At 39.2% G+C, this 60948-nt stretch overlaps 2 protein-coding genes and 1 pseudogene across 4 annotated transcripts; 2 read left to right on the top strand and 1 right to left on the bottom strand.

Annotated features, from left to right (window-relative positions):
• The first annotated feature begins 4845 nt into the window (after nucleotides 1-4845).
• Nucleotides 4846-17008, top strand: LOC143637558 (glycerol-3-phosphate acyltransferase 5-like; annotated as a pseudogene). The gene is made up of 2 exons (XR_013154450.1): nucleotides 4846-5666; nucleotides 16061-17008. The product of XR_013154450.1 is annotated as a glycerol-3-phosphate acyltransferase 5-like (transcript).
• A 9505-nt stretch (nucleotides 17009-26513) lies between these two features.
• On the bottom strand, nucleotides 26514-30033 carry LOC143637623 (telomere repeat-binding protein 3-like). Of its 2 annotated transcripts, none has more exons than XM_077104966.1 (7): nucleotides 29777-30033; nucleotides 28999-29699; nucleotides 28687-28897; nucleotides 28373-28605; nucleotides 27414-27671; nucleotides 27262-27325; nucleotides 26514-26826 (listed from the first exon to the last, which is right to left on the bottom strand). In XM_077104966.1, the coding sequence occupies exons 1-7, from the start codon at nucleotides 29858-29860 to the stop codon at nucleotides 26662-26664; spliced, it is 1716 nt and encodes a 571-aa protein (XP_076961081.1). In that variant the 5' UTR covers nucleotides 29861-30033; the 3' UTR covers nucleotides 26514-26661. The 2 variants fall into 2 exon arrangements, with proteins under 2 accessions (XP_076961081.1, XP_076961080.1); XM_077104965.1 differs by having other exon boundaries at nucleotides 26515-26826; nucleotides 28687-28904; nucleotides 29003-29699; nucleotides 29777-30032.
• Nucleotides 30034-55993: 25960 nt separating this feature from the next.
• On the top strand, nucleotides 55994-57299 carry LOC143637557 (expansin-A4-like). Its single transcript, XM_077104923.1, has 3 exons — nucleotides 55994-56165; nucleotides 56264-56582; nucleotides 56737-57299. Exons 1-3 carry the CDS (start codon nucleotides 56009-56011, stop codon nucleotides 57044-57046), a joined length of 786 nt encoding a protein of 261 aa, XP_076961038.1. The 5' UTR covers nucleotides 55994-56008; the 3' UTR covers nucleotides 57047-57299.
• The last annotated feature ends 3649 nt before the right edge of the window (nucleotides 57300-60948 follow it).

Raw genomic sequence — 60948 nt, 5'->3', positions numbered from 1 at the left:
TCGGTGAACCCCAGTGGAATATTTACTGCACTTGCCCCGGCTTGGGTAGTCGGGGTAGTGTTCGTAAGGATTGTATAACCGCCGGTGTTCCCCCCAGTTGCTGGGGTTGTTACCGGGGTTTCTTGGTCGGTTACTGGCCTTTGGACCGGAGTAACGTTAACCATTTCTTCAGAAAATTTGAAAAAACTAAATTAGTTCTAGCTTTTATGCACGGATGGCGCCAATGAAGAAACACTAACCGGTCCCCGGGCAGATTACTGGTAACCTGGGGGTTAGATAGATGTTTCCCACGAGGGGTTAGACCCTGAGAAGATGGTTCTTCTGATAACCTGCAAAACAGACACCGTGAGCTTGTCACTGAGAAGGGGGGGTTCCTCCTTGTGACCACCCTCCGGCGTGAGAATCAGACTAGATTGCTCTTTAAATATAAGTGTATATTAAGAGATTGCTAGATAACAGGATAGCAGATGATCTTACCATTCCAAGATGTTGGAGTATTTATAGCCGAAGGTAGGTTTCCTAGAAGGTACAGCCGGCTGAATAGTATTCCTGTTCTACCAACAGTGGACTATGCACAGGCCATACTGGTTGGTGGATAGGTTACGGCCAACAGTAACAAAGTCGGCTGCACTATTCCACCAACTGTAGATTATGCACGTCCCACCTACTGTGGATTATACGCAGGCCATGCTGGTTGGTGAATAGGTTACGGCCAACAGTAACACTATTCTACCAACCGTAGGCTGCGCACGCCCCTCAGTAAGAATTGGTGAGTAGGCAGCGGCTAATAGTGACAAACAGTACTAGAGGGTGCTCCTCCTCGTACTGTTGTCGGTGAGCTGTCACCCTGTGATTGGCTCATGGGCTGTTCTGGTCAGATTGTCTGTCCTATCCATACCTTGGTAGGTATAGTACAAAAGATCTTTCAGAATCATACGGACTGGCTCATTTTAGCGGGATTGTTCCCGCCTTGCTCATTCCTTCATGTGACTACTGAAGTAGCTATTGTCTTGTGCGTGTAGCCCTGCTGTCTGCGGGTAGCATTCCCTGATGGCTTGTATCCGCAACTGCGGGAACAGGCGGGGTACTTCACCATTGGGAGGCTTTCCCTGCGTGTACAGCTTGCGTACTGCGCGTAAGGTTCTCTGAGCATGGTGGGTCCTGCGGGAGCAGATGGCCTTTGCGCAGACGTACCTGTTCAAGGTGAGTCTTGCGGGACCAACTGGGCTCTGCTGGGACCTACCTCTTCACTCCTCTATATATACTAGCATGGATGTCCATGATTGAGATAGAGAAAATTGTTCATGCAATCTCACATACAACCAAAAGAATTTCCTGACTTTTCGATCTTACGCGCTCTTTTTTCAGGTATAGTTTTGGTACTAGGCTAATCCTGGCAGTACGATCTGCTTAGGCTGTTGTACCCTGGAAAACATACGGGTTCACCTGGGTGGCCCGGAAAATCTTTTTTAAGGGAAGCGTGTTTTACACATGCCTCAGTCACCTTGTTTCTCGCTTTGTTATTTCTTTCTAATATGTTTGTAATGTGGTTTCTCTATTGTAAGTGTCATTTCTTGTTCTTGTATTGTATATGGATTGCTATTAATAAAATTTCAGTTTTATTTCTTTTTGTGAACAGGTTTCCTATTGAAATATCATGCCCCTTCGAAGCAAGCCGTGATATATCATGCATGCCACCCACCAACCAATAGGCTCCAAAATTCGATAGCTCCAATCACCATGATTTAGCCTGCATTTTAAGAGCATTATGAGATTAAGTGAACGTACTAATTGCCCGAGTATCAAACCGCTATGATACCACTTGCCACATGGTCACCTTTGAGGCCATATGTGGTGCCGGCCCCGGGTTGCTCGAGAGCCAACAAAGCATTCTCACTTATGATATGGAACTATGGTATATGGATGGTTGTTTTCATGTTGCCATGGACTCATTAGGCGAGAGACATTAGCTCTCGACCAAATGTGCAAAGATATCAAAGCATATTCATGTTTCTAACCACATAGGTCGTCCCCAATGAAGTTTGGAGTAGCCAATAGCCCAAGCATAAGTACGAACTTAGCAAAATGATCTTTAGGCGTTTGGTTTGTAACATTGAGAAGTTTATACAGCACACATGAGTACATTTGTGTTTTAAAATCAAAGTAGAACCCTTTGCCATTTTATTTTAGAAAAAATACAGTTAATAAGATTAAGGATGAAGATTAGCATACCATCCAGCCTCTCATACCACAAGTATTTTCCGCTTTACCAACAATAAGCTCACAATTTTGTTTTTTCTTGTCTTAGTGGAGACTTCTAATGAGGTCACCCATCCTAGGGTACTGCTCTCAACCAAGCACACTTAAGCATGGAGTTCTCTCATCCACTACCATTAAGCCAAAATGTTTTGCTAATATTTGAGGCGGGACAAACCTTTTGAAGCAAAAATGTAGATTCTTGTTAATGACCGGTTTAGGATTTGTCTAGGATATTTCAATTAGTTATCTAGTTTTTTATGATTTATTGAAAATTTTAGTGTCAACAATGTTATTTTACAAGGAGCCAAAATATATATAACACAGCAAAATATATACAACATAGAGAGAAAAAAATATCAACTTGCTCGTGTACTAGGTCAATTAGACTAATCAGCTCAACGCAATGTATGATGTAATTATTTGATGGTTTATCCTGTTTTGGTGCCTAACGTATATTATTTAATTGATAGTGATAATGCTTTGTATCAAATAAAAGATCGTTAGTATATCAACTATATGCTACGTTCTTTTTTTTTCTCACCTACATTTGCATAACTTTGTAGTTTCCTACCTGCTTTCAACAAAATGACACGTTTCCAATTAGGGTCAAACATTATGATGTGCCTTACGCGCTTTATTTACTTATATGCGAGTAAATTTAAACACATAAAACATATATTACAAAAGACGAGTTCAGAAAATTCATATTCAAATGTAACTTATCCAATTCAAAGATTCGGTTGGAAAAAAAATCCAAAAGTTTACCTCAAGTCTGATTGTTTGATATATTGTGTTTGATAGAAGTTCAAGAAGTCGTCTCGTGTGACTGGGTTTATTAGAACTTAAACATGGTCTAAAAGAAATTGATGTCAGGGGGGGGAGTCGGGGCTAAATTTCCATTAGGGTGTTGCGCCATCACCGCGTCTATGTTTTGCAAACCCTAAATTGAGAGGAACATGTTTTTGTTTTTTATAAATATAAATAAAATTGAACCCGTGACCCTTTTAAAGGGAACTCAAAGACGTTCCACTAGAGCAGCAGGAGTAACCTTTTGCTATTGTGTCGATCACGTTAATAATTGTTAAGGAGTTACTCAAAACTTTTCCTGTCACACCGTTCTTGACAATGTAAACCCGTCACTTCTTTCACCAACGGATTCCTGCCGGTAGCTACTTTCGTAAAGGAAATATAACCGACCATCAATGAATTATTTGTTTAGTTAGTAATGTTCATATACATGTATGCTATCGGATTTTGTGATCTCGAAATATTTGGGTCTATAATACTCAAAACTACTTTAACGTGGAGAGGTAAAGAAGTGAAACAAGTAGAAATAAATTATTTTAGAAAACTGGAATTAATATACAGTTGACTTTTAAATCCAAAGGATATATATATACCTATTTTCAGTAACGAATTCATAAACTATTGTTTGTAAATGAATAGACAACAGCCGAATTTGGAAACCTAATATTGAAGTGGCTACGTGGCAAAACAAACTAGTTAACACATTGACCAACTTGTGTTTTATTCCATAAAAAAATATGTAATTTGAATATATATCGTTACACTTGTATGGTGTACCTAGCTCGCCATAAGGCAAACAAAAAGTCATGCACAATCGTGGAGGTTTTATATACTTTGTAGGTGATTATTATATATTTTCTTGTTAAGTAACCTACATCTTCCCTGGCACAAAACATTCCAAATATTATTTGATCGAATATTAAAGAATCATCAATATTGGACCCCGTATATCCACGTGTCTTTTCGAATAGTTACTTATTTCTGGCATAGTTGTATATCTACAATGCAATTTATTTAAAATTAAAATTAAATAACTACTATATTCTAATAAGAAAATCCCATAATAGCCAAAAAAGAAAAAAAAAATTGTTAAGACTTCCACGTATCCTTTTGACGCGGGAAATAAAATTGACAGAGAGAAACGGTAACAAAGGAGATGGTGCAAGAGAAACGGCGCATGAGGCGATATGCTGCATCATATAGTGCATCAGAAGGAAACTCATTTTTTTTTTCTAGATGACGCATGAGGTGAAGAGTTATCACATAAAAATTAACGCACGATAAGAAATTCAAAAAGGATAATTCACAAAAGTTAGTGGCTATTTTCATAATTCATTTAACCAATGAAGTTAACTTGTTAATTTTCTTGACTATAATTTGGGTGATCTTTTAACTCGTTTACAATTTTATTACACCTAATTTCCAAAATAACTTATTTTGACTTGTAATTAGGCTATGTGGCACATCTTAACGCCCTGAGCATTAAATTTAAAGTTGATTTGTTAAGGGTACGTTATCGAGCAGAACACCACTCCTTTCATGGGTTAAGGGACCTTAAAGGTAATATATGTTAAAGTGCCAATGAACTTTAAAATCCTCTACACACGTATAAATCAATTTACGATTTTTTTTAAATTAAATTTTGTGGGATTAAGGAGGATTAAACCATAAAGATGGCAAAGTGTGTGACGAGGAGTTAAAGTGTGAATACCCTTGGCTTTAAATAAACGCGTTAAATCTATAAACTATTATTTATATTAAGTTAAAATTTCACATTATTTGATAGTATTTTGTGTTCAAATGCATTAGAATAAAAAAATTAAGTGATGAACATTTAAAAAATAAATTTATGTGCCACTTGGCACCAAGGAAGGTAGGTATAAACCGATAAACGGCCTCTTTCTTGTACTACAAATAGTCGATCTACCTTCACCCTCCATCCATCAATTCAACACAAACTTATCTCTTAATCTTCATATTCATTCAAACACTAATATTATCAAAACATAATCCATTACAACACTTAAGTGTTTACAAATTACAACAATGGAGTCTATTGTTTCAAAGCTAGAAGGAACCCTTCTAAAGAACAAAGATCCTTTCTCATACTTCATGCTAGTAGCATTCGAAGCCTCGGGTTTAATCCGGTTCACATTGCTATTATTATTCTGGCCGGTCATCAAGCTACTCGACGCGTGTGGGAAGCCATTGGCCTAAAACTGGCCATATTTCTTGCAACAGCTGGAGTTCGGATATCAGAGATAGAATCGGTCGCAAGGGCGGTTTTGCCAAAGTTTTACTTTGATGATATTGATTTGGAAGCATGGAAGGTGTTTAACTTGTGTGATAAAAAGGTGGTTGTGACCCAAATGCCTACGGTTATGGTTGAGTGGTTCGTGAAAGAGCATTTACGGGCGGATGGTGTTGTTGGGACCGAGCTTGTGGTGAACCGGCTTGGGTACGCCACAGGGTTGGTTAAGGGTGGTGGGATTGGATCTTATTCGGTTGTTGATCGTGTTGTGGACTTGTTTGAAGGTCAACAACCGAGTATAGGGCTTTCAAGATGTCATTCTGATTCTCCAATATTGTCTCTATGCAAGGTAAATAAAGTAAATAAGTTTGAATTTTTTTCGTGGGAAGAATTTGTTTAGGAACGAGACCGATACTTCCACAAGCGAATTAACTCGATAAGTTTGGTTAAATCAGACAGTTTTTTGCGGAGATTTTATAAACTAACTTGTTTTTCCATCAAACTCTATAGAGTTCACTTGTCACACAAGAAAATTTTATTAAGATTTTCATTTTTCATCGAACACTATGGAGTTTACTTGTAACACAAGAAAACCCCTAAAAGATTTCTCACCAAACTTACCAATCTTTTTATCAAGTTTAACATGTTATTACAAAAAACTCTATGAAGTTAGCTTACCATACTAGAAAACACCAGAAGAGGTATGTACCCGCCTCAACACCGAGCGAGGCGGGTCAACCCACAAGATATAGACAAGAGGCTTGAAATCAAGACATTATGAAGGCACAAAGCCAAAACCTATGCGCATGGCGCATATAACATATGCTCACGCATATCACATATGCTCGTGCATCACATGCTCAGGCATCACATATGCTCACGCGTATCACATGCTCACGCATACCACATCTGCGCGTGGCGCATATCACATGCTTGTGCATATCACATCTGCGCATGAAACATCTGCGCGTGAGAATAAAGAGAAGACCTCGCGCATCCTCAGGATAGTCGCGTATCACACATGCACATAATCAACCTCGTCCTTATCCAAATCAGGATTAGGGCAACCTTGATTGTGCACGTCAGACAACCTTCCAGAAGGTATCTTTTTAAGGAATAAGAATATGCTGATGTTGACAGCTGCCAATGAAAGGTGGACAACTCAGCAAAACCCATGTGCTACCACGTGATTATAACCAATGAAGAAGCACCAGGTGTCCCAAGGACACGTGGCGCAAAGCAATTGGAGGAGGCCAACAAGGCCCTAACTGGGTCTGAGCCCAATCAGTGGAAACCCTAGCACTATAAATACCACATCAACTCCACAAGGAGAGACACACTCAATTACACAGTATTCAGCTATATTAAGCAATACACTCCAATTTCCTTACTCTCATATTATTATCTTCTCCTACAAATTCTTATTCTCACACCGGAGGGTTACCCCAAAGAGGATCCCTCTGTCCCTTTCTGAGGGGTAAGTTCACGGTGCTGTTCATTTTGTAGGTGGAAGAATCCAGATTCCAGAGAACCATCGGTGAAAAAGCATAATCACACCCGAGGAAAGTAATTCGTCTACCAGTGAGTCGATCCACGTTTCTTCATTGGCGCCATCCGTGGGATTTACTGCGCGCAAACATCATCCGCCCGATACGATACCAGACGTGGGTAGCCAATCCTGTGATGGTAAAGAAAAGTAACGGGTCGTGGAGGATGTGCATTGACTTCAAAGACCTCAACAAAGCGTGCCCAAAAGATTGTTACCCCCTCCCAAACATCGACGCAAAGGTGGACTCCGTGGCGCCATTCAAGCTCAAATGTTTCCTGGATGCCTACAAGGGCTATCACCAGATTCAAATGGCACCACAAGACGAGGACAAGACTGCCTTCAGAACCGACAAGGGTGTTTTTTGTTACACAAAAATGCCCTTTGGTTTGAAGAATGCGGGCGCCACCTACCAAAGACTTATGGATGCCGTTTTCAGCGAGCAAATTGGAAGAAACCTAGAAGTCTATGTGGATGATTTGGTGATCAAAAGCAGGGAGGAAAAACAAATGCTCAAAGACATCGAGGAAACCCTTGGGCGCCTAAAGGAAGTTAACATGAAGCTCAATCCGAGCAAATGCACTTTCGGCGTACAAGAGAGAAAATTTCTAGGTGTAATGGTCACCAAGGATGGTTTCAAGGTGAACCCAGAAAAGGTGGAGGCCATCCTTGACATGCCCTCGCCATCCACCATGAAAGAAGTCCAGAAGCTGAATGGTAGATTGGTATCAATCAACAGGTTCCTAGCGAACCATGCAAGCAAATCTACCCCATTTGTCAACACATTGAGAAATTGCTTAAAGAAAAGCCAATTCAAATGGACTCCTGAGGCCGAGCAAGCTTTCAGTGAGATAAAAGAGTGTTTGATAAATTTGCCCGCGCTCACAGCTCCACTTCCTGGTGAAATCTTGACATTGTACCTATCAGCAGGAGAGCGCGCCATCGGCGCAGTATTGTTGGTGGATCGCAAGGGAATCCAAACGCCAATATACTATGTGAGTCGGGTGCTGACAGATCCTGAGACGCGCTACTCCATCATGGAAAAGTTAGTTTTGTCACTAACACACGCGTCGCGCAAGCTTCATAGATATTTCAATGGTCATCCCATTGAAGTACTGACTGGTTACAACATCCAGCAAGTCTTGCGACGCCCCGCGCTCTCAGGAAGGCTGACAAAATGGGCGCTGGAATTAGGAGAACACACGATCGCCTATAAGCCCCGTCCAGCAATAAAGGGACAAGTCTTAGCTGATTTCATCGCGGAAATTCCAGAAGGAAAAATTGAAGAGGCTCAGCGCGAGGTAGACCCTCCGCGAGCCAATGATGAAGAAAATGTTTGGAGATTGTTCACTGACGGAGCTTCAAACAACGAAGGGTCCGGCGCAGGCCTTAAACTGGTGGATCCAGAGAATCATGAATATACTTACGCCATCAGGTTGGATTTCAAGAGCACCAACAATGAGGCTGAGTATGAAGCCCTGCTGGCTGGCCTGCGCATCGCGCACAAATTCGGAGTTAAAAAGCTAGAGGCCCATGTTGATTCATACTTGGTAGCAGCACAGGTCAATGGCCTTTGTGATGCCAAGGAGAACACCATGCCTCTATATCTAGAGCAGGCGAAAAAGCTCATCGAGCAATTTGACTGCTTCAGAATCATTCATATTCCGCGCAGTGAAAACAAATCTGCAGACGCGCTGAGTAAGATGGCATCAACCAGTTTCGATCACTTTGGCAAAGATGTCAGGGTAGAAGTAATGAGCAACCCGTCGGTGGTAGCGAAGTCTGTCCTTGTAACTCATACAACCCCTTCATCATGGATAACTCCAATAATGGAATTCTTGAAGGAGGGAAAGGTACCGGACAATCGCGCACAGGCGAGGAAGATAAGACACAAGTCGCAGAACTATGAACTCCTTGATGGCACATTATATCGACGCTCTTATCTTGGGCCGCTCATGAAATGCCTAGATGCTGAGGAAGCAAGCTATGTGATCAGAGAGATACACGAAGGAATCTGTGGAATACATGCTGACCCGCGCATGGTGGTTGCCAAGGCAATGAGCGCAGGTTACTATTGGCCAGGCATGTACTTGAACGCTTTAAAAGAAATCAAAAAATGCAAAGCATGTCAGAGCTATGCGCCAAACACCATGCGGCCAAAGAACAACTTGATTCCGGTGACCTCCGCATGGCCTTTCCACAAATGGGCAACCGATATTATGGGTCCCCTACCGCAAGCGCAAGGAAGAGTAAAATTTTTGGTAGTGGCGGTAGACTATTTCACAAAATGGGTCGAAGCCAAGCCACTAGCAAAAATCACAGCCGAGGCGATGAAGCAGTTTATTTGGAGCCACATCATATGCCGTTTTGGCTTGCCCATGGAAATTGTGAGCGATAATGGCAAGCAATTCACTGACAAGAAGATATCCAGCTGGCTCAAGGAATTGCGCATCAACCAAATTTTCACTTCAGTTTATCACCCTCAGGGGAATGGCCAAGTGGAACGCGCGAACCAAAGCTTGCTGAATGGGCTGAAGAAAAGGTTAGAGGGAGAATCCCATTCTTGGGTCGAAGAGCTACCTAATGTTCTGTGGGCACATAGGACATTAAGCAAAACCAGCAATGGCGAATCCCCGTTCAGCCTAACCTATGGAACGGAGGCAATGATTCCAGCAGAAATTGGATGCCCATCCCATAGAGTGCTCATGATGAGCAAGATTGATAACGAGCGCGAAAGAAGGTTGGATCTCAACTTATTTGAAGGACGCAGAGAGGCGGCTATCATCAGTGAAGCCAAATACAAGAAAAAACCGGAAAAATATTACAACCAGCGCGTGAAAGAATGCCACTTCAAGAAAAATGATTTTGTCCTTCGAAACATGAAGCTAGCCGCGCGATACCCCCGGGAAAAATGTCCCCCAATTGGGAGGGACCTTATCAAGTCTTGGAAGAATTGGGAAAAGGCGCATACGCCTTAAAAGATTTGAATGGAAAGAAGATCCCGCGCGCATGGAACGCAGCACAGCTTAGAAAATGTTTCATGTAAAAATTGTCAAGTTTGTAATCAAGGCTTTTTAAGCCATTATGAATAATGATACGCGCTATCTTCTCTTAATGTGGATTCTATTACCTTTTGCATACATGTTTCACACTTCCCTTTATTAATCTTGAGCAATATGACAACATTGTATTGACATCAAAATGAAATAAAACGAAGTAAAACATACATGCGCGAGCTTCAAACTCAAACACGTTAACGAGTCTTAACTCTAAAACGTCAGGGCCTTAGCCCAATAATATGAGCCTTAGCTCAGGGCCTTAGCCCAACAATGTGAGCCTTAGCTCAAATCACTCACAACATCCATCCTACATGCTGCGCAGCCTGACCATAAAAATACCTAAGCACAACTAAGGCAAAGCAAATGCCAAAACATAGTTGTTAAGGTCTCAGGTCGAGGTCGCGCATGAAATTGTAATGGATATCTGAGTAACACATACTGACACGTAAAGGCTAAAAACTCATAGTTCCCTATAATAAATGCGAGATAACGTCGCGCAAAAGAGGAATAATGAAAACGCCAAGGCACGTGTCAACATAATCAAGTTATGGCAAAATCACTTACAATATGACAAGGATTAAATATAATAATTTCCTTACAACCTTGTTCTTATTTCAACGTGCAAGCATATCTTATATTCAACAAGCAAACATGCAATATAAAGAGATGAATGGGGAATGCGCAAGATGCGAAGAAGGGAAAAACAAAATTTAATTCCAAAGCATTGAAATTTACAAGTTTACAAGATGATGAGATACAAACTACAAATAAAAATAAAAAACATGAAGGGCTTCTTAAGTCTCCACGTCGACGTCAGCCTCTTCATAGTCCTCATCACCGCCCTCAGCATCTGGCGCAGCCCGCTCCTCGTCATCTCCAAACTGACCATAGTCAAGTTGTTCGTCCTGAATGGAGTCTTCTATCACAATAGTGTCAGGAGCGGATCCTTTGCCCACGCCAGAGCCGCTAGCAGGAGCAGCATTCCCCGCGCCATCGTCGCCGCCACCAGCCCCTTCGCACTCGTCAAGTAATTTCTTTAGCGCGCCGAGGTCGGGCTGGTCAGCAAGCGCGGATATCTGCAAATCATATGGAAAAATATGAGTACAAAAAAGACTTGGAAAATAAGTCAAGGCAATCTCATTAAAGTTAAAATACATGCGCAAGGATGGGAATGGGAGTATTCAAATACTTCTCCCCCATCTCGGCCATGTCCGCGCAGGCAACGTCGCTCTGATAAGGGTAGTCGGATGGGTTCTTCTTCAGCATGCCATATTCATAGCCATCCTTAAACCCTTCAGCTCGACCCACCAAGCGCGCGGCAGCGTTACAATCCATCACAAGGGCCTGAAACTCGTCTGAGTATTTCATCGCGTAAGCGCAACGAGTCATACCCTGTGAGATTAGCCATTGGCGATCCTGCGCGAGGGAAGCAACAGACGTCTCAAGAGCAGGAATCTGAGAGTTTAACAACTCAACAGTTTCCTTAGTCTGTTTCAGCTCCTCTTTGTCGGACGCTGCTGCCGCCAAGGCTTCTTCCTTTTCCGCTCGCGCAAGCTCGATTGCTTCCTGGCTAGACGCTGCCGTCGCCAAGGCTTCATCTTTCTCGGCCTGCGCGGCCGCCAGCTCCTTCTTCAGGCGTGCAACCTCACTCTCCAGTGATGATTTGTCAGTTATAGACTGGACAAGAGCTTGGTCACGCGCCTCCGCGTCCAGCTCCAAGTCGCGCACTCTATGCGCGTACTTGGCCGCGTCCGCCTCGGCCGCCTGTAGCTTCTCCCGCGCAGCCTGAAGCTCATGCCCGCGCTTCACGAAGGCGGTGTTGGCACTTGCTTTGTTCTCACTGAGCTCTGCTTGGAGCTTCTCAGCTCTCTCTCGAGCATCAGAAAAATGCCTAGCAGACACTTTAGCCTCTTGCTTGGCTTCCGCAAGAGCATCACGTACCTTTACGTAATCATAGCGAAGCTCTTGGGAGGCAGCAAAGAAAGCCGACCCAGCAAACAGATGATCGTTGAGCAAGTCATCGCGAGCGCGGCCCTCCTGAAACCTCCTTTCAGCTGGAGGCACAGAATGAGCCCAGAATTCCGCACACACACCCATGGACTGAAATGAGCTGTCCTCAGTAATATTCCATCTCGGGCGGTAAATGTGATCGGCTTCCTGCAAACACAAAGTAATGATCTAAGTCATCAAAACACTAATATGGAAATCCGCGAAGCGGAGCAAAAACGAACCAATACCTGCGGAGATGAAGCAGAAAAGTCAGCGCCAGCTCCATGAGAAGACTGCGACACGAAACCCCGTGGCGCTGCAGGGCTGGCGCGGCCGCTGTCGGAGCCTTCAACTTGAACCTCCTCATCCTCCTCTGAAACAGGCCTTTTCTCCTGCGACCTTGAACCAAAATCAGTCTCGCGAGGAGGGCTGCGCGCAGGAGGAGGTGAGGGAGGTCTCGACGCCGCCAGGTCGGCGCGTAAAACGGCCTCCTGCTCCTTAGTAATCCCGATGAGGGGAGATTCAGTGCTTGCAGGAGCAGGAGCAGAACCAACGGCGCTGGCACCGGCGCCAGGAGTGCCGCCAGCAGCTTGTACGCCAGCTATGACTCCTATGAAAAAATCAACAAAAAGATATGGTTCATGACTTGATCTAAAAGGAAAAAGTCAGAAAATAAAAGCGCAATACATACCTTGGCGCAACGCCGTTCGCGAGTCAAACATCGCCATGAAGTCCATTCTCCCCTTTTTTGAGGGTAAAACAGGGGACTTCGAAGCGACCTCCGGCGCAGCCTCGGCATCTTGTTGCGCCTGAGGTTGATCCACCAAGGTCGCCGGCTCTACAAACATTTGAATGAGCAAAGATTCATTAGTAATTCTATCAGAATCGCGCTCATAGAACCATAAAAGATAAGCAAAGGATAAGCAAAGTATACCTGTCGAAGGCGCAGCGCCGCTCCCCTTTTCCGCCGCGCGAAGGGAGGAGGTAGTGGCACCATACCTCGTGTGGACAGGAGGTCTGCCCACTTTTTGAGGCAGGGAAGACAAGGAAAACTTGGTGGTAAACACCTGGGTTTTCTCAAGTCCCTTCGCCTGAGTAGGAGGATCCTGAACAACAGGGGCATCATCTTTCTTCTGTTTCTTACTGGCCCCTGCGTCAGTTTTCCCCTTAGCTTTACGCTTTAGTTGGGGCACCTCAGCCTCCTCCTCCTCCTCTTCCGCGAGCTCCAGCTCGTAGTTCTCAAGCGCGTCTACAATACACGCAACAGAAAGGTTAGCCAAATCTGGTATTATAAAGGCATAAGCATAAGTACAAAGGCTTACCAGGCGCATCGCTATCAAAGAGAAATCCCAGATCAACAGGGATGAACATGTCATCGAAGCGATCGGGGAAGCCAACCTCCCCAGCGCCCAGCGCGACGGAGCCACCCTCCATATGCTCATCATAGGCGGCGTGGACATACTCCTTGCTAACTGCACAAAACAAGTCAAATGATATCAGCAAAACGAATTATATTCGCGCAGAAGCAATGCAATGAGATTAACTTACACAAGCCGTCAACTTGGATAACGGGCTCAGTCGCGCTGTCGGCCCACCTCCTGCTCATACCAACCCCCACTAGCGCCTCCTCGCAAATGTTCTTGGCGGGGGATGGTTCGGCAGTCAACTTGTTTACCCAGGCGCCAGTTGGGTTCTTGAGGACACCCACATCCGCAGGCGCAGAAGAGATCGCGCGCATGGTCATGCGGATGGGGATCACACCAGCCCTTATATAGAAAAATCTCTCAGACCAGTCATGAAGGCTCTTGAATAAAACAGTGCAGCACTTGACCTTCTGACTGCGAGGAATAAATGAGAACCAAGAATCTTGGATCTTGGGCTTGTAAAAAAACTGAAAGCGCCGAGAGGTGGGCTCCTCGCGCTGAGATTTGCACATGAACTCAAAGTGAGTCATGCGCACGAGTCCAAACGGATGGACTTGGGATATATGAATCCCATAAAACTTAAGCAGCGCACCCACAAACCTTGTCATCGGGAGACGAAGGTTGCAGTGGGTGAAAAAATGGCAATAAAGAGATATATAGCCGGTGGGCTGGTCCGCCGCCGTTTGCCCGGCCGCCGGCAGCATGCAGCCATACTCAGGGAGAAAACCCTGAGAGGCGATAAGGCTGTCAAAATCGGCCTGCCTCAGTTTGCAGGGGATCTTATCCCACTTCTTCACTGTCTTGGTCCTCCCTACCTCCTCCGATGAGGCCTCAGCAGCCCTCTTCCCCTTGCCGGTCTTCTTCAACGTAGACATTACTAACGATTTAACACGGCGATGGATAGGGGAGATTGTGTTGTCTGAGCTATCAGACATACAACTGTAAAAACGGACAAAGGATGCTTCTGAAGAACAGAGATCTGGAAGTAGAAGATAGGTAATCGGAATAGAACGAAAGAAAGGAAAGCTTCGAATAAACAACAAAGAAGATGAAGAATAAAAACTCTAAGGGCTTGCTTTTATAGGCCCAGGAGAGAGAAAATTTGGTACTGATCGGACTTCACGCTCCCCCACTCGCAGGTGTAAGCCAACGCGAGCGCGACACGTGTCCCTGACACTGTGTGAGGGGACACGAAAAGAAACGATACAGGTGCTGCCAGAGTTCACGCGCCACCACTCGCAGGTACGGACCAACGCGAGCGCGACACGTGTTCCTGACACTATGTGAGGGGACATGAAAGGCAACTGTAGCACCTCGAGCACACGAAAAGTCTGACACGTCCCCATCACTGACGCATGTCAGCAACAACCAACCACGTACAGGGACGATTCGTTTTCAGCCAAAAGGATAGAATTTCGCGCACCGATGAGTAACAAGAAGAAAAGACAAACCATATTAAAAGAGCAAACTATCAAGTCTAATATCTATCTTACCTCGCTCGCGCGAGAGAAGACACACATTAGACTGGGGGGGCTTGAAGAGGTATGTACCCGCCTCAACACCGAGCGAGGCGGGTCAACCCACAAGATATAGACAAGAGGCTTGAAATCAAGACATTATGAAGGCACAAAGCCAAAACCTATGCGCATGGCGCATATCACATATGCTCATGCATATCACATATGCTCATGCATCACATATGCTCACGCATCACATATGCTCACGCGTATCACATGCTCACGCATACCACATCTGCGCGTGGCGCATCCGCGCGTGGCGCTTATCACATGCTTGTGCATATCACATCTGCGCATGAAACATTTGCGCGTGAGAATAAAGAGAAGACCTCGCGCATCCTCAGGATAGTCGCGTATCACACATGCACATAATCAACCTCGTCCTTATCCAAATCAGGATTAGGGCAACCTTGATTGTGCACGTCAGACAACCTTCCAGAAGGTATCTTTTTAAGGAATAAGAATATGCTGATGTTGACAGCTGCCAATGAAAGGTGGACAACTCAGCAAAACCCATGTGCTACCACGTGATTATAACCAATGAAGAAGCACCAGGTGTCCCAAGGACACATGGCGCAAAGCAATTGGAGGAGGCCAACAAGGCCCTAACTGGGTCTGAGCCCAATCAGTGGAAACCCTAGCACTATAAATACCACATCAACTCCACAAGGAGAGACACACTCAATTACACAGTATTCAGCTATATTAAGCAATACACTCCAATTTCCTTACTCTCATATTATTATCTTCTCCTACAAATTCTTATTCTCACACCGGAGGGTTACCCCAAAGAGGACCCCTCTGTCCCTTTCTGAGGGGTAAGTTCACGGTGCTGTTCATTTTGTAGGTGGAAGAATCCAGATTCCAGAGAACCATCGGTGAAAAAGCATAATCACACCCGAGGAAAGTAGATCGTCTACCAGTGAGTCGATCCACGTTTCTTCAACACCATAGATATATAGTTTAACCAAACTTCACAGCTTTCACCAAATTTAACCTGTTTTTCATCAAACTCTTAGTTGATCGCTCGTCACATAATTACACTTGTCGAGTTCGCTTACAGGATAATAATTAACGAACCGCTTAAAGGGAAACGTTTCAAAAAAATCATTTAGAAATCCTAAAATCACATGCTAATACAAAAAAAAATATTGCTTTGATATAACTTAATATTTCAAGTTAACTTATCATATTGTACTTCTTTGCAGGAACAAGTAAATGCACCATACATCATCAAACACCAAAACCACAAACCCCTCCAAGAAACCCGGCCGGTGCCAGTAATCTTCCACGATGGTCGCCTAGTTAAACGACCCACTCCTTCCACGGCCCTTCTCATCCTCCTCTGGATCCCAATCGGTATCATTCTAGCAATAATCCGAATAACCATTGGCGCCCCGCTACCAATGTGGGCCATTCCATACGTGACCTGCATATTTGGCGCCAAGGTCATAGTAAAAGGTGTCCCACCACCACCTCCAACCGGGTCCACAGGCGCTGTCCTCTTTGTCTGCACCCACCGCACTTTAATGGACCCGGTTGTTTTATCCACTGTCCTCCAACGCAGCATCCCTGCTGTCACCTACTCCGTATCAAGATTATCCGAAATCCTCTCTCCAATCCCAACCGTCCGATTAACCCGTATCCGCCACTTGGACGCCGAGAAAATTAAAAAGGAATTATCCAAAGGTGACTTGGTTGTTTGCCCGGAAGGTACCACTTGTCGTGAACCGTTTTTGCTCCGGTTCAGTGCACTATTCGCTGAGTTAACCGACCGGATTGTGCCTGTGGCCATGAACTACCGAGTCGGGTTCTTTCACGCAACAACCGCCAAGGGGTGGAAAGGGTTAGACCCGATATTTTTCTTCATGAACCCTAGACCGGTTTATGAAGTCACATTCTTGAACCAGTTACCGGCCGAGGCTACATGTTCGTCGGGTAAGAGCCCGTATGATGTCGCGAATTATGTACAAAGAATCTTGGCAAACACATTAGGGTTTGAGTGCACAAATTTTACTAGGAAAGATAAGTATAAAGTGTTGGCGGGAAATGATGGAACAGTGTCAAACACAACGATGATGAACCGGGTTCAGAAGATGGGTAAAACCTTGAAGAAGGTGGTGAGTACGGTTAAACCGTTTGGGTTTAATAGCTAATTCTTGGTGATTAATATTGTAAACATTTTTTTTTAATATGGAATAATTTTGTTTTTTGATTTCTTGGTGGTTGTATGAACATTTTTTTTGTAATTTGATTTATTGATGTTATATTGGATTAATCGTTTGTTAATCTTCAGAAATATTTTGATTTCACTATATATAGCAAAATATATTCATGCTTGCTTTTGTAAGATTATATTTATTATTACATTTAACGTTTGTATATGTTTATTAGTATCATTAGGAACCGAGTGATTATGCAAAGAGAAATTCACAATAAACACAAATGAACCTCACACGGATTATAAGAAATAAAGAAAACACTTTGTATTTATTAGAGCATCCACAACAAGGATCAAATTTCTAGGTTTGGATATGTCATCTACAAACTTGAGGAGATGCAAACTTCATTGTTGTGTACTGAAAGTTTGTTTACAAAGTTTGCATACACAAACTTCATCCAAACCATATAGGGGATAAAGAGTGGGGCCCTACTCTCACAACAACACATATATATTGTACTGTTATATATACATGTATATGTATATTGTACTATTATAATATTATTTGATAAGGTACGTGGGGGTTTGATGTTGTTTAAAAATATTATGTTTTTAAGAAAAAGTTTGGAATACGATGTGACGTTGACATGGCGGTTTGTGAAGGTTTGTTGTTGAAGATGCTCTTAGCGTAGTGTACAGAGATTATAACAGTCGAGTATAAATAAAGATGTTGGCTAGAGTTAATATATAACATAGTCAACAACAAACAAAATATGGGGCAATTAGTAAAATAATTAAACCCGGCCATAATGCTCAATCATGTTGACCGATATTATAACCCTCAGAAGCTTTTACAAATTCCAACAATCTCTCACTTGAAAGGTTTTCACAATCCTCAACAACCATATATTCATGCAAAATATATGGTAACTCCAAAAATCTTTTAAACAAGTGTTTCATACCTCCAGCAGCCCCTCTCATCAATTAAGTATTTTGAAAGGTCGGTTGAAGCTCCCCCGAGCTCCAACCAAGTAGTCCTAGGACAGTCGAAAAAAGGAATTTATGACTGTTTACGAATGTTTAAATTGTCGCAAGATGCAACGCAGTAAACAAAGAAGATTAGAATCCACTAAGAATTGAGGCTGATCTCGATGATATATAGACCTAAACTCGCCTGTATGTCTCAAAAGGGTTTTTAGAGACACCATACTTTCAAAAATCTAACTAGTCATTAAGACACGCGCTTAATTAAATCGGTTTCTAAACGTATTATTAAAACAATTAAACTTCTATCATTAAAACAATTAAACTTCCATTTAGACCATGTGTAGTCGTAAAGCTCCACATCCAAGGGTTATGCGCCACGTGGCGCCCAGTCAGAGTTATGGTTTTGTACAAAAACAGGCTGTATTCATAACTCTCCACATCCAGGGGTTATGCGCCACGTGGCGCCCAGTCATTATAATTTTATTTGTTTTTTTTTAAATAATAATTCATTTAAATAAATTAACATAAAATTAAAAATTACATTAAACTTCCAAATAAATTAACATAATTCATTGGTTGGCTTGACGGGCATATTGACCTAAACCGAGAATATTTTGGTTGTTGTTTGGAAACATGATGGTAGAAATATTAGTGTAAAAGATATAAATATTTGTGTAAATTGGTAGATTGGAAGGAATGTGTTAAAAAATATGAGTTTGGTTTGTTTATATAGTATAAATATAATTAATTTTTTTTTAATAATCCAACGGCTCCATTCTCGCATTTTAAAATCCAACCCCAACGGTAACTTTTTTGATTCGCGTGCCATTCTCGCGTTTTAGATACAACGCGCCCAAAATTCACTTCAACATAACGCAGGGGGGGCGGTGTTCCCCTCGCGTTTTGAGCCATAACGCGGCCATAATGTTTCCATTACACACGGTCTTTTAGCACGTACACTTAATGTAAGTTAAATTTTAGCTAATAAAGTTAAGTGATATGACAGCCTTTTCAAGTGACTATAATATTAAGGTACAACCAGCTTAGTTGGATACACCCTTGCAAACATTTCCAAACTCGATTCTTAAACACACAAAGAATATTTCCAACAATTTTTTACCATATTTGTGTAGTACATGTTGCTTCGACTGTTATCTCATAAAAAACATACGAGTTTTTTGAAAGACTCACGATACTTTTAAGAGAATCGTGTTAAACACTGATTTTTAACCGCTACTTTATTGTTCATTGATCTTTTATTCTTGTATCATTTAATACATATTTTAGTTTATTACCATTCTTTTGCTTATGTATTGTAATTTATTAAAAATGTTTTATTTATATTATTTTACGAACAATTCTCCAACAGTATTTGAACTAACGAGGATAGTATATTTAAAATCCTCCATAAGAGATATATTATAAACAATTATATCAAGGAAACATGCACTTGATATTAAAGGGCCCTTGATATTGTTAATTATTGAGGGTTCGAGTTTTATGATGGACACTAATAATGTAGATTAAGAAATATAATTAGATGGTGTGTGTTAGCCGTTAAAGATAATCAAAAGATTAACTCATGTAGTCTCATTCATTTCATTTTGCTTACATAAACATGAAAGTCATGAATAGAAATCTTTTTTTAGACATTAACATTATTTTGTTTGATTGGTTACTTCAAAATCGCTTAAATACCTACAATATGTATAGATTTTAAAGCTTCTGGTCGAGCTAGGAACATAAAAAAATAAAAGATAAAAGACCATCTCCAACTGGTAGGACTCCCTTAAACCGATGAGGAAGAGAAACAACCAATAACAACGTCATAAGGAGAGAGAAAGTCGAAAGTTCATATCTGTCGTAGAAACTGCGATAGAGAGACACCTCATGAAACTTCGCACGACGTGGAGGAGAAAAGAGGCCAACCCATTAACAGTCAAACAAGTACTTGTAGCAAATCATAAATGACAATAAAAACCTTTTAATAATAAACACTTTAGACCTAATTGGATCTCTTGACTTGGCAAATCCAAAAAACACATAGCATCCCATGATCATTTCAAGTTGTACTGTACAAGTTGCTAGTACAGAGTACAACCACAAGTCACGAGGTAAGATTTGTATTTTCTTATATTCCACTGGAACACCTGAAAGATTTCCATATGAATATATTTAACAAAAAACTTAACGACAAACTGGCATTTCCAACAACACACATAATATAAAATAACCTGCAAAAATGGTACATTAAATTAAGTTTAAAATAATTAATTATATAACAACATGAAGCAAATTAATAAAATTAGTCAGCAATTGCCACTGCAACATCATCAAGATTCTCAAAACGTATGAAAACTCTAAAAAACGAGTCTTTTTATTTGTGAATCTTGAAGATTCTCCACCGGCAAGAACCGACTGTTACTTGAGATCAAGATGAACAAATCAAGAACTTGAAACAAGAAAAGTTATAAGTCTATGAAAGGTTTTGTTTAGAGATACATGGCTATAAGGTTTAGGGTTAAGGATATATATAGAAAGATCATGTGTGCTTGTGTGTGGTGGGTGGATTGGGGGGGGGGGGGGTAAGGGTGTGGGGTGAACTAGCTGTTAGCAATCGCAATCTGAAGTACAAAGTATTACCCAAAGCATGAATACTTACTGACACATCCTACCCCTACAGATGTGAAAAGAATAATGGAGGCTAATATTGGAAAATAAAGATATCAAGATTTGCTCTTTTGATCCAAGATTCCAAGTATTTGGTCTACAAATACTTGAAGTGACTAAAGATGAGGTGATCAACAACTACTTCATAGTTCAGAAAGAACTGGTGGTTGTGTTCCAAACCTGTTGACACTTGAACATTTTCAATATTTCAATTATTATTAGTATTTTTTAAAATAATAATTTTGGAACCGTTGTATATTATTACACCACATAATTATATAAATGATCTTGACTAGTGTTGTTTTGATTAGTCCCTTTACATTGTTATAGGGTCGGATCTAGCATATATATAGGTTGAGAGATAGCCATGCGCGATCCCCCAGCTTTCTTGACTAGTTATATTTTTAGCGCAATTTTTTTTTCTTCTTCGTTTTATGCATGTATCAACTATCGCATAGTTGATTTGTGTTGCTTGAGGTATGATCAATTAGGGTCGTATGTAAGAAACATTATCATATGTTTTTCATTGAAACAGAGGTACAACAATAATATCGCATATAAAACGTTATCATTGCATTCCTTGTGTGTTATCGATATCATAGATCTTTGTTAACCATGGGTTATTTGTAACAAAAGAAATTACAACCAACAAGTTTAACAACGAGACAATGATGCTAAATATATGATTTAAATTTTATATCATATTATCATACACAACTATCATATACAAAACTATAGGTGCATACATCGGGTTTGTGCCAAAACTACTCAAAGATGGTCAAATCGAGCTTTTTTTTAAACCAGTTCGGGCTGAAACTAGTTTTGAGTGGGAAAGGATCCGGGTTAGCCAAATTTTGATTACGTGATCCCAAATTCGATCCTCGGTCCACATGCCTAATTAAAACACAACCCAATTGCATTATAACTTTCCTCTGAACCGGTACTATTATTATTATTATTTCTTTTTAATATATACTAAATCAAATTTATATAATGATGTTTTGATAACTAGCACTATAAAGATAAATAGTTACTACATCTTTTGAGCGACAAAAATATGAAATGTGTATATAATTGATTTATTTATTGCACAAGACGAGTGAATTAAAGTAACATCGGAAAGCATCGAAAAAGTACACACCAAACATGTGTCTTTCACCCTCGCTCATCATATGACATATGATTCCCTCACCTCGTACGACACATTTTCTAGTTTTTCCAAATTGCACCTTATAATTTAGGGACAACAACCAAAATAACCATTTTTATCATCAACATTCCTTGCTCAACCCCTCAAACCAAAAATACCTAAAATGGTCACTTTCTAAACTATCGGATACAACAAATTAGAACTGACATCCGACGGATCTATCTGACACCCTTCCGTTTTTTAACTAACCACATCTAGACACGTATACACTTAAATGAGTGTCCATGAATTTATTTCGTCGAGCTTCATATCTATTATGTCGTGCTTCATACTTATTATGTCGGCACTCCATTTCTATTCCGTCGGGCTTTATTTTCATATGTACTATTATTTCGTCAGGACCAATCAAATAGATATGAAGCCCTACGGAATAGATATGAGGCCCGACAGAATAGATATGAAGCCCAAACGAATAGATCAATTGTCGACCGTTTAAGTGTATACATGTTTAGATGTGTTTGGTTCAAAAACAAAATTGTGTCAAATAGATCAGTTGGAGGTCCGTTCTAATCTCTTGGATCCAACAATTTAGAAAGTGACTACTTTAGGAATTTTTGGTTTGAGATGGCCGGTTAGAATGTTGTTGGTAAAAAAGGTCATTTTAGTCATTATCCTCAAAGTTTATTTACATACGTGTATGTTAACTATAAGATTCGATCTATTTGTGTGTTTTGAAGTTTCCCGGCAACCAGTTACACTGGGCCATTTATTAAAAAAAAAAAATCTCTAGTATGTGTGCGTCCAATACTAATGTTGTCAAATAAAATGGGGTAGTGGTTAAATTATGACAAAATGAGTGTTAGCACTTGTTGTAAAGGAAGATTTACGTCACTAGCTTTCAACAATAATCGAGCATCGACTTCCATGATACTTTCAGAATTATCATCTTCTTTGCTATATTTTTGTAATGGTCTCTCAGGATGTTAGATGTTCGAATTTTATTCCTCCATTGTAATATTAACGAAACCATCAATAAGGGTAGAGCTCTAGTTTTACTAACCCACAATAACCGGATCAAAATTACCTACATTACATATTTACATGTCAATCACATCGGTGTGCTTTCATTTTCTATCTAAGGCTCTTTATAAGCTTCGATACACGAGGTTCAGACAGAATTTACGTTTTATTTTCTCATGTGTACGGACATTTTATTCTTTTCAAATAGGAATCGTAAGTCAAACATCTAGTTGGGCATAATCGCTTATAATCCTCTTTTGCATTTGTAATTGCAATATTTTCCAGCTAGTTTCTTGTTAGTCCTTGATTTTATATAATTCTGTTGTTTAAACGAAAAATATATGTAATTATATATACAAATGATTGACAATATTTTTTTCACTAAGAGGCTTCAAATCTCTTAATTACTTTTGGTATTGAGATCTTCCAACAAGGTCCCAACTCCCTTTATAAGCTTGAACACTTTAGCATGTTGCATAAGAAATTAAGAATTCATTTAGACATGGTCACGTTCTTGAAGCTTTTCAATATATTGATCTTTCTCACAATACGTCAATGTAAACTCGATAGAATACCTTTACTCTTCAGATAAAACACCATCAAACTGATTCAGCAAGCATCGGGATCAAGGTTTTAATCTTTTGCTAACTTTCATTGAGAAAACGACCTTAAAGATCTTTAATCATCTCTAAAAGTCGTTCCTCAAAAGAGATTTTGTTAAAAAGCTCTTGGTTTATTTCTTGCAAGATCTTCTATATAAACTCGACATTGTGCACCTTCAACTCACACGTATTATCTCTAGAGTTTTTGCAATTTAATCGGGTATATTTGATTGTGTAAAATTTAATAGGTAATATTTTGTATTGTGAAATGAATTAACTACCAAGCCTAGCCTGAACTTCAAACATGTGATGAAAGTACACAGAAACATAAAAATCCAGTGACATTTGATACTACATATCCTCACTTTACGACGAGGAATCTTTGAACACTGACACAATTGTATAAACCAAAACTATTTACAAAAACAGAATGTAAAATAATTATCTTTCTGATTTTTTTTATACTTATATTAGCATCTATGATTTGTATCGAAACATATGCTTGTGTGTATACTTTGCTTGCATAAATAGCTTTTACACTTGATAATAATATTTTCATCAATGGTCAACTTACATTAATATACTTGTTTATCCCGTTTGTCGTATAATGCAATACTACAGTGGCGAAGATTGGATATACACGTCGATGAGACCGGACTCAATATGTATAATATAATTCATAAACTAGAGGGGGCGGGATCAAAATTTCAGTCGGTAGCGGGTAAATTTACACTATAAAAATTTTCAGCCGAAAAAGGATAAATATACACTACCCAGCATAAAAACAGAGGGGCGGACTCAAAATTTTGGTCGAAAACGGGTAAATTTACACTATGTATAAACATTTTCAGCGAAAAAAGGATAAATTTACCCTACCGAGCGAAAAACAGAGGGGGTAGACTCAAAATTTCGGTCAGAAACGGATAAATTTACACTATGTATAAACATTTTCGGTCAAAAAATGATAAATTTACACCAACGAGCGAAAAAACGGTGGGGGCCGGGGCCACCCCTGACCCCAACTAAGCCACGCCTTGCGTCCCATTGAAGTAGATACATATTGACATGTATTATGAAGTAGATACATATCATAGTGTATGTGTTCTTAATTAGTGTTTTGTGTCCCATCTACTGTTATAATAAAACACTACTTACTTGTGCCACTTGTCACTCTCTTAGTCATTCTCATTTTTTAGCATTTTTTCAAAAACATAAATTCAACAAACATTATTTTGGATCTGGTCAACTCATTTGCAATACTTCCTAAAAATTCGAATTCTTTGTTTATATGGAAAACTACAATCACGATTTACTAGCTATTAAAAACTTTTCATTATGTATTTTTTTTCATAACTAAGCTACCATTAGTTGTTTGTTTTTTCGTTATTCATATTTGTGTTGACTATATTTTGCTTAATGTGTAAAGTTTTAACATTTTCATTAAAATCACTTTATTTAATATTTTTAAAATTAAGAGAATTTTAGGTAAATATTAAAACAATTATTAGTTTTAGCTTAAACTTTGGAAACCTACAATTCTGGTTTTCTTGCTAAAACTCTAATCATACGAATAATTATTAGTTTTAAACCTTAAAATCAAGTATTAAATTATATTTTTTTTCTTATTAATACGTATATAAGTGTGAAAACAATCATGGTTTACTATGTATTTAATATTTCAACAACTTTCCAAATGAAATTATCTAATCACACGGGGTGTATCAAATTATAGATATTCATTATTTAACAATTTTAACTAATATAAATGTGAGTGATTTGATTTTTCAGTTTTTCCTAAATATAAATCAATAGATTATTTTAGGTAGATTTTTTTAAGAAATCAAGGGTCTGATATGATCAAGCTATAATAACGGTTTTTTTATTTAATCTGGTCAGCTCATTTACCATGATTGTTTCCTGTAAATCTGAATTCTTTAATTATTTTGAAAACTACAATCATGATTTTTTAATGGTTTTAAATAATTATAGAGATAGAGATATATCAATTTAATTAAATATTGCAACTTCTTCTTAAACTAATCACCAATCACACGGATTAGTATTCAAAGTTTAAAACATTCTTTATCTAATATTTTCAAGTATTATATATAAGAACATCCTGTGGTACTTTACTAACTCATACATTAATCAACGTTTTCACAACTATGGCAAACAGGTTAGTATGTCTTTTTTATATTTATGCCAATTGCATTCTTTGTGTAATACTTTCAACTATTTCAAATATTCCTTGATTATAAGACTTTTAATTGTAATAAATTAAAAAAAACTTGAAATATTTCAATACAAATCGGTTAGTATAATATTATTAAAAGTATCCAATAAAAAAAATAACCAACATATATCTTTTTACTTGAAAGAACTCGTGTTCTTACATGGACAGTTATATGTTACATTGTCAAGAGTTACAAGCAGACATGTGCTAAAGAATTTGATTCTTGATAAACAAGTTAATCTAATAAAAGCACATTTGTAGTGTACAAGGAATTGTTTATATTTATAAAGTATTTGTGTAATGTTTCTTTTGTAATTCCTGTAATTTCAATGTAATTTGTAATTGTATTAACAATATATGATAATTTCGTCGTTGATTGTATATTTTTTAATGTTTAAATTTTAAAATGAGAAAATTATAACTTGCTTCCCTATACTTTATGGGCGGGAGCACTTTATAGGCCCGAGTCCGATTTTGCGTGTTGTGTGCCACTAAAGCACATGGAGGCAAATCATAATTTTCTCTTTTAAAATTTTCATCAATTATCCATGTAATACACGGGCCTCAAACTAGTTTTATATAAAAGATTGTTCTTATCTTTTCTATTATAGCATTTCTTCTTCTTGATATTTTTTGTAGTACAAAAACACTACTGCATGAGCATGTAATGGTAGTATTTAATTTATTTGGGAAGGTGTGTTTAAAGTTTGAACATAATTTTATAGTGAACATCAAGCATTTTAGACTGTTGAATTTTATCTGAAGTTTTCTTTTTCTTAGTTAATAATATAAACCAAAAACAACTCTCCACCAAGAATCATGCATCAAACTTGAATGAAATGAAAAACATTAAAAGATAACATTATTCCAGCCCTGAATAATTTACAAACCCACCAAGTTAATCACAATTACTAAAACATTAACATGTTACATCACCTTTAAAACAAACATTTCTACCTAGAATTTTTCGACATCATCATTATAATTTACATTTGCGCCTCCAAGGTCTTCTGATGCTTCTTCGCATGTTGATGCTGAGACCAGTAGGCGTGTGCAGCCAGCACTCGGTCCAGAAGATCCTGGGGCACCGCCTCTCCCCTTCTTTGTTGGGGCGCAATGCTTGCTGTGTGAACAAGCGTTTTCCATTTATCCTGAAATTAAAATTTTATTCGTAACTAAGTGTGGATTGTAGAGGTATGTGGGATAAACGAATTCAAGATTCTCAAGAATATCATTCCATCCTACACGATTCATTATGAATGAGTCGATTTGGGTTATATATCATTTGCCGAAGTCCATGTTCTAATGCATAAAATGTCCAAATTAACTTATTCAAAAGATGAAAATTTTAATTCGAGTAATAAAACACCGTTTATCAAAAAAAAGTTAACAGTTATGTTCAAATTTTAATTCAAATAATAAAAGAAAGTTTATTAAAAAAATTGAAAGTTAAGATTAAATTTTAGTTCCTATAGCAAAACATTGCTTATTAACAAAATTAAAACTTTTGGTCAATAAAGTGTTTCAGGTCAACCCAACCCATTACTGATTACACAACCGGGCAGTAGTATGTTGTTATCTTTTACCTTCAAGTCAACATAAGTGCGATGGTCAGCATCACCAAACGCACGCATTTTAACATCACGCCATCTGCATAATATTATCACAAAGAACCGTTAGAACATAAAAAACAATACTTACCATACAAAAAGCATTTCGATCATAATAATATTCACACCTTCCGGCTCCAAGCGTTTCAACTGCTTCAACAAGTGCTTCTACTTCTGATACAGAAAACGGTCTCCTAATTCTCCTTTGTGAAAACTCATATCTTTTAGTTGGGTTTTCACTCAAAGGGACTACTGCGAGTGCCTCGGCATCCATTGCTGGAGCAAGAACAAATGCTTTGCAATCTTCTTGTGTACCTTCAGCTTCAAAAGTTGCACATACTTCATTCTTCTCGACACAATTTTCCGTATCAGGAATCGAAGGATCCCTAACAGTTAGACAAGTAATTAATTAAAATTCCATTCTTCTCTAGATTTTAAATTCAACTTAGGTATTCAAAATGGTTGAGCCACCCATGTTGACACTGTTAGAAAAAGTCAACATTTTGACTAGGCCTGTTAACGAACTTAATGAACACAAACACAGCACATTCATGTCCGTTCATTAAATTTAACCAAACAAACAATCAAAAACGACCAGTTAAATGAACAGGGTTTACATGTTCATGTTCGTTCATTAAGAAAACCGAGTGTGTTCATGATCGTTTATGTTCATTTGTTGATAGTATAAATGAATGGTTCACGAACGTAAACGAACAAACATAACTGAGCATGATGACAAACATAATTGAGCAAACAACAATTAAAAGTAAACATGTACATGAATCTTTTGGGCCTAAAAACTTATCAAGACTAGACTAAATTTTAATGTGCCTAATTTTTTGAACTTAAAACAAACATAAATAATGAAAATATATGAACGAACGTAAACGGGCTTTCACGAACATGAATAAACGAATGAGACATGTGTTCATGTACATTCGTTTAACTAAATGAACAAAACATTTTGTTCTTGTTCGTTCGTTTTTTAAATGAGCAAACTTCCTGCCAAACAGTTCACCGAATGTACGGTTTGTTTACAAGCCTAATTTTGATGTAGTAACATAAATACCTAAGTAGTGAGCTGTACCTAAAAAGTTGTTGTTGCATGGTGCATGATGGAGTTTCTTGTTGAACAAGAAACGAAGAACCTTCAGACAAACTCGGCTCCAACATAAATCCTAAACTTTCAAGGTTAGAATTTTGGGAAATCCCAGATTGTTGGAGTGTCCGGTTATCATCTCTAACTCTATTACCTTCAACAAGTACCCCTACATGTAATTGACCATGTAAAATAGCGGTTACAGCCTCCATCACACTCCTCTGCGAAACATAATTACCAAATCAGTTTAACCAAACATCAAACGCGTATAAGTCATAATTCCAGTTATTTAAAAATTATACCTTCAGTAAGCCCACGGTTGCGGTTTCAGGCACCTCAACATACAAGTCGGGCACTTTAAACGACTTTATGCTAAACTTCACTAGATTAGATACGCTCTCATTGCGCGCCTTCTTAATACATGAATTTATTGGACTTTGATGAAACAACTTCTTTCTTTTACATACAGCATCTGCTTGAAATCGTTTTCTTTTATGGTAAAAAGATATAACTCTACCACCTTAAAAGATCAATAAAATGTATTACAAACATATAAGTATATAACTTCAATCCCATACAAAGGTATTAATATTGTGTTTACTAAATTACTCCACTTACTAGTAATGTTTTCATAATCTTTAAGCTTTCGGGCGACTTTCCAGTATCTAGAAGGCCCCATTTTCCTCATTCTTTTGTATACAGCACGCGATCGTGACCCAAACGCGCTTAGTCTGGTGTTACTGTGGTTAATGTTATTATACCTAAAATACTTTTCATCATCATCTCTAATATTAATATTCACATTCCCCCTATGCGTTGGATCTTTACAAAAGGATAGATGTACACTGCTAGATGACTTGTTTGGCACACGGGCATTCACACATGGTTCCAAACAGTCGTTCAAAGTCTTGACTGAAGTCAACCCTACACTTTGTTTATCTACGGCTTTACCAAAGTCATAATTACATAAGTTACCAGATTTGTCTTCAGTGGCTTCCATTATCAAACTAGAGTTGGCTTTTGTTTTGAAGTCAGCTTTTGTAACAATAGAAGCGTGATCCGAACCGGAATCGTTCTTGGAATGCGGCGTTTCGTATAAAAGAGGGTCTGGATTAGTGGGTTTGACTTTGACTTCAAGTAGGTCATTGTTTACTTCTTCAGGACTGCTAATTTGTCCCTTTTCTTTTGGATCAGTACTAGAAGTAGAACTTTCACTCTCCTGTTCCTGTAATAACTTGTCGGCTGCATCTGCTAATAACTCAAAACCACAAATTTCACTACCATCTTCGGTTGACTTGTCACGTGAAATCCTCCTCTAAAGAAACAAATGGCACAAGTTAATAACAAATTTACATTTATTAAACGAAAACGAATGTAAGTTTACACTTATACCCTTAAGGATCTAGGAGCTTTAGGTATCACAGGCTTCAGTAAATCATGAAATCCTCCGTAACGCGGTCTTTTATTCGCCACCATATCTTAAGCATGCATACTAGATATGAGATCATAAACCAAATAAACCAGTAACCGTTCCTGTTATGTTATTAAATAAAAGTTTCAGTCTTTCAGAACCAAGTAACCAAACGATTACTCAAAAAGAAATTCTCTACGATCCGATCATGAATTTATAAGCAACAACAAACAAAATAATAATAATATTACCATTTATGAACTAATGTCTATTTATTCAAAAGGAGGAAAAAGTTACTAATTAAAGGCAGACACTAATGTGACAAGCAGCATCCTAAAAGTAGTGATCTGATAACAAAATTAGAATATGAATATGAATTACAAACTTGCTAAACCAGAAGCTAAGCTAAATCTCATGAGCTGGAACAATTAATATAACAAAGAATTTAATATGCTACTAGATGAATTTAATATCTGAAACAATTATACTCAATTAAACACAATTCAATTTCGCCTCAACTAAATCGTAAATTATTAACCGCATAAATTAAACGTGATCGGACAATAATTGTGCAAATTATACGTATTGGATCCGATCTCGGAATATAAATAGGAGGTTTAGCTTAAACCTCACGAAGATCGGAACAAAACACCGATTTGCAAGCGAAAACAAAGGAATAATAATAATAATAATAATAATAATAATAATCAAGTAGATTAAGCAGAGAATAAGAGAGATCGGAGTCAAATTACCGGTCGGAAGAGAAATTAACAAATCGTATGTAACACGAAACCGTCGAGATGATTAATATGAAGGCGAGAACAACCTGAAGATATAATAATTGCAGCAAATTGTGATGTAAAATTGAAAACTATATGCAGTCAATGTAGAAGAATTTGATATGGATTTGAAGTTATTAAACCCCAGTAGTTCTATGTATGTATGTATGTATGTATGTTTTGTATGTATATTTGGGGGTGTGGTTTTTGTAGTCATCGTCCATAGCCTCCCAGGAAGAGTCTGTTTTTACTTTTTAGTCAAAAGGGTAAAAAGTTCAATTTCATGGGTTTGGATTGGAACCAAAATGGGAACACCAAAATCTTATTTTGACACCCTTGTGACCGAACCAAAACCGACTTTAACCGATAACTGGTATAAGTTGTGGGTCAGTTTAATGAACTTTTGAAAACCGTCAAATGCGGGTCGGTCTTGGTTAAAGATATTCCAAACTCATCATAAACGAACCGACCTATTTATTTAACCAACAATATGTATGGGAGTAATTTCCATTGAACATATTGTCGAATTATACTATTTTGATATTTTCGGTTCAACGTTTGTTATTGGAATAACTTGAATTTCAATGTTAGATTATATAATGTCGCTTTTTTAATATTGGTATTGAATACTGTTGATATTATGGATTATGTCATGTAGTTCTTTTTATTTGGTACCAAACTTTTAGGCCCAAATACATTGTTTTGGTCCTGGTTAACTAACCCATAACCGACTCACTCTAATCTTCAAAACCGATTAACCAGACATGCCACAACAGATCGGTTATGGTTATGGGTTTGGCCCAAAACCACCCAAACTAACCCATGCACACCCCTATATTATGCTTATGCATGGTATATAGTTTTTAGATTTCACAATTTTTAAAAATAAGATAATCGCGTATAAGTCTACACATGGATGATAAGATAAGATTTGGGTGTTCCACACGTGGCCGGTATAACACACCCATACGCCAACTGTAGGTCTATACTTGACGTATAGTCATCTAATTAACAGGTTTATATGCGACGTACAAGTGTTATTCGTGGCAAGTCATGTGCGGGGGTATAGTTTTAAACATTGTGTATAACGGTGCCCATGACTTGTTGAACCCACCCATACACAATGTATAGAGCTATACACGACATACAGGTTTGGTTTCATATTATTGAACTTGATGTAAATTCCTCTTATTCTTCTCTATTAAAGTTCGATCCTAGACTTTACATTCGTTCAAATAAGTCTTGGGCATTTTCAAATTCATAAGCAAGTACCTTTTTCTATATTCCAATTATGGTTAACAACGTCGTCTTGGGACAACAACTATTTAGTATGCTATTCTTACGAGACACGGCTATTTTAATGAAGCAAAACATATGTTTATTATATTATTAGCCATTTAGCCTTGCGTAGTCGAGGATAGGGTTTTTTTTTTGTATTTAACATTCAGCTGTACTTTTTGTTACGTACGTACAAACATATACTATGTATATATACAGTTTCAGTTATTTATGTAAAACGTTTAGTTTGTTTGGTTGGTTGGTTGGGTGTTCGCATTATAATTTAGTTTCGATTAGTTAAAAAAGTTTAAACCGATAAATATTTTACAAAAATTCAATTTATAAAAATGTTCGTATACTTGCTAAAACAACAAATATTTATAAAAATGCTTGTAATATATTTAAAAAATTGCTTATAGGCCTATACTTCTCGTATTCGGCCTTTGCAAATGAGAATGGCAAAATGATTTTTGTCATTTGTGGTTTTAGCTAGAGATGTATAAATCGGGTTTTTTCTAATACCCGGGTTCGGGTATGAACCGGTTTCGGGTATGATCGGGTATTGGAAAATCGGGTATTGAGATAAATCGGGTAAGGTTCGGGTAGGGTATTGAGGAGAAAAACTCAACCTTATGTACCCGGGTAGGGTATGATCGGGTTCGGGTATTGGAACCGGGTACGACCGGGTATTAATACCCGGTTTTGAATTTGTAATATTTTTATACATTTTTTAATTTGTTTAAAATTTAAATTTGCTTTGTAATGAATTAAACTACATTATAAAAACCATAAATCCATTTAATTACAAATTATTTACTTAGTAATATGCATTTAAAAAAACTTAAACATAAAAGTTGTGAAGTAAACATAAAAGTATACTATAAAAACTCATGTATTATTTCGGGTATTAGAAAATTGGTATCAGGTATCGGGTATAACCGGGTATCGGGTATAGGGTATGACCGGGTCCGGGTATTTACGGGTATAAATCGGGTACGGTTCCGGGTACGGGTATTGACCTTAAATTGCATACCCTATCCATACCCTACGGGTAGGGTCGGTTCCGGTTCCGGGCATAAAATACCCGGGTATAAAAGAAACCGGTTCCGGGTATTTTTTTCGGGTCCGGTTCCGGGTACGGGTTTTTTGTGCACCTCTAGTTTTAGCAACGTCCCTAATGTGAATTTATTTAGGTAACTTCAGCCCATGTATAAGTCAAAAGATAGTTGCACTATAGCCCAGTTATAGATCACTAAAGCCCATGTTCTGCGGGCCATATTATGTAACTGCATATTTTAATTCGGTCTATGCTTAATCACACACTTAAGAAGTAAGTGTACAAAATAACAGGTGACTCAATATTTTTTAATTTTATAGATTTATTTCGTGTATTCTAGATGAAGTTTGTTTTTTGAGATGATTATATCCATTTGGATAAAGAAAGTTTTATTACTTAAAATTATAAGTGTATTCTTTATTGACCCTTAAAGCAGAAGGATTGTGATTGAACTATTTTGACTTAACTCGAGTTTTAAATTTATTTATATATTCTAAAGTCAACAAAATAATACTCCATTATATTTAAGTGTATAGATTGCTTTATAATGATAGATGCTAGTTGAAAGGTCATCTAATTTGTATCTAAACATGTGTACATTATTTAAAAATATTATCTCAAGTATTTTATAGATTTGTCAATGTACTGTACTATAACTAGGGCTGTAATCGAGTTGAGTCGAGTCGAGCCAGAGTGTGCTCGAGCTCGAGCTCGAACTTAATCGAGCTGGCTCGAGCTCGGCTCGTTTTCTTTGTCGAGCTGAAAAATCGAGCTCGGCTCGAGCTCGTCGAACCGGACTCCTTTAATTTTTTTATTTTTTATTTATTATTTTTTTATTTTATATTTTACAACTTTTGATATATAAAATACAAAAAATACAATTTTAACATACATATGATATAAAATTTGTAAACTAGAGATTTTATAAATTTATTTGTTTTATTTTCGTTATTCTTTTATAAGGTTTTAGGTATCGAGTGACATAACATATGTATAATTTTTATTTATTTATTTATTTCTTGATATGATATTATTAAATATAGATATTAAAATTTAGGGTTTAATCTAAACGAGCCAACGAGCCGAGCTAACGAGTCGAGCCAAGACCGAGCCACGAGCCGAGCTGACCCTAGCTCGAGCTCGGCTCGTTTAGAAATCGAGCCGAGTCAAGTCGAGCTCATTTAGAATCGAGCTTTTTCAAACCGAGCTTTTTTCAAGCTATTTTCGAGCGAGCCATGAGTTGCGGGCTTTTTTTACAGCCCTAAGTAAAACTTTAGGAGTTTCAAAGTAATAATAAGCAATATTTGACGTAAGCAATTCTTTACTTCATATTATATTTTCAAAATATAAAGGTTGAGAAAAATTAAAGAGAGAGATGGTATATTGATATTCTCCTTTTTTTTTCATTTTATTATCCAAAAAAAATTAAAGGCAGTTGTAACAAATAGTGAAAAAAGAGTGAATACCAGAAAACATTGGGACTGTCACTTTTACTCGAAACCCGAAGAAACACGTACTCGAACCCGAACTAACCCGACCCGAAAAACCCGAACCCAAACTAAAGTAATTCGGGTTGGTTCTTGGGTTTGATTTATAAATTTTGGGTCAACCCGAATAACCCGAATAAACTTTTAGTTTGAAACTAAATATACTTATAGGTATAATAGGCTTAGTCTTAGCCAATAACGTTTACAAAATTTGGTCCTAATCAATTATTGTCATTACAACTATTATAGATCGATTGTTTATTTATAATTTATGTTTTCCATTTATTACTAATAGCAAGTGTAATCGAACAACCAAATCACACCCAATTAAAGACGATTATGGTTCAAGTTAGTTTTACTCTTCTTTTGGATTTTATCAAGTTATGTTGGTTTATTATTTGATTATTTGCTTACGAGCAAAGAATAATATTTTATTTTAATTTTAGCATTGTAGTTTTTAAAAAAAAATTATTTTTTGTTTTTTTTATAGGATACTCGAAACCCGATTAACCCAAATCAAAAAAACCCGAACCCGAAAAACCCATAGGAGATTCGGGTTGAGTTTCGGGTCAAGATTTACAACTTTGAAACCCGAAAACCCAAAACCCGAAAAACGAACCCAAAAAACACCCCTAGTCAACATGGTAACCCGAAACATACTATACCTAGCAAGTATGCGACTTTGGTACTTAGTTCGATAGCAATGATTAACCAAAAATATGTTTACTTCGATTAAAACATATCTTTAAATAATGAAAAGAACTGAAATAATTCTCTCTTTCTACATGTATAATGTTATTGTGAGAAACATAACTTTAAATTGTGTTTTGTCTATCAGAGGAGTTGTAAGTTGTAACTTCTTGGTTCAATCGTTATGTTAATACCATTATCGATTATAGTGTGTTGAGCAAAAGTAAATTACTTCTTAAACTACAAGCATATCATTTCGTTAAGGACACGTTACCTAGACGTAGCGCTTCCTTTGAGTAGGTCTTTAGAGTGCACATAGCCGCCACCACAATACGATTCACGTATTATGTATAATCGTAGGGTGATTCTTGTTTCATGGAGCATCTAAAGAACTGTACATTATTTCCTAGAAACCTAGTATGAAAATTATACATGAAAAATGCCTGTAACATGGCAGTCATCTTGGCTTTTGGTTATGTTTGTGTATATATTGAAAAACGTTGAATGATGATTATTAATATAAAATAATAATAAACTAATATTTGTTATTATAATGTATATCGAAAATGTGTTTAGTAAAAAAATCTTCTTGAAACATGGGAACCCACCGGAAACCTAATGCGGTGGAGGTTTTTTCAAGAATCACCAAGTTTTACGTAGCAAATCTACCGGAAAGATGCAGCGGCGCTGATTTAGCGAAGGAAGTGAGGAATTTTGGAACCATTTTTGATATCTATATCGCAAGAAAAAGAGACAAGGACGGAGGACGATTCGGGTTTATTTCATTGTTTGACGTTAAAGATCGGAGAGAGATGGAGAGAGTACTATCCTCTATTCGATTGGGTGAGTACAGGCTTAAGGTCAATGTTGCTAGATTTGTTTTGGAGGAAGGTGAGGTTGATGCTCGAAAGACGTATGTTCCGAATAATCAGCAGGCTCAGACCTCACAGGGTGGAACTGAGAATGGTAATCCAAACAACGGTCCTTTGAATGGATTTTCTTCTAATGCTATGTCTTTCAAGGAGGCCTTTTCTGGGGTTGCTAAAGGTAAAACTCTAACAGTGGATGACAATGTATGCGCTTTTGAAGACTTGCATGGGAGGTCGATTGTAGTAAGGGTGACCTCTTTGGATGTGCTGAGGATGATTAAGGGTATATTGAAGGAGATGGGTCTTGAGGAGGGAGTCATTAACTGTATGGGAGGTTTAACGGTTCTGATCACGTTTAATACTAAGGAACATGCGTTGATGGCTAAAGACGAAATATTGGGAAGACTGGAAGTGTTTAGTTCGGCTGTTATTTGGGAAGGACAGGACATTAACTTTGAACGTGTTGCATGGTTAAAAGTCCTTGGTATCCCTCTTTGTATTCTAGACGACCAGGTGATTGAAAATATTGGCAGCTTTTTTGGTATGGTGGTACGGAAGTCGACGGTGGATAGTTTGGAGTTGGATGCTTCTTTCCAATACATAGGGGTGGTTGTCGGACAAGGCGCTAGAATTCGAGAAGTTCTGTTCCTAAAATGGCGAGGGAAAACTTTCAAGATATGGGTGGAGGAGGAAGAGAAAGAATGGCTTTCTAACTTTATCTCAGGTGAACGGTGATCGGAGCTCGAGTTCCATGGAAGCCCCGGAGGTCAATCCGGCAAAGGTATTTTTGGAAGAAGAAATATTTACGGGAGTAGTTAATGAGGAAGTTAATGGGGGGTATAACGGAGGAGGATTTTTTGGTTGGAAATAAGGAAGGTGGGATAGGAGGAGTTAATGCTGAAGATCCCTTGACACAATCTCTTCCTGTGAAAACTAATAAGCGCAAAAAAGATAAAAAGAAACAAATGGATGTGGGCCAGGGGTCTGGTGGGTCCTACTTCAGTAGCAACGATAGGCCCAATAAGGGGCCCAAGACTGATGACGATCCGTTTGATTTAGATCCCATTATCATGGGATTGGATAGTAATGTGGTTAAAACTCGAGGGACTGTTCCTGTCACTCTAGCAAACTCGTTTCAAGAACTGGTTGAAAATAACGAAGACTTTAGGGAGGATTGTGATTCCGATCAGGTAGATGATAAAATGGAAGAAGCTCCAAATATTCCACACTCAGATGAGGCTTCTTATAGAACAGATGAGTTGGAGGCCACGGTTGAATTCGGAGGTCGATTGGGGGTTCAATTACAAGGATTTGAAAGCTTGATTGCAGACACTATCGAAGGTGAAGGTATACAACAGGTTTGCGATGAATACTATGTCTTTAAATGTTAGAGGTATTGGGTCGGTTGGTAAACCTGCCTGGGTTAAGGGTTTGGTGTCAAAAAATAAGGTCGATTTCTTGGGCCTCCAAGAGTCGATGATGGTGGATTATGAGAATTTTGATTTTGCGCTGTTGTGGGGTAACGGTGGTTATGAGTTTGATGCGGTTGAGGCTAGGGGAAAATCGGGTGGGCTTATTAGTTTGTGGAACCCGAAAAAATTCAAAAAGATTAGCTCAGAGAGGGACAATAATTTTTTGTTAATTTCGGGGTGTTTGGTTGAAGATGGGTCTGTTGTGAACATGGTTAACGTTTATGCGCCGCAGAAGGTTGGGGAAAAAAGAGTTCTTTGGAATCGTTTACTGAATTTGATGCAGGGGAAAATGGGGAAGTGGGTCTTTGTAGGCGATTTTAATTCGGTCAGGTGGTTTGAAGAGAGAAAAAACTCGAAGTTCAATAATAGGGCAGCCTCGGATTTTAACAATTTTATAGATGAAGCCAATTTACAAGAGTTTTATATGCAGGGAAATAAGTATACATATCTGACGGGTGTAGGTAATTCGGCAAAGATGAGCAAGATAGATCAATTGTTGGTGTGTCAGGAGTTTTTTACCAGGTGGCATGGGGCTTGTTTACGGGCTTTACCAAGGGAACTTTCCGATCATTGCCCACTTTTATTGTCTATTCATGAGCTGAATTATGGTGCCAAACCATTTAAATGGTTTGATTCTTGGTTACATAGGGAAGGTTGTGAAGAAGTGGTTAAGAAAGCGTTTGAAAATGTTTCGTGTGATGGTCCTTCGGATATTTCCTTGCATAAAAAGTTGGGAGCTACTAAGACAGCTCTAAAAGAATGGTGGAAGCAGACATCGATGAAAGAAGGGGAGGAATTGGCTTCATTAAAAAATAATATTATGCGGCTTGAGAAAAAACTCGAGGAAGGGGGTTTAGAGGAAGAGGAGGAGTGGGTTTGGGAGGAAAGCAAAAAGGAAGTGGATAGATTGAATCTCCTAAAAAAATAAAGATCTGAAACAAAAGTCTCGTGTGAATTGGGCTACTATAGGGGATGAGAATTCCGCGTTTTTCCATCGGTGTATCAATGGGAGGAAAGCGGCGAATCTTATTCCGGGGGTTTTGATAGATGGGGAGTGGGTTTCTCAACCGTCTTTAGTCAAAAGAAAAATTCTTCGTTTTTACAGAGATTTGTTTAAGGAGAAAAATGGCAGAAGACCGGGTTTTATAAGTAACGATTTGAAGCAAGTGCCCTTGGATAAAAAGGAAGACCTGATTGCTCCTTTCACCAAGGTGGAAATAAAGGAAGCGATGGTCGAGTGTGGTTCTGATAAGGCGCCTGGGCCGGACGGATTTAATTTCCGATTCATCAAGCACTTTTGGGATTGTTTGGAGGACGGTTTTGTTAGATTATTTGAAGAATTCCAAGGCTCGGGTTATATGCGCAAGGAGTGCAGCTTGTCGTTTATCACCCTTATCGCTAAAACCAAAACGCCTATGGGTTTAAAGGACTTTCGTCCTATAAATCTAGTGGGTGTCATAAATAAAGCGATTTCAAAAGTGATTGCTTCTAGAATCAAGAAAGTCATGGGTGATGTGATCTCTAATTCTCAGTCGGCTTTTCTTAAAGACAGGTATATTTTGGATGGCCCGCTTGTGCTTAATGAGATTATTAGTTGGGCTAAGAGGAGTGGCGAGAAGGTGTTTATGTTTAAAATCGATTTCAAGAAGGCATACGACAACGTGAACTGGGATTTCCTAATTTCAATTATGGAACATATGGGGTTCCCTTTGAGATGGTGTTTATGGAGTAGAGGTATTATTCAGTCTGCTCGGTCCGCGGTGTTAGTTAATGGCTCCCCTACGTATGAGTTCGAGTGTCAGAAAGGGCTCAGGCAAGGAGATCCGTTATCGCCTTTTTTGTTTCTGATTGTTATGGAAGCTTTGGCTTGCATGATTACTAGAGCCGGTCGATTGGGGGATATAGAGGGTATTAAATTGCCGAACGCTGGGCCAACCATCTCTCATATGTTATACGCAGATGACGTGTTAATTATGGGGAAATGGGATAGAAGCAATATTGTGAAGTTAATGAGGTTGCTTCGTATTTTTCACATATGCTATGGTATGAAGATTAATGTCCACAAGTCTCATTTGTTTGGTTTGGGAATTGATGATTCGGAAGTGTGCACTATGGCTGAGGTTTTGGGATGTAACAAGGGTGAGTTTCCATTTAAATACCTTGGTATCAAAGTCGAAGCGAATATGAACCGGGTTAGCCATTGGGAGCCAGTTGTGGATACTATCCGGAGTAGGTTACAATCTTGGAAAGCCAAGATGTTATCCATTGGGGGTCGGCTTACTTTGATCAAATCAGTTCTTTCAAGCCTACCAGTTTATTATCTTTCTATGTTCAAAGCGCCGTGTCAGGTGATCGAAAATCTTGAGAAGATTATGAGAAAATTCCTTTGGATGGGTTGTAAAGAAGGGAAAGGGATCCATTGGGTTTCTTGGGAGATCGTTACGAGACCTAAATGGTATGGGGGATTGGGTAGTTCTAAGATTTCGGAAGTCAACTCGGCCTTACTTGTGAAATGGGTGTGGAGATTTAAAACCGATTTTGACGGACTGTGGAGGAGGACAATTCTTAGTATTCATAGGGGGAGAAATAAATGGGATTTTCTTCCAGTTAAAAAAGCGATCCCAGGTGTATGGAAGGCTATAGTTTCTGGGATAGGTTCTATTCGGTTTGATGGAAAGAGCATTGATAAGATGATTTCTTGTCAGCTTGGGGACGGTAAATGTATAAGCTTCTGCAAAAGATACGTGGTTTGGATCGACGCCGTTAAGTGTCAGATGGCCGGTGCTTTTTTCTATGGATAGGGACAAGAACTGCACAGTTAGTGATCGTATAAAACAAGTAGGGGGGCAGACTTTGATTACCGATAATTGGTACCTGGGAGCATCGACCGTTGAAGGGATTTTGGAGGTTCAAGATTTGTTTTATATGTTGTCTAATGTCCGGATAAATGGTAGCCAGGATCGATGGTATTGGGATAATAACTCGGGCAATGGTTTCTCAATTGCCATTGTGAAAGAAGCGCTGAGAAAAAACACATATGGGCAGCCAGGTCAGCGAATGAGGTGGGTGAATTGGATTCCGATAAAGGTTAACATTCTTGTTTGGCGAATTGAAAAAGAAAGGATTCCTACCTGTATTGAACTGGTGAAAAGGAGGGTTAATCTGCCTAATACTATATGTGCTCTATGTGGTGTTGATGAGGAGACTGTTACCCACACTTTCATTTCTTGTGGTTTTGTATATGGTGTTTGGAGCAATATTTGGAGGTGGTGTAACTTGGTCCCTGCTCGCTTTAATTTGATTGAAGATCTTCTGTCTTGGCAAGATTCGACAAGTGTTTCAGCTAAGGGTAAGAAGATTCTTAGAGGTATTATTATGGTCGCTTGCTGGGCCATTTGGTTGGAAAGAAATAAGTCGATTTTTCAAAAGTCCGATCCTAAGGTTGTTGAGGTGGTGGCTTCAGTTAAGTCTATGGCGTTTTTGTGGCTGAAGTATAGATCGAATTGTAAAAGGATAGAGTGGAATGATTGGGTTAAATACCCGTTGTATATGTTGTAATCTGTGTTCGGAGCAGTCCTTGATTTGAGGTCTTGCTCGGTGTTTTAATGAAGTTTATTTTAAAAAAAAATGTGTTTAGTAATAATAACGAATACACAAATTATTGGTTTCATATATAGCTAGTTTAGCTATTGGATAAATGATGGAGAACATCTTTAATTTTATATTTCGAATACATTATTATTAAATTAGAAAGACGAAATAAGAATATGTAATAAAATAACACAAATTTGGATAAGGTTGTAACTTTTGCAACAAATATTTTGTTGTAGCATTGGGTTTGAATAATGAGTTTGTTAAAAAATATAACTCTATATACATAGTTTGACTTTATGAAGTTAACTTTTTAAATATAATTAGTGTGCTCAATAAAATAGAAGACTACGATTACATGACGTAAACAATATGGTACTTTCCGTATATGAGTGGTTGGCACATATTATTTGTCATGGGTCTTAGTCAAGCGAAGCACGAGTAAGACCCGTTTAGCTACTTAAATTCGGTTCAGTTCAACCAGTGAACAACCCTTTTTAAAACCCTTCATTTGGCGATGTTATTTTACTCAGATAGTTAACACCCTAAAACAATCTCAACATTCATAATTGATATGTTCAAATACTCCTAAGATTTGGTTAGATGTCAAAACAAAAGTATATATACGTCTAGTGTTGTTAAAGATAATCTACCACCCCAAAAGGGAACCAATTATCTTCACTGATTTGGTTAACTAGTCTAACGCTTTGTTCCCGAGTCTTATTTAAAGAGGGGAGGGGAAGGAAAGAAGAAAAAGTGAATTAATCATGTTTCAGAGATTTTTTAAGGGTGTGAGGGGATGGGAAGGGAGAGAAAATACTAGAAAATTTAAGTGTATAATCATCTTTTCAAATTTGAGAGATTATGAGAGAAAATGTGTTTGTATAATTAATTGTCTATTAACTCCTACATTTTCTTTCCATTTCCTTCCATTTTCATTAAACTCGGGAACACGAAATAAAGTGACATTTTCCTCCCCCCCCCCCCCCTCTTTCTTTTCTCTTTTAGTTCTCCTCATTTTCTTTTCTCTCCTTAAATGAAACTCGGGAACACAGTGTAAAAGTCGAAATTTTTTAATGTTTGTTTAAGGGTTTAAGGTTTAGGGCTTCAGCCTTCAAGACACTGTCATACCCTTTTAAATAAATAAAAATTATTTTTCATAAAATAGATAAAACTCTTTAGAATTAAGAATATATTTATATATTTTCTCAAATAAATGAAAACCATTTTTAAAAGTTACAAATATTTTATAATAAATTAAAACTTTTTTTAACAAATAAAAGACGTTTAGAAAAATAAATTCACTCTTAAGATAAATAAAAACTTTTTTTGTATTAATGAAAGTATTTCTTACCAACAAATTAACTAAAAATGTTTAATTCACCTCACCTTTAGGATTAATTTATAACGTATGTTGCGTATGTTGGCGTAATTAGAAAGCTATAAACGAAATGTTTTCTCCAACACAAAATTATGGGCAGGAAAGGTGCTCAAGGATGTGAAATCTTTGGGTTTCTTTATATTAAACATAAGTCTAAACTTAAGTCCTTAAATTAGAAGGATTTGTGTAACTTTTCTTTTTAGTTTGTTTTTGTATTAATGAAAGTATTTCTTACCGTTTGAAAAAATAATAATAAAAAATAAATAATAAAAGATAACCTAAGCTTTACTTAGATATATGATTTAGAGGGAGGCCATGAATCATGATGTCGATGTAATCAACTTGGAGACCGGTATGGCAAAACCAAATCAAAGAATTGGTGAATGAAAATGGAAGCAAGATATCTTAATAGAGTTATATAAAAGCCATCTTAATTTGTACGTTCTCATAATCTCATCGAGTATGCTTTACATACAAGTTCTGTGATTTTCAATGCTAATAAAGTCAAATGCATTCTCACTTCAACATTATATAGAATTATTTGCCTATTTCCTAAAGTCCTTATATGTTATTTATTTAAATTATACAAGTTTGTTTGTTAATAATCTGAAGATTAGATTTTTCTTTTAATATCAAATATTAACAACACGTTTTGGACTTTAACAAACAAAAACAAATCTATGAGCTCATAGAACAAATATATAATCGTCTTACGTTCACATTCAAAACAATACATGAAGAGGTAGGTCCCAGCAGAGGTGGTTAGGACCCGCAAGACTCACCTTAAAAGGAGACGTCTGCGCAGTTGAACACGCAAGACTCCTTAAACGGACGTCTGCGCAGTTGAACCCGCAGACTTCACCATAAGGACGTCTGCGCCGCGACCTACCAAACCCGCAGGACCCACCACGCTCAGAGTTGTGACGACCTCACATGCGGTACGCAAGCTGGTCCCGCAGGAAATGCCTCCCTATGGTTTCCAAGTACCCGCCTGTTCCCGCAGGTGCGGAGACCCGCCATCAGGGACTGGCCACCCGCGCAGCATGGCTACACGCATAAGGCTTAACACTCATAATAATTCAGTAGTCACCTGAAGAATGAATGAGCAAAGTCGGGAACATTCCCGCATAAAGGCGGGAGGGGGAAAACTCCCGCCTAAATGAGCCAGTCCGTATAATAATGGAGGATCTTTTGTGTGATACCTGACGAGGTATGGACAAAAGATCTGACCAAGGATACGACAGCTCACTGACAGCAGCATGGCAGACAGCACGCCACAGCACTGTGACCAATAGCCGCCGTCTGCTCACCAACTCCTGCCATACCACGTGCCTAGCCTGTAGTTGGTGGAAAAGGAAAAGTGAACAGCACGCCTGGTCACTATCAGCCGCTACCTATCCACCAATTACCAGCAGGGCACGCGTGTAGGCCACAGTTGGCAGAGTAATAGGCCGGCTAAACCTCCTTGGAAACCCACCTTCGGCTATAAAAGACACCAAATGGTATTGTCATTTCATCATCTAATATCTTGTATAATTTACCTGATAACTGATCTAGTATTCTTAATATACTTTTATATTCAAAGAGTAATATAGACTGATTCTCACGCCGGAGGGTGGTCACAAGGAGGAACCCCCCCCCCCCCTTTCTTAGTGACGAGCTCACGGTGTCTGTTTTGCAGGTTATCGGAAGAACCATCTTGCCGGAATTAACCCCTCGTGGGAAACGTCTATCTAACCCTCAGGTTACTCGTAATCTGTCGGGGTTCGACTGGTGTTTCTTCATTGGCGCCATCCGTGCATAAAGCTAGAACTTTATTTTTCTCCAGTTTTTTCAAAACTTCTGGAAAGATGGTTAAGGATACTCCGGTCCCGAAACCAAGTAACCAAGAGACTCCGGTAACTACAACCCCAGCTATAAGGGGGAATACCGAGTACACAAACTTTACGAACACTACCCCTGCTACCCAAGCCGGGGCAAGTGGAGTAAATAATCAGACACTGGGATTCACTGATACCCAATTAGAAAATCAACAGACGAGGCTCCCCTGCCAAACACTCGATGAGGTTAAAGCATGGGCCGAAGCACATCAAAGAGAGTTTCAAGCTGAGTTGGATGAACGTTTACGTTCACTCCAACAAGTGGAAGAATTCGAATACGACGATGATTCGGAGGAATCCGAGGAAGACGCGAACCCTCGCCATAAGGCGAAAGGGAAGCGTAAAGAAACGGATTCCCAACCGAGAAGGCGTTTTGGAGAAGCATTCAGTCCAATAAACGTAGGTAACAGCCCACGGGACTTCTCCAAAACATTTACGCCAACTGCGGCAAGGGCGGGAACGTCCAAATTCGCGAGGGACATTGCGGAAGCAATCGCCCCAATAAGTGCCAAACAAATGTCCAACATAGGCACGTATGATGGTATTTCCGACCCTGACGATCACTTGAACAGATTCATAGCGGGGGCGACCGTCAGTAACTGGACGGAACCCACGTGGTGTTATATGTTCCAAATGACGCTGGTCGGAGCAGCCAGAGCGTGGTTCGACCGTCTACCGGTCCACCACATCTACGATTGGGCGGACTTCCAACAGAAGTTCAGCCAACACTTTAGTCAGCAAAGAAAGTACACTGAGGAACAGTGGACAATCCTCAAGTGCGTCCGAGAGGAGGAAGAATCTTTGCCTGACTTCATCACTCGCTTCAACTCAAAGAAGCTAAGCCTGGGCAACGTTAGCGAAGATCTCGTTCGCAGCCGCTTTCATCCAAGGCGCAAACGACCCGGAACTCATCCGCACTCTAACGGGCAAAGATGGCATGCCATCCACATGGGATGCCATCATGACCGCAGCTAAACGCTTTGCGGAAACTGAGAGGCAACTGGGTAGAGATCTTCCGCAGAGTACGAACCTCTACACCCAGAAAACGAGGGAAAACAACGTCCTTACCGCCCGATTAAACAAAAAACGGAAGCTGGGCATTTGGCAGTCAAGGGTAAACTTTGACACCCCGTCCAGCTTGCAACATCGGTTGGGCGGAAGGGATAACGTGAAACCGGAGAAGAACTCCAGGTGGACGCCACTCACAAAGAGTGTGACCGAGATATTCGCCACGGAGGAGCTCCCGTGGCCAAAGGCTCCATATATCCGACATCGCCACAATGCTGATCGGAGAAAGTATTGTGATTTCCACAAAACCAAAGGTCACAACACTGAAGAATGCTTAGACGTAAAGGACTTGGTCGAAGCATTTGTCAAGGACGGGACACTCGCGCACCTTGTGGCGAAGTGAGCGTCGAGCAGGCTGATGCGTGAACCCCAGCTGGGGAAACGCATGAATAAAATCGCAGCTTCAATGGAGACTACATACTGCGTAAACAACGAGATCCCGAACAAGATACATGTCGGCTCGATGGTGCTCCCATCCAAGCCACGTCTAATGGGAGCTCAATTACACAGTTTGTATGTAGATCAATTCCAAATTTGTAAAGAAAAAAGGCCTAGAGCCACTTCTAATGGAAACGATTCTCCTTCAAATTGAAGCTGATGATTTTACATTTATATTTTATGAACTTTACACATGGAAATGCCGGTATCCGCCGCATCAAGTGAAGAATCGTTGCGTGGGAAAGGCGGCAAAACCCGCATAAACCCAAAAGCATCAAACCTTCACGCAGGTCAGTTAAAGGGGAAAGTTCAGCCATCCCACTATGTGAAAGTGCCGGTATATCCGCATGAATCCTGGTAGAGGAAGTTGAACACTAACCTATTAACAACCGCGCGTTGAACGGTCGATTCGAACACTAATGCCGGTAGTCACCGCGTCAAGTGAAGAATCGTTGCGTGGGGAAGGCAGCAAAACCCGCATAAACCCAAAGGCATCAAACCTTCACGCATGTCAGTTAAAGGGGAAAAGGTGAGCCATCCCACTATGTGAAAGTGCCGGTCTATCCGCATGAATCCTGGTAACGGAAGCTGAACACTAACCCATTAACAAACGCGCGTCGAACGGTTAAAAGTCATTCTGAAAGGATAAGGAAAAACCTATGCGCAGGTCAGACATAGGTAAAGTTTAGCCATCCTGCCAAGTGCAAGTGACGGTCCTATCCGCACAATCACAAAGGGGGAAGCAAAACTTCAACCTATTGTCAACCACGTTCAAGGTTAACCTATTCTAAACACTTGGGAAATTGCTAATTTAAACTAAGTATGCACGTCATATAAGGTTTATAAAGCAATGAACCCAAAGAAGGAAATAACAGTCTTATCCGCAAAAAAGATTTGTATTTCTCAAAAGATATATTACAAGATTGGCCGGGTAACTACCCGCCTACAAGAAAACAAAATCTAGTCTATCCTAGCAGCGGGAAGGGATCTTCAGAATCAAGCTTCAGGACCACTTCCACTTGGACCCGCCCCATCAGTAGAGCGTGGCGGTTCAAGAAAAGCTCTGAGGATAGCAAGTCCATCATCAGCGGCAGCGGCTTCGTTCACCTTCTCCACCACCGGATGCGGGAAGGCGGCATATTGGTTCACCGCTTGGTCATATGCAGCTTCGGTGTCCACATCGAACAAAGGGAAGTTGGAAGGCGGGATGCCTTTCTCAACGAACCCTAGACCAAGCAGGAAGCCGGCCTTTTCCCCATCCTCATGAGAAGCGTTGAGGGCTGCGCTCATGGCATCATCGTAAGTAGTCTCTGAGAAGACCCGATGCACAACCTACAAAGAAATATTTAAGTGTCAAAACTTTTTCTATGTACAAAGGAAAGCGTGAAGACGTAAAGCTAAACATACCTGAGAACGCTTCTCGAAGAAGCCATTCCTTGGCAACCAGAGCTTCTTGAAGGGCGGCTTGAGCTTGGGTGCAGGCGCGTTCGGCTTCGCTTTTGTTAAGGTTGGCAAGTAGCACTTCCTTTGCGGCAGCCTCTTCGACGCCCTTAAGCTTCCGCTCGGTATGGTCAAGCACGCCCCTCTGGTCCAAGATCTCCTGGAGCTTCTTGGCATCTTCCATCGCCAAGGCATCATGAGCACGTTGGAGAGCCTCTAATTTGGCCTTGAGCTCCTCATTCTCCACGCGTAAAGGCTCAGCAACGGCTTCAGCCTTGGTGGCCCTCTCGGTTGCGTTCCTCGCAGTCTCCTTAGCCAGCCGAAGCTGTTCGTTAACAGCTTGGGCAGCCTTGGAGCGGGCCTCGAGTCGCGCTTGAACCTCAACCTCGAGGGCCTTGAAGGCCTTCTCCTTCTCCGCAGCAGCTGCGGACAGCTGTTGGTTCTCCTCCCGAAGAGCCCGCGCTTGAGATACTTCCTTGGCGCGAGCTGCTTTCAACTTGTCGTCTTCACGACAAAGCAGCTCGACGCGCGGCTGCATCCGGGCCTGGAGAACCCGAAGCTCATTGGTTAGCCTACCCTCCTGGTAGCTAGCCATGGCTTCCCCCAACGCACCATGGGGAGCAGCGTGGCGAGCCCATTCCACGCACTCCACAGGGGTACGAAGGGTTGTTCCTCGGCGGATGTCCCATCGCGGAACATACACTTCATTGGAATCCGACACTGCAAAAGAAACAAAGCAGTTAGGAAAAAGATGAAGAGATATATAAGAAAGGCCAAAAGAACCCTACGCACCTGTAGGGTCGATCACAGGCCGATAGCCACCAAACCCATCGCCTGAACCTAAGGGAAATCCATCCAAAAGGTCGGGCAGATGGGAAGGTGACAAAGATTGGCGAGAAGCCCCGCGCGTACCTGATGGGCCGGCCGTCGTTGCAGGTGGCGGAGGCATAGTAGCGGCCGCCGTGGTCGCCGCCGCGGAATCCGCAGCAATTGTAACCGCCGGCTCGGTGAAAGATGCTGTAAAAATCACACTCACCGCCGGCGGTGACATCATCTCAGCTGAAATAGTCGGCTCAAATGAGTGAGCAACTGATCCAGCGGAAGCAGGCGCAGGCGCCTGGGTCGACGCCTCGGGTAGGCTGACCGAGCCTACCGTCATTGGCGGAGAGGTACTCCTCTGCGCTCCACCCTGGAATGCGTCAACATCCACGCCTGCACAAGAAGATAAGTGTTTCAATAAATTCATGAAGTATGATAAATCTACAAAGATAAGAAGGATGTTTGTACTTACGGGTTTTCTTGAGCCTGAACGTACGGACGGGCGGGGACGAACCCGATGGAGCCGGTCTCTTGATGCCGGTCACCGTCGTCGTCATTGGTTCTCCGGAGGTAACAGTCGTAGCCTCCGGAGCAGTGGTCTTCTCACCACCGGGGTTCCCCGCCACCTCTTCACTATCTGACTCAGTGTCAGATAGGAGCACTGGATCGGCTGTGGAGGCCGCCTTCTCCTTCCCTTTTCCGCCGGCAGCCTTCTTCTTCCGCACCAACGGAGGACCATATGCGGATTCCTCAGAAGAAGACGGGATGTCAGGAATTCCAGCAGCAGGTACAGCATTGAGAGGTGGAGGATAGAATAACGCCTTACATGGCCGCCGGTGGCTCAGGATCTCGTGGCCCAGCGGATAGACCTCCACAAACCGATCCGCCGTTTGTTCCAGGATGGGCAACTCGTTCTCGTCTAGAGCACGAGTACCCATCCGCGCGGGACCGTCAGCTTCCCGCGGGTACAGGAGCGACTCCAAATCGTTCCCCTCTGAAAAAAAAAAAAAAGAAACAGTTAGAAGACAAACTCGTATCAGCAAGAAAGACAAGACATACCATAAGGAATATAGTTCAAACCATATTCGAGAAGGATGGGAACCCGAGACGCCTCCTTCCACACCCGGCTCATCCCCAGCATCACCATCCCGGACTCCGCAAACCGGTAAACCGGAGATTGGACCCGGGATATCTTCGAAAACCATTCCGCCTCCTGGTAGTTGGTGGCGTGAAGGCTCGGAATTGCTTGGCCATTTTTAAACTTCATGGCAATGGGGATGGCGCGGGCAGAAATGTAGAAGAACTCCCGCTTCCACGAACGGAGACTGCGCTCGGTTGCGCAAATCTTCAAACCCTTGATCCGGGTTGTCAGGGTGTACCACCCCTGGATGCACCTCCAAGTATAGAAGGTCATCAGGCGGTCCACATAGGGCTCAATGCCCAGAATACGGCACACCCACTCGAAGTGCCGAATCTTGGCAATCGCCATCGGATGCACCTCGGTCAGGTGCACACCGTGCCTCTCCAGGACACGGTACACAAACTTTGTCAATGGGAACCTAAGGTTCCCATAAACGAAGAATGCAGCATATACCCCGATCTTGCCGCTGGGGGCATCGTACACAGTCTGCTGGGGTTCAGGAAACTCAGGCTCAAGAGACTCAAGCATGAATTTCCTGACGACGTACTGGTACAGATCGACAGGTAGAGCACACTGGCACTCGCCAGCAGTACTCTTATCGTCGACTACAGCTTCAGCATCATGGGAAGACATATTGCAGAGGAAGAAGAAACGATTTCGGAGGAATGCTCAACTGAATAAGGGAGTATTCACCAGAAATCGCCTTAGAGATGAAGAGAAGAAGTGAAGGTGTGAATTACAAAGGACCCTCTTCCCCTTTATATAGTGATCGCAATTAATGCGATGAATTTAATGCGGAGGAGAGAGAAATTGAAGGTGCAATGAAACCGTGACATGTGGCACCAGGCAAGCTGGCAACAGCTGTTGAAAGGACGAGTGCCATTAATTTTGCGGCCACGCCCCCCTAAAAATCGCGCCCACGCGCCGTAAAAAGCGTCTGGAATGACCATATAATGTCACGTCACCATAACTTCCAGCACGTCCTGACACAGGCAGAAGAAACCGTCGCACGACGACTGTTCTTATCCTTTCACCAACTCTTCAAATTTCAAAGATTCAAAAAGATTCGAAAAGTAATCGGGAAAAACCCCTTACCCCGGCTATCCAGTTGACCGTAAGTCGGCTGCGGGTACAGTGTTAAGGCAAAACCCTTCACATACCTAGCACCCGCAGGGAACAGAAGCCAAGAAAACCCAACTATGAAGCCGGGTGCGGGTATAGTGTAAAGGCAAAACCCTTCACATACCTAGCACCCGCAGGGAACGGAAACCGAAAAAACCCGACTATAAGGTTGGGTGCGGGTACAGTGTTAAGGCAAAACCCTTCACATACCTAACACCCACAGGGAAGTGAAGCCGAGAATATCTTGGCAATCCACCCAAACGGGCACATGTACAGTGTTAAGGCAAAACCCTTCACATACCTAACCCCCGTAAAAAGTCATACCTCGGCACCCAATTGTAAGTCGGGCGCGGGTACAGTGTTAAGGCAAAACCCTTCACATACCTAGCGCCCGCAGGGGATTAAAAGCCAGGAACACCTCGGCAACCATAAGACAGGCGCGGATACAGTGTCAAGGCAAAACCCTTCACGTACCTAGCACCTGCAGGGATTTGACGCCAGGGATACCTTGGGAGTAAAGTTACTATTAAGACGAAGTGCGGGTACAGCGTCAAGGCAAAACCCTTCGCATACCGAGCACTCCACAGGAATTGAAACCAAGAAGGATCTTATGGGCCATGCTTGCAGAAACGGGAATAACATCCCCGCATAGCGGGAACGTCAAGAACTAGATTGTTTGAAACTTCAGGATGGAGTTGGTGGTTATAACATGATTGATCACTATGTTCAAAACCACCAAGACCTCATGAAGAATCTACACAAAGGGTTCTAAACGCTCCTGAATTGCGGGGAGGTTACAGACCTATCCGCATCATCCCAAAGATCAAGCAGAACATTGGGAAATTCTGCGTGACATTGGGAAACCCGTGGGTAAGACTTCCCTCGGAAAACCCATAAAACTAAACCCTTTTCAAAAACCCCTTGCTTAAGTCCAAAAGTTCACCTCACTTTATTAAACATTCATGAGAAGAACATTGGACTGGGGGGACTTGAAGAGGTAGGTCCCAGCAGAGGTGGTTAGGACCCGCAAGACTCACCTTAAAAGGAGACGTCTGCGCAGTTGAACACGCAAGACTCCTTAAACGGACGTCTGCGCAGTTGAACCCGCAGACTTCACCATAAGGACGTCTGCGCCGCGACCTACCAAACCCGCAGGACCCACCACGCTCAGAGTTGTGACGACCTCACATGCGGTACGCAAGCTGGTCCCGCAGGAAATGCCTCCCTATGGTTTCCAAGTACCCGCCTGTTCCCGCAGGTGCGGAGACCCGCCATCAGGGACTGGCCACCCGCGCAGCATGGCTACACGCATAAGGCTTAACACTCATAATAATTCAGTAGTCACCTGAAGAAGGAATGAGCAAAGTCGGGAACATTCCCGCATAAAGGCGGGAGGGGGAAAAATCCCGCCTAAATGAGCCAGTCCGTATAATAATGGAGGATCTTTTGTGTGATACCTGACGAGGTATGGACAAAAGATCTGACCAAGGATACGACAGCTCACTGACAGCAGCATGGCAGACAGCACGCCACAGCACTGTGACCAATAGCCGCCGTCTGCTCACCAACTCCTGCCATACCACGTGCCTAGCCTGTAGTTGGTGGAAAAGGAAAAGTGAACAGCACGCCTGGTCACTATCAGCCGCTACCTATCCACCAATTACCAGCAGGGCACGCGTGTAGGCCACAGTTGGCAGAGTAATAGGCCGGCTAAACCTCCTTGGAAACCCACCTTCGGCTATAAAAGACACCAAATGGTATTGTCATTTCATCATCTAATATCTTGTATAATTTACCTGATAACTGCTCTAGTATTCTTAATATACTTTTATATTCAAAGAGTAATATAGACTGATTCTCACGCCGGAGGGTGGTCACAAGGAGGAACCCCCCCCCCCCTTTCTTAGTGACGAGCTCACGGTGTCTGTTTTGCAGGTTATCGGAAGAACCATCTTGCCGGAATTAACCCCTCGTGGGAAACGTCTATCTAACCCTCAGGTTACTCGTAATCTGTCGGGGTTCGACTGGTGTTTCTTCAATACATAAAACTTAATAATATAGTTGACATAGTTCCTATAATGTATATTTGATTCTGAAATGCAGTTTGCTCTATATCTACATTAATTTTTTTTCATTTTGATGATTGAACATGTTTTAATAAAATGTCACTAAAACAGATATCATATATCAACCAACCAAATATATAAAACACCAATAAAGGATAAGTTTGCATTAAAAGAGTCTTTTCAACTTCACATGCATCTTGAAAATTTGCTTGTCCCATACACTTGGAGATAGAAACTAGACAACATGTTTTCCCTCACAATAAAGAAACACATTAAAAGCTATACAAATCTCTTCACTCTTCTTTTAAGTGTATTTTCATTTCCTTCTATTGCATCAATGATTCAACCTACACATTTGCTCTAGTTGATCATATTAAAAAATAAATGGCAGTTATAATATTCAGGTATCATATCATATCAAATTGATTGGTTTGATAACCAATTGATTTGGAAAATTTTGTTCATTTAGTTTATATATATATATATATATACACATATATATATAATGTACCTTTTATCACTAAGACTATCCGTAATAGGGCGTGGGTTGGGGCGATTTTGGGCGAGAAGTAGGGGACCCCCCCCCCCCCCGGGACGATATGTGGGCGAAAAGGGGCGGGGGCGGGGTTATATTGTTGCCGGCTTGGTTTGAAGAATATTAATATTTTATTAATATGTGTGTGTGTTATATATACATATATATACATATATATATATATATAGGGAATGGTTATACTAAAAAGAAATAGTTTCCTAGGAAGACTAGGAATAAATCATAGTCATTTAATCATGTTAATCAATTGTTGAGATTTAAAATTACCAAAAACCGACATAGTTTCCTGTAACTACTCTTTCACCACTATAACCGACATAGTTTCTTAGAATTGTTCTTTCACCATATGTTGTAATGTCACTTGTCAAAAATCTATTGGTTCTTACCATTCTTAAGAAACTCTTTCTTTTTATTTGAACCTTTTTCTATATATATATATATATATATATATATATATATATATATTATTACTATTGTAGCCCCTACACCATTACACCCAAAAACAAATTCTCACCTCTTGTTAACTGGGCGCCACACGGCGCAAAACGCCCCAATTTGTAGCCCCTCTACTACGCATAGCCTAAAAGCTAAAAGAGTAGTCTTTAGTTATGGAACTGAATTTTTACTTATTTTTATTAAAATTAAGAAAACCCTCCAAGAAAATAGATATAAATTAAATAATCCCAACTTGTTTTTTCATCAATATGAGAACATACAAAACTTAAATCAATTTCAACCCTAATTGTTACCAATAAGATTGCCTATATCCGTACTAGACTTGTCAAGATGTGTCGACCGTAATCACAATGGTGGGAGTTTAGGCCAACATCATGTATAGACCTTTTGGCCAGGATGGCATGTTGCTAAAGACGTGGACGTGGCTCAATATGTCCCGTGAGAACTAAGTAAATTGTTAATTATGCGTCCTTTCTCTTTTTGTAAGTTTGGTTTTGCATTGCCTTGTTCATTTGCATTTAGGTGATTATCTATATACGTAGGCTACGCTTGACAGTCGCTTTTCTTACTACACACATATGATTCAAGCCTGAAATCGAACCTAATAACACGCACACAAAGAACTTACAAAAATTAACTTAAATCAGAAATATAGCAACCTACAACATGTCTCAGGATAACAACATTTGATCATAACATATAACCAGGTAACGAAAATTATGTTATCATGTTGTAAGATCCAATCTTGGATAATATTTGAAATTTGTATTTTTTTTCAATCATAGAATACAAATAATATTATTTTATGAAGGTTATAACACTTATAGACAAGCATATGAAGGATAAGGGTAATAATAGCCACTGGACAAAGATAGCAAAGGAAATTGACACCTTTTTTTTATATATATTTTCTTTTGGCCCCAAAAGCAAATTTTATAACTTAAATAATTTAATCTACTGATATATTTAGTACTTTCTCACAAAAATATGTAGTTACATGCTTAAATTGCAGTTGTATGAATGGTCAATAAGAAGAATTTCGAATTTCAAGAGATAATAATCATATTTATTATGAATCTATATAGGTAATTCTCATGGCCGGCTCCGAAAAGACAAAAAAAAAATTGGGCTAAAAACGAAGTTTTTTTGGGCCTTAATTAAATGAAATATTTTGTTGTGCTTAAACAATTTAATTATAAATGAGCTTATTTGATTGTGATTTAAGTTGTGTAAAAAACTTTTGTATAAAAATAAGCTTAAAATTGTCTCAAATAAAACTAGAACCCGCAACCTTTTGGATAGATGTCATACCCCTTTACCATTAGACCAAGCTAGTGGTTATGTTATTGTGTTAAAACATTGATTATACACATGTTTTTGATAAAAATACATATAATTTTTCAATTTTTAATTTTTGAGCTTAGCGGGGTGTCGGGCCTGTGGCCGTCGACTACCCTGCCATGCCTCAAAGACGGCCCTGGTAATTCCATAGATATAATACAAGAAGAGGCCGCTAATTGCAAGATTTCATTTGTCAATACACAAGTCATATATGTCTTGTATAGATCAAGCTCCACCAACAAGTCTATAAAGTATCACAGAATACGAGTCGTATGCCTGTACACCAATATAGGACTTGCATGTTAGATCCGAAATCTATATATATATAAATATATATATTACAAACAAGCCATGATTATTTACACAGATAATTTTTAAAAATATCAAATACTTCTAATATGGTATCAATCCTTGAAAAATGGAGGTGGTCATATTAGAGCATTCCCATCATCTCCATTATATAAAAATATAAAGTTACACTAAAAACAATACATTTTTTTTTATTTTTCAATTAAATTATATTTTTATATACATTCATCTTTTCCATTTATCTCTTTCACTCACAACTAATTTCAACAAATTTTAAAAATTATAGGAGGACAACAGTAATTTTTCAAATATATAGAAAAATCACTGCATTTTCTTTCTCATTTACTCACAACAAAAACCACTCCCTAAATTATAAAACTCCACTCATAAAATTTGATGGTTTGAATGTGAATGCTCTTAGGAAAGGTGGAATAAATTTGTTATCTTTTCAAAATGAAGGTGGTGAGCTTAAATCCTTACAAATACAAGATTATAAAAGGTCGAAATAAACTTTTTGTCAAAAATATAATAATTAAGTATTAATGATTAGGTACGCATCGGCACGGTACCGGTACAGATACAGAAAATCCCGATCCCAAAAATAGCATTTTCTTGGTACCGGTACTGGCACCAAAATTTTCAGTAAAATTCGCGAAATACCGATACCGTAACGAATCGAAACTCAAAATTTGGTACCGATTCGTTACCAATTTTGATACAGGAACAAGTTCCAATCTGTACCGCTATAGAATTTGTACGTCCCTATTTATGATTTCTTTTAAAATGGGTATCTTACAAATAATGATGAATATTCATAAACATTAAATAAATATTAATAACCACATTGCTGTAAACAGTTACACACTCTCACACCCAAATTATTCCCAAATTACCCCTCCCAACCCCTCTCTTTCCCAATAAGTACCCCTTCACATTTTCCATTCTCTTCACTCCCACTCTTTCTTTCTCTTCAACAATGAAGGCCAACCCAACCACCCTATGCTACATTCTACTCTTAACCATAACCATAACCACCACAGTCAACGCCCGTATCCCCGGAGTCTACACCGGCGGCCAGTGGCAAACCGCCCACGCCACCTTCTACGGCGGCAGTGATGCTTCTGGCACCATGGGTCCGTTGTCATTACCACTTTCAATTATTATAAATAAATAAAATCATTAACATTTTATCTTATCATTTTTTTTAAATTCTGATGGGAAATGTTTTCAGGTGGGGCGTGTGGCTATGGGAACTTATATAGCCAAGGCTACGGTGTAAACACGGCCGCGCTAAGCACTGCGTTGTTTAACGACGGGCTTAGCTGCGGCGCGTGTTTTGAAATAAAGTGTACGGATGACCTCCAATGGTGTCACCCGGGCAGCCCGTCCATTTTTATAACGGCTACTAATTTTTGCCCGCCTAATTTCGCCCAACCTAGCGATAATGGCGGGTGGTGTAACCCCCCTCGCCCGCATTTTGATCTTGCCATGCCGATGTTTCTTAAGATTGCGGAGTACCGTGCGGGAATTGTACCCGTTTCTTATAGACGGTTAGTTCAGTAAAAAATAAAATTTCACTTATAGCAAAGTTATTTAAAAAAAAACTATAGGTACACACTTTAATGTTACAATATTATAACTACTTTTATTACAATATTAACATATTAACATATGATAAATTCTTTAATATTTTCTTTTTTGTAGGGTACCTTGCCAAAAACAAGGAGGGATCCGGTACACAATAAACGGCTTCCGTTACTTCAATTTAATTTTAATTAGCAATGTTGGGGGTGCTGGAGATATCACCCAGGCATGGGTGAAAGGTTCTGGCACCCAGTGGATGGCTTTAAGCCGAAACTGGGGTCAAAACTGGCAGTCAAATGCTGTTTTGATAGGACAGTCACTTTCGTTCCGTGTGCGAGGGAGTGATGGTCGGACTTCTACTTCCAAGAACATTGTGCCCGCAAATTGGCATTTTGGGCAGACTTTTACCGGGAAGAATTTCCGGGTTTGAAAGATGGAATCGGGTTAAGACCCAACCCGGTTTGGAATTTGGGTTGTGGATTGGTTTATGATTTATTATTATCTATAGGGAATTGGTTTTTGTTGACTTTGAATTGTTTAAAAGTGGTTTATGGTTGTAATGGAAGCTGAAGTGGCAATGGTTGTTATGCCTACGAGCCCGCAGCTTGTGTTTGATCTATTATAAATATACATTTAAAAAAAATGTATGGGTTTGTAATTAATATATGTTTGTTTTATTCTAATCATGAAAATGAGAGCATGTTATTAGAAAATTTACAGGATTCCGACATTATCTTGCTAACCAATAGAATTACGATACAATATAAGTGGAAGCAAAAATATGCGAAAACGAGAGATCTATCTAACGGCAATGTACCATGCTTACAATTCTTAACTTTACCTTGTTAACCAACAAGACCAATAAGTTACTGTAGGATATTAGTAAAAGCAAGATTCAATAATGTAACATCTATTAACATTGCACTTCACCTTGAAGATTAATTAAACTTTTTTTAAGTGGACCCATATAGTAAATGTTTGATACTCGTCTTCTTCAGTATATGCGTCTCGTTAATAAGTAATATTTTCTCGGATCACCGTATTCTCTCTTATCCTCTATAAATTAAGGTTCTTTTCTCTCTCAATCCTTTCTCACAGGACGTGCACAAACTTCCCATTAACAATCCATGGTCACATACCATAATAATTTTCTTTATGTCACAGGTCATGTATGCGTTGTCACCCTCACTTCCACGTCTCCATATGCTTCTCTTAAAAACCACCCGTTGAAGTTTGTGTTAACAACAAAACAATAGTATTTGAAGTCATCATAACTAGATTTTCATCCTTCCATCGTATTTTATGACCAAAGGGTATGTAGCCTAACAGTATCAAACAATTTACGCTTAAAATTAAGTTGGTGGTGTATGATTTTGTGGTTAAAAAGAAAAGTCATGTTACAAGATCAAAACAAAGAGCACCCATGTCCAAGCTTCAGTATGCACATGCTATAAATCAATCACCAGCAAAAATAATAATATTTTGTTCTCTTTTAAAAATCTAACACATACCCACTCTATCCTTAACTCCTAAGCTGATAATATAAAAAAGTCAAATAATAGGAGTACCATGCAGATGTGTCAACAATGGTCACATGGCAAATGCAAGCATTGTGCAGATATACCCATTGAACCAATAAGATATAAAAGCAGCTGCCATTCTTCAGGGATAAACAAAGGATCCTCTGTTCTCAATCATTCAACAAATCTTTTTTTCTGTGTCTAATAATCACATCAATTGACCACATCTAACACCAATCCAAAATTAAACCCATCACCATTTTGACTTATTCCATGTGTATAATGTCACCAAAGACCATACATTATTGAGTATTGACCCACAAAATGGCTCACTTTAATGTACAATGTTGGGCTGCTAATGTAATAAATTTTTCAAATTTCAATTATGATTTGTAATATTTTTCTATAAAAATTACAAACAAAACTCCTCGTGTTAAGAGCTATGTTCGTGTCAAGCAGCGAATAAGCAAATTGTGTTTTGGTTTGTGTGTTTTACATGATTTTCAGGCTCGTGATGAATGAACATAACTTAGAATTTTGTCCCTAAAAGCACAATGATCATAGATGAAATGTTCACAATGGGGTGCTTGCATGTATGTTAGGATTATAGAGTTCATTTTTGACTTGTTTAGTGTTTACTTATGAATGATTCAATTCAATTATCGAATATATCTAGCATGTCAGAGCATTTACATCTGATCTCTTATCTTAAAATCCAAAATTACACTAAAAATCATTACATTTTATTTTCCTTTTCAATTAAATAATATTTTTTTATACATTTATCAATATATTATCTCCCTCCTTCACTTAAAATCATTTTCAAAAAATATTAAAAAATTACAGGGTGCTACATGAACTTTTCAAATATACATAAAAAACACTACATTTTGTCTGTCCTCCACTCACAACACCTTAAACCACTTTCTAAATTATAAAAACATCTCTCACAAAATTTGATGAATTGAACGAGAATGCTCTCAAATGGGTAGAATCAAAAGTCTTTTTTTTCTTTGTTTTTTCTTTTTCATTTTCTTAAGCAGTAATTCACACACTCTCTACTTCACTTTTATATTACACTTTTGATTTTACAACATAGGACTTGAACCCTCATCCAACGGAATGACAAGTCCTTCTACCGACAAGTTAAAGGCACTTGTGGTATATAATCCAAGGTTATACTTAAGAGTTAAGATAAAGGCATGTTAAATGGGTCAAATGGTTGAAGATACTAAAGTATATCTTTAAAGAGTTCAAAAAGTTTCAATTTATTACTTATTACCTACCCACCCGTTTTACAACATCTAGTTGCAAGCCTACAACTTTCTACAAGTATGAATTATACTTAACAAAGCTAGTTAGATCGGACAGCTTACACCACAAAACTTGAATAATAAATACTCCTTTTGGCCTATAAATATTGCAACTTTAATGATTTGGCACATTGTTTAAGAAAAAGAATTTGATGATCTATCAATCTATCATATATGTAACAACATACCACTTAATAAGAAGGAAAGAGAAAACCATGTGGACCTAAAATAATTTGCTAACAATTTATTCTTATCTACTTTGTTATATTATATAAACTATGATTAAAAGAAAATTTGTGTACTACAAAAGTAATCCAACTTTTTTTAATTGAGCAATTTAGGAGGTTTTTAATTCATTTTAATACATTCCTGAATACTTCCAAGTTCCAAGAATGTTAACATTTTATTATTAACAAGGGTGTATTTGGGCTCTTCATAGCTCAATTATATATCCTAATTCAGACGCAATTACAACCTTTCGTTGTTACTTGTTAGTTTGACGTTCGAGAATGACGCCAAACCGTTCCAGGAGGAACCTGAGTCTCCTTATTGAGAGTTTAGGAGAAACACGGGGTGCCGCTGGACCAGAAGGTCTTTTGCTTGCGGACTCATTTAACATGTTTTAGTTTAATTGTTTGTCAATCTGATTATATGATTTTTTAGAGGGCAAATGATCAATTTTGGACTACTTTTGAAACACTAAAAGTACTTACTGACCCACTTGTTACAGTATTAAATACATTGTATCTACATTTCTAGTAATTATATTATAAGAAATAGGAAATATAATTACTTAAACTCTCGATGTTCATTTACAAAATATTTTTTGAAAACATTATTAGAACTAATGTGAATCAGTTTTCATACTTCAAAACATCAAAAAATGACACTTTTGGTCATTTTATTAGGTAAATGATCATAACTGTCAAACATACAAATAAGTGTATTATATAATTAATGCAACTTCAAATAATAGAAGCCCATCCAAACACCATCTCCTCCAGCCAGTTCCCAATTATTATGTTTCACACAATCAGTTTTAAACCTCACATCCAAACACCCCCACACATATTCCAAAGACAGAATGATAAAAGATACCTCACACTATCACCATCAACAATCTCAATCTCACATTATAAAATTTATTTCTTTTTCCTCAATCTACATAATTAGTTCACCTCAATCATTTACACACATTTACAACCCATCCCAACTTAAAAAAAATATTTTTTAACGAAGTCCGTTTTAAATAAAATTTATGTCGGAATGTTCATAATTTTTTTTAAGAAATATCGTGTATTTAATTATTTTTTTTAGTTCGAATATTAAAAGTTAATTGAATAATTAAGTTATTAGGGGTTAGTTTGGATTACAATCTGGGTTTGCTCTACCAACCCAGATTGCCAATCTAGATTGGTAAATTTTCTTTTTCAATTTTTTTTAAACTTTGGGCCCACCAATCTTATTAAGATTGCCAATGGGAGTAGTCTCACATTTAT

This window comes from Bidens hawaiensis, unplaced genomic scaffold (genome assembly GCF_021521415.1).
Source record: "Bidens hawaiensis isolate Kalapana, Puna unplaced genomic scaffold, B.hawaiensis_p1.1 tig00008374_1, whole genome shotgun sequence".
NCBI lineage: Eukaryota > Viridiplantae > Streptophyta > Magnoliopsida > Asterales > Asteraceae > Bidens > Bidens hawaiensis.
Note: the sequence above shows the minus strand (reverse complement) of the source record. Positions and strands in the feature narration are given on the sequence as shown.

What these genes read in the sequence shown, in the direction of transcription:
- LOC143637623 (XM_077104965.1), bottom strand. Translation starts at nt 29,860, where the DNA reads ATGGTGGCGAATAAAAGACCGCGTTACGGAGGATTTCATGATTTACTG. An exon ending in AAGCTCCTAGATCCTTAAGG is followed by an intron (nt 29,700 to 29,776) that starts GTATAAGTGTAA and finishes TTGTTTCTTTAG; the next exon opens with AGGAGGATTTCACGTGACAA. An exon ending in ATGCAACAACAACTTTTTAG is followed by an intron (nt 27,672 to 28,372) that starts GTACAGCTCACT and finishes TCTAACTGTTAG; the next exon opens with GGATCCTTCGATTCCTGATA.
- LOC143637557 (XM_077104923.1), top strand. Translation starts at nt 56,009, where the DNA reads ATGAAGGCCAACCCAACCACCCTATGCTACATTCTACTCTTAACCATA. An exon ending in TGATGCTTCTGGCACCATGG is followed by an intron (nt 56,166 to 56,263) that starts GTCCGTTGTCAT and finishes AAATGTTTTCAG; the next exon opens with GTGGGGCGTGTGGCTATGGG. An exon ending in GTACCCGTTTCTTATAGACG is followed by an intron (nt 56,583 to 56,736) that starts GTTAGTTCAGTA and finishes TCTTTTTTGTAG; the next exon opens with GGTACCTTGCCAAAAACAAG.